We start from the raw sequence: 72,089 nt of genomic DNA, 5'->3' as shown, positions 1-72,089 counted from the left end.
GCTTAAGTTCTGACCATGCTCTTGAATCTCGTAATCTTAAAACACTTTATCTTGGAGTTGAGTTATTCTTAAAGAATTTAGGAACTAGCACTTAGTAGACTATAAGCATATTGGTTTTCTTGATTCTGGTCTTTATTAAGACCATCAGTAGGCAGAGGTATCAGCTTCAGGAGGTAATCTTTCATTATAATAATCTAATCAAGACATACACAAAATTCTTCAGGCTAAAAATGCAAAATCTTTTTTTATCCCTGATTTTCAATATATGAGATACTGTATATGTATTCAGTCTTGTTAATAATTGTAAAGGATTTTGTTAGGTAAAACTTTTACCAGTAATAATTACTAATGGATTATAATTTTGATTATGAATATCATAATGTTTTTCAAGTTAGAATTAATTCCCAGGAAATACTGGAGGTATTGTAATTGCATACTTACACTGGTACTTACATTGGTACCAATTTTGTAAAAAGTATCTATGAAGCTTCAGAGGTCTTATGTTTCCAATGCATTAGTAATTTACTTTATTTGTGGAGAAGCAGTATATTCTAATTAGCTAATAGTAATCTCTCTCACACAGAAAATAACATCTTGGAAAATATATCTCTTATATTTTATTCAAATTAATTAAGACTCACCAAGCCCACTGCTTTCATATAGTTTGAGAATTCCTTTTGGAATGGAGTTACTTTGTGGTATTCTAGAGTAAAAATTACCAGTGGAACAGTTGCTCTTTATTAAATGGTTGAATAGTGAGGCTGTAAGTTTATTATATAAAGAGAACATGCATATAATCAGACACTATTGAGTAACCAACTGACAGCTTATGAATGCATAATGTTGCCTGCCTTCTTGTGAATTTTTATGTATCCATAGGATTATTCAAAGGAACGTTTAACAACATGATTAAATTTATACGTGCCTGCAATCCAGTGAAGTTAATGAAATCAAATATGGATGGAAATTCACTGTTTTAGAGCACACAAAACTTAATGCAATGGTTAAGGAAGTTAGTGCTGACTTACTGGAAGCAGTACAGTGGACTTAAAGTACAAAAGCAGCTAAACAAAAAAGGTAAAGTTAAGTTAAACAAAGTTTAAGAAGAAGAAAAAAGAAGAAAGTAGACAGGCCAATGTTGCAGACAATATGGAAAAGCAACAAAGAGCAATACACATTGTGATCACCTCTTTAAAATTCCTCAGCTTTTAATAGCAGAACTATATGCTCCACAACATCTGCCAGGTGTGAACAGAAAGAAAATCACACATACAGGTACTGTAAAGTACAATCTAATTAGTGTACTAAAGCTTAATATATTTTTTTTGTAAATATGAAAACAATTAGAACAAATCTATTCCCGTGACAATATAATGAAGAGGCTTATGCTTCTGTAATGAAACGTTTCATTATTCTGCATCATGCCTTACTGAATATATCATTTATTCTCATGTACAGCAATTAAAATGGTAATGTACAGGAGCAGACACACAGAATCTGAACTGCTATAGAATACTGAACAGACTACCAGGACTTACTAACTTTGCCACGGATCTGTCACTCTGAGGTGTGACTTTCTTGACCTTTGTGACTCTAGATAGGACTCTTCAACAAAAATGAGCAACAAAACTTTCTCTGTACATCTGAAAGTAATTGTCTTCAAAGTCTTCAAATATACTTAGCAAATCCCTTACATATATAAAGGTATTGATTTTCCAGCATTTAGACTATCTACAGGCTTGAGAACAGAGCTACAAACCACAGCAAGGAAACAGCAGTGATGCAGAACAGTTATGGAAAGAATTAAATTTTCTTGCACAACTTTCATGCATAAAAGCACGGCTTTGAAGGATCAGCTTCTTTTCCTTAGCCATTCCAGAACTAAGAGAAAACCTGTAGGATGATTCAGCCCATTCAGGAGCCAGCCAACAGGGACCTCAAGGAAGAGGGCTAGGCCTTAGGATTTAGCCTCCACTTTAAGCACCACCATCCGCACATTGTTTTAGGAGATAGCAGGAACAACTGTCCTCTTTATATATGGTGGTCCAGCATAGGATTTTTTGAAACTTTTTGAGAAAGCAACCTTCCCCTGGATTTTATTCCTTAAGTTCAGTTCTTTAACAGTGGCAAAACTCATCTGTAATTACTTTAGAAAAATAGTTACTGTTAGCCTCTTGTTTTAGGTGAAATTACACTTGCTGTCAATTAGATTGCTAGTGACTATTACGCTGTCTGCAGCACACAGCTAGAAACAGCAGCAAAAAGCCACTTGGATTCGATGATCTTAAAGGTATTTTCCAAACTAAATGATGGAGAAGGACCACATATCTGGTGCCTGGTGGTTAGGTCTTCAGCCAGCACAAAGCATGACTCAGTTTCATTTAAATGTTTTTGTTGTCTTTACAAGGAAAACGTGTGAATGCTCCAAGGGCTCATAACCCACACCCCAGAGCACCATATTGTGAAATTTGCATTAGGGATATGCTGTAAAACCAGTAAAAAGTAGTTCTAGAACAAAGCCTTTCCAGTAAAGAATTGTTTGATCCCAAGAGAAGAGCAACAATCCAGTTTCCTGAAGCTGATTTTAAATAACCACTCCAGGAACATCCAAATTGCCTTTACAACTATTACTGTAAAGTTTCATAGGGCTTGGAACCTAGTGATGAAATTTAGACAATTTCAGCAACCCTGCTGAGGTGTAGGAGCTACCTTTCAAGTGTTGCTGCATCTGACTTCGGTCTCAAAAGTAAATGGTCTGGATTGTTTTCTTCATGTTGTGCTCTCTTGGTGCCAAGATGTACAGTGGTGTATCAGCTGAGAGGACAAGAGTACACACGTTATGCACTGCTCCTGTTGAAGCATTTGTTTTGGAATTTAATTTTGTCTGCTCGAGGATTCACAGTAATACAGCAGTACAAAACACGATGTATTTTAAAGAACAGCCACCACAGCTAGTAAGGCACCAGTAGGATTACCATACCTATTTGCACAATACACTAAATGAGCAACCTCGTGATTACCCCAAAAGCAACACAGAACACTGTATTATAAGCCACTCTACATATCTTATGACCCTCGTGACCAATATGAGACTGAAGCATCTGAAAGAATAAATGAAACACATTCATACCTGTAATTAAAATAAAACACCACTATTATTTTGCAATAGGCTCACTGCTTGTAAAGTCAGTCATAGTTCTCCTGACAGCCACCTCCGGGATATGCCACGTGGTCATGCCACCTTGGTTTTGTTGTTGCATAACGTGCTTTGCTATGGGTTTATTTTCTTTTACTTTCATTTTTTAAGTACCCTGAACATGTACATTTGAATGTCAATATATCCTTGATGCCGTTACATATACATGTATCTGGGACAGGGTTTGAGACTGTTAGGAACTTTTGAGTTGCTTATGCCTGCTGTACTTGCCAGTTGCCCCAGAACAAAACAGATTTCCCATAAAATATTTATATTGCCTCACTACTAATTCACCACAAATCAATTTTTGGGAAATTTTTTTTCCAAATTGGAAAATAATTGTTAAAGTTTTCACTTTGTCATTGAATTCTAGAACTGGATTCTGAACTCTGCAAGTACAATCAATGATTTTATACTAATTTGCTGAGAAATGTTTTAAGTGTGCTCCTCGACACTAAAAACATTCTCTAGAGAACTGTTGGAGGGTCAGGGAGAGAAAAAGGTGTTGTAGAAACATATACAGAAGGGCCGTTTTCTCATTCTCAAAATTGAGCAATGCTGAAGAAGCAGCTATGAGTGGCTTACAATATTAGCAGCCATGGGCTGACAGGACAGGGACAGTGAGATGAAAATAGGACTGAGGGAAAACAGGAGATTTAAATACCTTGATAAGAGGTGTCTGGGAAAGACACAAGCTGAGATCACACAGAGGTAGTAGGAAGACACAGGTTTTGAAGGTGAAATAGAAGGATCTGGGAAAGATGAACCTGGATAACCAGGAACATTTTACTTTTGTGAAGTGCATGTATCCCATGCTAAGAGTTTGCTACTGCCAGATCTATTCCTACACCCACTGTCTTGACATTCCATGCAAACATAACACCGTATATATGTACAATCGCATGGATTTGCTAAGAATGCAGCTTTGTTTCAGTACCTTTTGTAAACTCTACTGAAGGTTTTTTTTCCTAAAAGTTATAGCAACCTGGTTACAACAACAATAAAACCAAAACTTCCCTCAAGAAAATTTTCAGGATGAAGATTTCTTCAGAAGACTTTTAAAATGTGTTATTCTTGAAAATACTATTAAAAAAAACAAACCTCCATGCATTCTGTAAATTAAAAAATTATATTGGACGTCATTTAAAAAAAAAACAACAAACCAAATCAAACCACTTTGATTGAGGTTTTGCTGTTGCTCTGGCTTCTGTTGTGTTCGTGGAATTTGGTATTGAGCAAGAAGACAAAATTGATTTGCTTTTCTTAATATTTGACTACATATAGATAATTTGAAAATATGAGTACAAATGTACACTATAGTAAAAGATACTAAGTCCCTGTATGGAGAGGTTATATTGTCTTAATGTCTTGAAAGTGGATTAGCTTTATTGGTGTGTGAAAGCAAAATGAAAACAAAACCAGAATAGAAAGGACTCTCAGCCTTTCTAAAAGTAAACAGGGCTGTAATATACAGCTTGTTATAGCTTGGGGTGAAGGAAGAAAGGACAGTGATTGGGGAAAGTGACCACAAGGCTTTCGTGGAAATGAGGCACACCATAGCATGTTAGAAAGAAGAAGTCCAGAGCATAATAAACCCATTGCTCAGTTTCTCCCATTCCCCTCTAAACACAACCATTGCTTGGAGGCTCATCTCACTGCCACTGTGGCTTGAATACTTTCCAATCTTTGATATGTTTCAAACTATAAATTCAGCTTCCCATATAAAAGTCAGAGTAATGTAACATGCTTTTGGTGTGAGACTGAATGGAGACATGGCTACATCCCAGCTGGTGGAAATGTGGTAATGAATTTCAAATAAATTTCAAACATTTGTTAAACTCCTCCTGAACAGTTTTGCTTGCTACCAGTAAAATATAGATGCCATAACTGAGCACTCATACTCAAGATTTTAGTTACACTTAGGCTGAAAATAGAGTATAATATTAAAATAGTCTGTCTTCCTTTCCAGTAACCTACCACTCTTAAAAATTTCAGAGTAGACTTTCTGTTTCTCTTCTTTCTCTGTTTCTCAATTTATTATTAAAAACTACACTTTCACAGTGGTCAATGAAACCAAGCTGATTTGTATCTGTCTCAGAGCTTAAAGACTTATATACATTACTAAAATTATTTTGGTTTTATTTTAGAAATCTCTGAGTATATTTGCTTGAAAAATAGATTTCACCAAGCTTGTTTTCATGGATTATGCACTACATTTGACTGTCTTACTGAATCATGTTAATAAAAAGTTAAACAAACATGTGAAGATCAAACAACAGGAGTTATTTAACAGAAAAGTGCCTGCTACACCACCTAAGTTTTTAGGAGTGGGCCAGGAACTCAAGTCCTTTCAATTCAGTGTAATTAAGCTGGTTCCTCCCAAAGGAGATTTTGCATCTGCATAGTTAGAGCAAAGTAGCTATCTTGGTAGTTTGTAATTATACTAAGTTTAATTACATATAAAGTACGGCAGCTGAAACATCTGATTTTGACTTATAGAAATAGAATCAGCATGTCCTATTTTCAGTTGCCCACTTAAGTTTTTTACTTCTTTCCTCCTTGTCCTGAAATGGAGGACATTCCATCCAACATCCATACTCATGGAGGAAAGGAAGATGTATATTATACATTTGGACAGTCTTATTTGCAACTGGTTAAATACTGTAGGTATTGCAAACACTTAATTGCAGTAAGCGCAGAAAAGATTCTGCTTTTCATTGCTTCCATCTGCTGGTTTCCTTTTGTGTTGAACTAACAAGATGAGCAGCATCTCATTTGGAATTGGTGAAAGTCTATCTAACAAGAAAAGATTTTTCATCGTAACCTGCTGTATTATATCACTCTATTAAGTTAATATAGAGCAAAATACAAAGAAAATTATACAGCATTGTAAGCTGCTAGAATGTAATTTTATTAAAATTCAATATGACTTTTTTTTTTTCACTATTTCCCAAAATTTGATACCAAATAACACTACACAAGAACCTAATGAGTTGGCTTGGCTTTCAAAAGTGTCCTTAGAACCTCTTGTATTATTTGAGTATAATCATCCTGGTTTAAAAAAAAAAAAAAATCTATTTAAATTTAAGACATTAGTTAGTTGATTAGCTTTAGGCATCCATGTCTGAGACACTGCAGAATTTTCTAGCAGCTGCAAAAAGTATTTTACTACATGGGCAAACATACCAACATTTCAGTGAAATCCCATTATTTATTTAAATAATTTGTTGACTGCCCAGAACTACTTCTCTGTGAACCAATTTCTTTTGCGTTGCAATGCATATGATTAATGAATTTCAAACATTTTTTAATAATGTTAAAATAAAAATATATAAAAAAATATTTTTAAAAGTTTGTAATCTTATTCTTTAGAATAAGAATTTAAAAATCCACTCTTTTGAGACTATGCAATATTCTCAGTATGCAGGCTTTGAGTGATAGAAGTATTCTCTTTAGATGAAGCTTATAAAACTTGAATGTCTGAATATCAATTGGATGTGATGCCTACCCATAGACAGCCAAGATTAGTTACTCTATAAATTGGCCACTCTGGGATGTTTCTCTCCCCCTCCCTTTCTGCATTAATTTCATAAAGAATAAAAGCAGATTCTAAACCAAACACATTTAAAAAAAAAAATCTGTAATATAAATGATGCGATTAATTTAACCTAACTAAAAATGTTTATAATATAAATGTGTACATCTGAGATAGTTACATCCCTTCTGTCCTGGGTTCAGCAGTAGCAGTCATTTTTTACCCTTAGTAGCTGGTGCAGTGCTGTGGTTTTGACTTTTGGCCTGGAAACAGCGCTGATAACACCGATGGGTTTAGTTGTTCTCAGTAATGTTTAGTCTGACCAAAGATTTTCTGAGTCTCATGTTCTGCTAGGGAAGAGAGGAAGCTGGGAGGAAGCAGAGACAGGACACCTGATCCAAAGTGACCAAAGAGGTGTTTCCATACCACAGCACGTCATGCCCAGGATGTAAACTGAGAGTTACCTGGAAGGGCTAGTGCACTGCTCAGTCGGGCTGGGTATCTGTCGGTGGGCGGTTGTATTCTCTTCCCTTGTTATTTCCCTTATCATTGTTATTATTGGTGGCAGCAGTAGTGGTTTGTGTTATACCTCAGTTACTGGACTGCTCTTATCTCAACCCAGGGGAGTTGAATTCTTTCGATTCTGCTCCCTATCCCTCTGGGAGCAGGGGTGGGGGGGAAGAAAGAAGGAGGGGGCAGTGAGCAAGGACTGCGTGGCTGATTTATGACTGAGCTTAAACCACAACACTTTCACGCGTAATGGGAAGGAAACTCTTTTGGAGATTAATTACTTATTTTAGACACTTGTTTTAAGACAAAAGGAATTTTTCTGAATAATACCACCTCCTCTTTATTTTCTGTAGAAGGGTTGTAGGCAACTTTGTAGGCAACTAGCTCTGATGTACCCACTGAATCTTTCAAGCACCTGGATTTGGAAAAACACATCTCATTTGGAAACAAGGTGATACCTCTCAAATCTGTTATTGTTAATAGTGCTGAGAAATAGAAAAACAACCACGCATTCCCTTTAAAATACTTGGATTTTGAAAAGCCAGCACAGTAAATGGGTTGTAGTCACAATTGCCAAGAAAGGTGGTGGTAGATTTTCAGAAAGGTCTGCCTTCAGTTTCATAAAAGCAGCTTTCTGTCTGGGCCCTGAGAACTTTAGGGAAAGTTGTCAAGCATAGGAGAGCAACAACAATGTTTAGACATATTACGTAATATAATCAACTCACACAAATTACTTTTAGGACTTAAAATTAGGACTTTTTTTTCCTCTTTTAATTAAAGATATCAATCACCAGATTGATTGACAAAAATCAAATTATATTCAGTACTATAATCTTATAATAACAAACAAACCAACAGAAAAAAATAATGACAGTCCTACAAGCATTACCAAGCCCATCCATACTTCTTAGTAAATTCTTCCCACTCCTTACCAAAATATTTCTATTTAATTTAATTATATCCATGATCTTGACCTGTTGTTCACCTTGGCCCCGTCTGAGCTAGTTATGTTGCTAGATGGGTCTAAACTAAACAGACAGATAATAAATCTTAGTGTAGAGGTGTACCAAAAGCCTTCATGCAGGTCTGGTCATCCTCAGACTACCTTGTATTATCTTGCCTCCTTATATGGGGGGAAAACCCCACCATTCTTAAGAGTTCATAAGAACTTGACTTTAAACAGGCAGTGCTGGGAAAAGACTAACCCTGACAGTCTGAACAACAGACACCAATCATTATACTGTGGCAAAACTCTTCCTGGATTCTCAGAACCCCAGAGGGACATTACCACAACTCAAGAAGCCTGATATGAATATTTAATCTCTCTAAAATTGGGTGATTATGCAGATACTGTGCAACTGGGAAAGTTATTCCCCCAGGGGCTTATAAAAATAAATACTACATCTAAAATGTAACAGCCAAAATGCAGGTGGTGAATTTTCTCTCCACTGCTTACTTGCAGCTCTACTTGACTTGTCCTGATGTGCCATTGAAATAAATGGGCCTTCTCTGTAAAACAATTGCAGAGACACATGCACCATCCACAAGGGATGAAGGGCTCATCACTAGGATATGAGGTATTCCTCCAAGCTATCTACTACCATGTGGTTGATGGGTTTGATGGTACGGAGGAGAATAGTTTATAGGATTTCTTTTTAGTGCGTGGTATATTAGTGTCTCACATTTTAATGAATTCCATAAATAAAAGATGATGAAATGCCAGTATTTGGTAAGCTACATGCAGTTAGTTTCATCTTGAAATCTGACTACATAAACAATGTTATAACCAACATTTTTTGCCCTGTCTTCTGTGTTGATGTTCTTGAAATTACTAGTTAAACAGCAATAGATCACTTTCATTGCCAAAAATAAAATATTGAGCTAGCATCATTCTGGGTTTTGTACTTTCACCTCAGCTTCATCAGTCACACTGAGAGCAATTGATCTGTTCTGGGTAATGGAGACCTGTATTCATGTGTGAAGTGATTTGTTGTTTTAGTCGAGGTCTTTGGCACAATTCACTGTAGTGTTCTAAAACTGTACCTGAAGTAGGCTCCCCGTTAATCACCTGATCTTCTTCTCCACACCATTTGGTACTAGACTTGAGAAAGTTTATGCTGAGAAGAGAGGAGCTGAGAAATAGACAAACCTGCAATGGGAGGGTTCTAACAGTGCCATTTAGAGGAGCGTAAACTTTCCTGTAAATAATCTCTTTTTTTTTCCCTTTTTGGATAAAAATAATAATGAAACATTTATCAGAGATCCTGCATCTGTCAGGAAGAAACAGCAGCTTGATGAGCTTCTACAACTGCTGTTCATGCACATACCCTGAGGAAAACAGAATTAATAGCTTATTTGCTTTGTTTAGTGAGAAAGAAGCTGGTGCTTGTAGGAGAATAATTCAGTCAGAGAAATTGTTAATAAATGCATGATTTCTTGCTTATTTTCAGAAAAAAAAAGGCTACTCTGGCTTCAAATAGACTAATCTTTGATAGACATAGAAACATACAGTGCAAAGAGGCTGCTCCTGGTGTCAGAGGATCTTAATCCCATTTTAAAAACAATGCTTCTGTGCAGAAACATTCAGCACATTGCCATGGAGAGCATGGAAAGCTCAAACAGTTTTTTTTTCCCCCTCAGGTGGCTGGGCTGGCCCTAAGTGTCACACTGCTGATCAAAAGCTGAGTATTTGTTCTTTAACCTCTCTGCACCCATCCCCAGTAAAAGAAACAAAGGTCACAGAGCAGAGGGGTTACGCTATCTGCCACCCCAGCCCAGCAACTAAACCTCTAGCAAACACATTAGTGTTTAATTTGTCATCCCTGATGGTGTGGCATTGGTGCTCATTGTCCCACCGCTCCCTGAAAGCAGTTACACCAACTTTGTGCAAGCAGCGGAACGAGAAAGAGATGTGCTGGCCAGGAAACACATTATTGCTGGGCTGGGTCCACATTCTTTGAGTTTGTTGCCTTACCTTGAACACTGGATTTTTGCACACAGTTTGAGGGGCAGCCAGGAAAGGATGGGAACACAGCAGCCATGTCAGTGAGTGGCAACCGTTAGTTCTCCAAACATCTCCCCCTCTCACCCCCATCCTCCACCGCTCTGCAAACAAAAAGTGTTTTGATTGCTTGGATGACAGCACAGGAATTTGTCTTTTCAAAAGCACTCACTCTACATATACAATATAAGTACTGTAACCAGAAACACCTTTAAAAGCCATCAAACAGAACGGAAGATGTAACAGTGACCAGTTGTGTTTTGAATCAGAGTTTCTAACGACCACATAAAACACAAAGACAAGCCTGCAAATTTGTCCAACAGCATGATGGGCAACAGTCAGTAAAAATGATTTAAGAGTTTGGCAGAATAGTTTCTATTGCTTTTGGTTATGTCTGATTCCCTACAGTCTCTCTGTTTACAAAGTCCTATGTTTACAAAGCTGTCTCAAATATACCATTTAAATTCATTGCATAATGCACAAAAAATCAATTTTCTTGTTCAGCAGCCAAAGGGCAGGAGAACTAATTTTAGTGCTCTGCAGCATCATTTCAAGCTGGCCCATTTGTGGCAGGTTTTCCAATGTACCTTATGCCAAGTTAGATGAAAGACACTACAGGGTGACTACATACATTAGGGGTATCTGGGGAGGCAGTCATCACAGCTTTCCAAAAAGGAGGAAAGATTTCTGGGAAGCTTTAGAAGCACAAAGACAGGTGAGGAAATCTGTGTGTTGCAAAACTGCTCAGTTTAAATTGAATTCTCAAAATTAAAACATATTTTACAAATTTGGCTCCCTGCAAATACATATGCTCTTTAGCTTGCCTACCTCCCACTCCACATGAAGACCTTGTCTCTGATGTACTCTGTTTTTTCCATCAGTTTCCTTTGCCTAGTCCTAAGCACCCTCATGCTCTGCCTCTCTATTCACTTGCCAAACTAGTTTTTCAGTCTGTCAATCATACTGACTTTAACCTGTTCTCAGCTTAACTCCTACCCACCCAATACTCCAGCTTGTGAGGTGCTACTGCCCAGAGCTCTTCACCAGATTTCATCTGACCATATGGGGCTTTTGATCCACCTCGTTATTCATTGCCCTGCTCTCTTAATTCTGCAGGCACTACCTATTTTTACTCTTAATGTGCTGAATACTCTGGAGAAAATCCTGAATTCTAATACTCTTTATGAGTACAACTTGTATAATTTAATCTCTTCTGTCATCCAGAGTAGGTCTTCAGGTATCATTTTTTCAAAAGCTCTTTAAAACTTTCTGACTTATTTTCCTTAGTTTAAGATCTTGCTGGCATCTCAAAAAGATATCAGAAAACTGATAAGCCTGTCTGTGACTGTTACTTACTTCTCTTTACCAATGCTTCTCTTTACTACATCCTATTCAGTTTCCAGTGTCATTCCCAAATGCTTCAGCTCAAGCCCGGCTCTTTGTTTCTCATTTCAGACTTCTTTTTTCCTTAATCCTGACACATTATCAGCTACTTCCTCTATAATTTATTCATTTTCTCTCCTTGTCAGTACCTTGCAGGGCTCTTTGTCATTGTCGAGCCTCAACCATCTCTCATCATCCCCAGACTTTCTGCCATCACTGTGAATGGGCTTTCTCTGTCCAAGGACAACGTGATGGTCTCTGACTCTTTCCTCATTCTCCTGTAGCCCCTATTCTAATCTATGCACTATATTGACTTTGCTTTTATAAAAGTAAAACTTTCCATACTATCTACCAGTAAAACATCCTTTTCCATTATGATTATCTTCAGTCTCTCTCCTGAGTTCTCTCCCCAGCTCTTCTTATCCAGCTCTTTGTGGAGTAAGCACCATTTGAGGTTTTTTCCTACTTAATATTGCATTTATTGAATGTTCTTCCCTCTCTTTGTCCCCACTACTCTTCAGGTGAGACTGGCTTCCCCTTTTGTTTATATTGGTTTCTTCCAGACAGTGAGGTTTTACTCGTAACATTCATAATGGCAGTTCTCATATTTGCTTAGCATCCACAAACTTTTCTTGGGTTCTCAGTATCTTCTCACAAGTATCTCACTTCTTACTGAAATTAGAGTACACATGACAAAACCTGAACACCTTATTTTCATCTTCTTCCACCCCTTTTCCTTCCCCTGCTTGATTGGTAACTTTTATTGAAAAATTTATTATTTCAGAATACCTATCACCTTTCTCTTTTCTACTAACCCGTTCACACAGATTCTACCAAAATTCATATTAATTCAAAATGTGAAGCCTCATTTTCTCCTTTTCCTCTTTGAACACACTCTTCAAATTATTTATTAGTTTTAGGCCACTTATGCCCATTTAATAAGCAGAAGTAAACTGAGCCAATTCTATAAACTGACCATTAGGAAAAATTACAGAAGCATTCTTATTCTGCAGGTGGATGTCTTAACCCTAAAGCCAGTATCTTACAGACTTCTTCCCACTGATTCTCCTGAGCACAGACAAATAATAATTAGACAGCTAAAAAACTTTTTTATTTTGTCTGTACACCAGAAGATATCTACAACAGATTAAGAAATAGTCCAGGAACTTTTGAGGTCAAAGATGATATGGCAGCCACCAGAAAACCCTCTAGTTGACATCTGTGTTTCTCCAGTTTTGATTGCAAAATTGATCTTATATTTTCAAAATGTATTAACAATATCATTATAAAATAACAATGCTGAGGGAAAAACTAGTCGTTATTTCACCAAGTGAAAAAAGAACCTCAACTCATTAAGAATTTAAAAGTGTTTATTCCCCTTTATGGGGCTTCTTTCAGGTGGGCTCATAAACATTGGAGTGTTACTTAATTCTTTGTAAAGGAGATACCATCAGAAAGTAAGTTGGTGTCAACTTACCCTATTCAGATCACATTCAAAGCACTAATCACCCTGCTGTAAGAACTTTATAGTCATTTGAGATACTGATCGAAGCTGGCGGTTACTGTATATACTGATTTTATCCTATGACTAGTTTAAGAAAAGGAAACCTGTGCTAACAACTGACTTTATTGATACTATTAGTGCTGCTTAACTGTTTTATTGGTCTTAAAAGCCTAATAAGATGAAATATTATATCATCATTTGTGGTGTCTTAGGCTACTATATGATAAGCAATATGCCGTATTCACTAGTGAATGAGATCTGGCGGTACACCAGTGCTGTGGTATATTACATGGTCACCAGATGCAGATAAAACTGGTTTAGTTACTAGAAGGTCAAAACTAAAAAGATAGTTAAATCTTCACCGTGAAACTCCAGTGGCTTAATTAACAGACAAATTCCAGCTTCACCCTGCTGTTTCAAAATGGAAGTGCTTTTATCTTAAACTAATTTCTTGTTCACAATAAATAATAATTTAAATTTCCTGCTACTCTTCCACAGATAGCAATCTAGTCTTTCAGTTGGCATTTGGAGGATGGGGACATCTCATGTTTATAATCGGTTTTCAGCTTTCTAAAATATTAATCTCTTTTTTTGGAAGGACTGTATGGCTTGCCAGCAGGATATTGAAGGAGGGTTAGGGGAATTTTTTGTAATTGTTCCTGTGCAGGATTGGTGTTTCATTCTCCCCACAATTTCTTTGGGCTTAACAAAAAACCAAAGTTTAGAAGATTTGTTTGGTGTTTAACTTGATTATTTAAATAAGAGATAAGCAATTGCCATTACAGCAGCTAGGCAATAATTTCCTGGGGTCAGGGTCTCTCCTGCCCAGCATACACCCCTATTGTTAATGGATCTGAACATGCACACACACATTTTTAGAAGGGAATGTTAAACAGTCCCCATTTATTTTACAGTGCAAATACTTACATGACAAAACACAGACAAACTTGAGGAGTCAGTCTGAAGACTAAAAAAAAAGAGCTAGAAGAACAAAGAGATTTAACTAACTAACCACTACTTTTCCCTCCCAAGTTTAAACTTTAGAACTGCCAAACCATCATGACCCCGTTTAGTCATCACCTAATCCTAATGAGGTGGGGCCCAGATATCAGTGTTTTTCTCTCTCAGCATTTCTTCAGTGGGCTCCCAAACTCTCCTTTTACAAACATAGTACATTTCAGTAATTGTACCGTAAAGGTAGGTAAAGGTGCCTATCAATCTAAAACTCTTATTCTAAAATCCCTAAATGGGCATTACCCAGATAGGTAACTTGTTCAGTTGGATGAGTATCCGTAGCAGTATTAAGTGTTAGGAGTCAAACCCTGGCTTGTGAAGCACATTTACAGGGTGCAATGGGAGACCAAGAGCAGGAGTTTGTATCAGTCAGAACTGTATTATTATATCCCTTCATGATATAATGACAATTTTTTCTCTTTACTAGTGGTATATGCCTCTGGTTGCCTTTTAGCTACTATTCAACCAGCACTAAAGTGTGCTTTCCCTCACTTTCCTTTACTGGTTAGGCTTCTGCAGCTGCTGCTGATGCGAAAGTCAAAGTGCAGCAGGTGTTGGATACCACTAGCAAGCTAGAACTGTGCTGAATCCCAGGGTTGAAAGTCTCCCACCCCACACTAGGTCGCCTCTTCAAACAGAACAATAAACCTGACTGAAGGATTTACTACCTGCTCCTGGGGCCTCACTTAATATAGCCTTTTCCCTGTATCCCTCCCCCACTCTCAGGTCAGGAGCAGCTTAGCCCTTTTTACTGCTGGATAGAAAAATGATAAGAAAGTTTTAGTTAGTTCTGAAGGCAACTTTTACGGTTTTTAGCACCTGTATTTTCTCAACCAAGAATGTGTGTTTTTTTTAGTTCATGCAGAACAGGTTTGCAAGTTGCAGTAGCTGAGTACCTTAAAGGTGCCCTGCAGACAGTTATTTATAGCTCTGTGACCACAGCAGCAGAAGTTTTCCTGATGAAGTCAACTTTAAAATTGCTTTATAAAGAAAGAATATTACCATTTTGACATTTATCAGTAGTAAAGAATATGTCTTAGGGAGATAAATATTGTGACAGAGTTCAATCCATTTGGCATTCATATGAAAAAGATTTTACATGTGTTTCCTGTTTATCAAGAATAGAGATTCTGCAGACTTTCATAAGACTTGCATTGCTAAATACCCAAGCAGCTCTTGGAAATTTCACCCTAGTGATTCCTGAGGATAGCCCTTGTGAGAAACTGTGTCTGGAGACTGGCATTCACTGCTAATCCAACACAGTTGCCTGTTCCTGCTCCTAACCATTCTCTTCAGTCACTGTCCAGAAGATGTACAAGCCACTGGCAGGCATGGCTGAAGGATTGCCTGTGCATGGCTGAAACCCTAACCCTTTTGGTCTCGTGTTTACTTTTTGTTTCTTCTGGCAGTTGCAGAGAAATCTGTATAACTGACATGAGAATGAGCTGTGTAGATTAGGAAGACATAAAAAAGTAACGATGCTTGGTAATCAGCCTGGACGTATTTACTATGAGGATACAGCAAGACCTGGTGTTGAATACAGTGATATTGCTTATTTTTGACAATGATCTAGAAAAAGCAACAATATGTTAACGACACTTCAGGTTTCACTGCGAAGGATATCTTCCTGTAAATTGCGTGAGCTGAATAGTTGCTTCTGTAGTGATAAGGAAGGATAGGTACAGTAACTCAAGGTTCTCAGCCCTCTCTCCCACCCCCCCCACCTTTTCTTAGAAAGCCAAGGCTTCAATTCCTAAATTGAAAAGCATGTTAAAAGCAAAAAAATATTAAAAGGCGAACAAAACCCCAACAATCTACCTCAAAAAAGCTGATATTCAAGAGATACCGTATATCAAGACATAGTTTGTAGAAGCTGTGCTTCACCCTCAGAGAATGCATATTGTCAGCTGTAAAATGCCATATACCTCAAACCTAACAATAAAGTTTCTTACTATGAATACTGTTGTGTTCATCCTTTGTTATGGGGCTACTTGCTGAGATGCATGAAGTTGTCACTCCAGCCAGAAGAAAGGGAAATATTTCACTTTGCATATAGAATGTAAATATATTTAAAGAGAATAGTAAGATTGCTTTATCTGACAATTAAAATTGGTCTAGAACTAATGTTGAAGTCCTGTTTGTATCTGTGCATTGCTTTTATAAGTCTCTGGATGGATTTTTGTGTGAAAATTGATAGAAAGCTTTCCCACAGATTCTTTTTTAGATATTACAAGATCCCCTCACAATATGTGAGCATTGTTTTTAAAGTTATGAAGTTTTCCATGCAAAGAAATTCAATGAATAGGATGCAAAACATATGAATGTATTTTGCCTGATATCTATAGCCCATTGTCTGAAAAATGTCATGACTGACATAATAGACAACGAACTTCCTTCTGCTTTCAATTACACTCATATGAATCTGGAGTAACACCTTTGGAATCCTACATGAGTTCTCCCTCAATCTCTCTCTTTTTAGATGCTGGACCATGGCCAAGCTTTTTACTTTGAATACCTACCTCCAGTGCTGGGATTCTATTCGCAAGTAATTCATAAGAGGTGCATTACAAAACACAGCTCTAAACTTAAGGGAACACTGGGCAATTAAAGTCTGTGACACAAAAATCTGAAGTCTAGCCCTTAAGTTTCAGGAAATGTATGTTATTGTGTGTCCCATGGACACAGCTGAAGAGCAGACATGCCCACACAGGCTCTGTAGTTTGCAGGATGCCTGGAATGAGAGGCTGATCCAGTTTGCAAAGGGAGGCAGGATCCCTCTGTTCTTCCCTTTTCACATGCCCTCCATTTATCTGGCTTTAATATAATTCCATAAGTAAAACTAAGAAATGTATCTCATCCCCGCTTTCACAGACATTTAGAACTATAGATGGTCTTGTAAGCCACGGCAGGTGACTGCGCATTACATTCGTTCGTACATTCATTCTGCTGAGAAGTGACACTGCCACAGGCTTCAGAAATCAGTTAGGTTCATTGGTTTTGAAACCGTGCTGTAAACTAGGTTAATAAAACAACCTGGGTCAAAATGAAGCTGACCAAAGTACTAGAAATAAAGGGTTTGGAGCTGTGATTGTCCTGCCAAATTATTTTTTAACCTGCTATAAATTTGCTTAAATGATTGCAGAATCTGTTGCTTTGCAACCAATTCTTCGAGAAATATCTAAGATGTCTAAATCCATTGATCTCTGAAGGTCTAAAATTGTGCTGCAGAAAACTGACTAGATGGAGATCCAACAAAATGTTTTAAGCTTTTCATATCAGGATTAGAAACATCCTTCTGGTCATTCCTGTGCATGCATGTGGCCATTCTTGTATGCAGGCTCAGTTTCTCTCTATAAGAGGTTTTTTTTTATATGAAAAATTCACACGTAAGCAACATATTCTAACCACATGAATTTTGACCAATTTCATATTTTGTTGGGAATTCCTCCTATCTGTACTTGTACACCAAGTTTTAAGCATCTTTTCTTGTATTTAAGAGGCAAGCATACAGGAATTGCATCTCCAGCTACTCATGTGTAATGTGTTTCTCATTTCCACAATTCCCACCACTCAGCTCACAGTTTCATTAATTTTTCAGGTGAAGTTTTGCTGATATGTGGTTAAGGGATTGAAAACATTAAAATCTATTACACTGTAATTCTCTGCTACAAGCTGCCTTGGAGTAATTTGCTTAGTGTTAGTACAACATCACTCCACACCATTCTGTCAGAAATTGAAATAAAAAAAAGCAACCGCACATTTCCGAAGACAAGAACTGGTAAATCAGTTTTGCTCTAGGTTAAACAGATTTTCCCAATAATAAACTTATCAAAATATTAAAAATTACATGGGTTAAATTCTTTGCCAAGGTTATTTTTTGCAAAGGAAACTGAAAGCATATTGAGCTTCTGTTTCAGGAAGAAAAGGGCAGAAATTAAGATAATGAAATTGGAAATGTTACTTTTTAATTAATAATAATGAAACAGGAAGTAAATGACTTTGTAGTGACCAAATCATGCTAAAGTAAAGTATGACAAAATCCAAAGTCATGCAGACATCATCATGCAGGCTGCCTTGCAGTACAGAGCAGTGCTCCCATTGGAGATTGGCTGCCAGGCTGGGTAACCAGTTGGCCTGGCCTAGGCTAGAAGCCCTTACCTGGAATTAGAAATCACCACAACTTTAAACAGTACTTTTAAAAACAAATGCTGCTTTCTCTGAAGTAAACAGTATCAACAATCCTTCTAGGATAGTCAGAATGACTGGACTTAGTCCTGACATCCGTATTTATTTTAATTCATAGGGGACTGTGAAGGAATTGAAGACAAAAGATACTTAGCTCTAAAATGTTGCCTTACACTCTAAAATCCACAATGATCTTAGACTGAATCTCTCCAGAGTAAACAGAGATTCCATTTACTTCATTATGTTCTAGATGAGTCCCAAAGGACTGTCAAATTTAAATATAAGAGTGGACCTTTATTTTATAGCATGCATACACTTGTTGCGGAAACATAGAATCATAGAAATATAGAATAGTTAGGGTTGGAAATGACCTTAATATCATCTAGTTCCAACCCCCCCTGGCATGGGCAAGGACACCTCACACTAAACCATGCCATCCAAGGCTCTGTCCAGCCTGACTTTTAACACCACTAAGGATGAAGCATTCACAACTTCCCTGGGCAACCCATTCCAGTGCCTCACCACCCTGGTCCAGTGCCCACCATTCCTGTCACGGTTTAAGCCCAGTTGACAACTCAGCCGTCACCCTCTCACTTCCCACCCTTTCCTCCCCACCCTGCTCCCAGAGGGATGGGGAGGAGAATCGAAAGAATGTAACTCCCACAGGTTGAGATAAGAACAGTGCAGTAACTAAGGTATAACACAAACCAATGCTGCTACAACCAATAATAATAATGATAAGGGAAATAACAAGGGAAGAGAATACAACCTCTCATCGCACGCCGACTGATACCTAGCCTGACCCTCCCAGTGATCTAGCCTTTTTGGGTAACTGCCCCCTGTTTACATCATCCAGGGCATGACATGCTATGATATGGAATACTCTTTGGTCAGTTTGGGTCAGGTGTCCTGTCTCTGCTTCCTCCCAGCTTCCTCTCCTCCCTGGCAGAGCATGAGACTCACAAAGTCCTTGGTCAGACTAAACATTACTGAGCAGCAACTAAAACCATTGGTGTTATCAGCGCTGTTTCCAGGCCAAAAGTCAAAACCACAGTGGCACCAGCCACTAAGAAGGAGAAAAATGACTGTTACTGCTGAACCCAGGACAACTCCCTAATGAAGAGTCCCTCTCCAGCATCCTTATAAGACCTATGAGGTCTCCACTCAGCCTTCTCTTCTCCAGGCTGAACAGCCCCAACTTTCTCTACCTGTCTTCATATGGGAGGTGCTCCAGTCCCCTGATCATCCTCGTGGGCCTCCTCTGGACTTGTTCCAGCAATTCCATGTCCTTTTTATGTTGAGGACACCATAACTGCACACAATACTCCAGGTGAGATCTCACAAGAGCAGAGTAGAGGGGCAGGATCACCTCCTTCGACCTGCTGGTCACTCATGAAAGCAATATGAGTTTCTTTTACTTAAGAAGGCAACTCTTCCTAAAATGCTATTGAATAACAGAAAACTTAAAAATCAACTATTCATACCATGCAGACTAGTGTCTTGGGGAAAGTGAAGTACCTGAAGGGCATATTCTGGGACCAAGCTTATGCTTACAGCATAAGGGAAAGGATGAGCGTTCCATCTCCTGGCAGTCAAGAAAAATAGTGAAGATGTGGCTCGTCTCATGCCAAATGTCTAAACCTTGAAGAAAGTCTTGCGACAAAGATGTCGTCTAAATGACTGAATTACGTACCCTGTGTCAAAGCTTTTGGTGTCTGTAATGCTTATGATGGGGAAAAAAAGTGAGATCATTCAATTTAAAATGTTGTTGAGATGCAATTTAACAAAGAAACCCAGACTGGGACAGTTCATAAACTGCTCAATATTAGAAAGGTTGCTTTTTTTCCCTTTTTTTTCTAATATAAACTCAAGGGTTGAATGGTAGATGTGGTGCGTGTGCCTTGGCAGCAAGATTAAAATCCTCCAGTGAGTTTGGGGAGGTTTTAGATTTCAGTAAGGGTATAGCTTTCCTTAGGCTTTCTTCATGCTTCCCAGGTGAGGCTATTCCTGCCCACCTGAGAAGCTGGCTGTGGGGCCACTGAGCTCCCATTTCCAGGGAGGGGGGCAGGGCTGCTGCACAGATGGAGACTGCTGAATGCTAAAAGGGTGCACTGCCTGCCTAAATCTCAGCACAGCCCCAATTACTCTGGGGCGGTGGGTTCATTGTCAATTAGAGTGGCAGTGACTACAAGCAGCAGCTGTAACAGATGGCTGGGCTCCAGCCACCTTGTAGCAATGGGATCAGAGCCAATTCCAATCTTTTCTTCTCTCTTAAAAAAAATAAAAAAAAAAACCAAAACGGAAAGGAAAATAACAAAAAAGAAAAAGAGTCCCAAATCCCGTCCCATGGTTGTAAGTTAGTCGCAACGTATAAGTGATAAGTATTGTACCTACAAAGGCATAATTTATCTGGTCTCTATTAACCCCTTCTTTCAGCTTTTTGAAGTCAAGGTGTTGTTTATTTACTACTTCAAGCATGTTTTAGCAGGATGTTCAACTGAGAAGACAGTTTACACTTTGTTCTGAGGGGAACTTACAAAATGCTTTACTCATAACTGAACCAATTTAAGCCAGTTGCTAGCTTCTTAATTGGAGAGATCTTTCTCTCAGAACTGTACAGACTCTGCTTCTGAACAAAGCACTTTAAAATAAGTCCAAGTCTTAACCTATAGTTTCTGGTGAAATCGGATTCCATTTATTACACTTAGAATATAGTTACCCCATGACAAAAGCTGGAGATATAACATTCTTCTCAATCTCATTTAGATAAGACTTAAGGTGCTCTCTGAAGGGCCTTCATTACTTTCATTTCCAGATGATCTGAGGTGTTGGACTTCTCTCTGTTCTTTTCTGGGTTCATCCACAGTCAGCCTAAAACTGCTCTTCCAGTCACCAAGGAAATGCCTCACACTCTCAGTACACAGCATGGAGCAATCAATAGAAATACAGCCAACAAGGAGCACATTTTGACAAGATTTTGCACCAAATTAGACTTCCTGAACAATTCAAGCCTTTGGTCACAGAGTACAACATCGATAAGCTGGTCCTATACTTACAGCACTTACAGTTTATTCATACCACATGGGCCACAGCAATAAAAAAAGAGCTCTCTGAGGTGTAATATTAATGTTCCTTAAGGCAGTGAGACAGAATACACAAAGACGGATGGTGGGATCCCATCAGAGAAAGTTTTCCTCCTACTTCATCAGGAGCAAATTCGAAAACACAAGTGCAGAGTAGTCTAGAAATTGAGTGAAAGAAGATTGTTTGATGATGAATAAAAAGTGTTGACAGGTAATAGGTATAAATCAAAGAAGAAAACACGTTTAGATTCTTTGTCAACCAAATCAATGGTTCTTTGAGAAAGAAGCATGAGGAAAGGAAAGAAAAGAAAGGAGTGGATTACTTTTGTGCTGACTCTAAACTAGTCTTTCTGCAAGTGCAGGACAAAAGGCTTTTTCCCTCAAGATCCATGTAAGCCATCAGAGATTTCTATGCAAAAGGTAAAGCATTTTTAACTATCCAGAACAAAACAAATCTCTTTTCATAGAAGAGATAAATTTTGTGCAAACTAAACATAAACAGAGCTAACAGGATCTGGGCACACAAAATTAGAGCAATCTGTCACAAATGAAAGACTACAAAGCAGACTTTCATCAAATACTGAAAAGGAGAAGGAAAGGAAAAACTGAAGCAGAAGCCCCAGCAGCATTATTAATTATTATATATTTTGTTACTTACATTAAAATGGTGTCTTGAGGCCCCTATCCAGAGTTAAAATTTAAGCTTAAGATATAAGCTGTTGTGTATCTGGTTAGTTAATGCCCCCAAGGGAGTAGGAGAATTGAAAGAAAACTTAATCTCTGATTGTTAATAGCGTTGGCAATTGAGTATAGTCTTAGAATAACACAAAGGCAAAATGTTGTGGTTTTTGTTACTATTAATTTAAGCTCTGTGATAATTTTTTCATAACAATATTTCAACAGTAGAAAGTGGGTTTAATGAGCTATTACTGCTTAGTGTTTGTGCTGCAAATGTTTGATTGACTTGCTCAACATTCTCCTTATCCATTAAAAATATAAACTAAATCAAACAGGGTTGTTACCCTATTATGTTAGAGCTTTTGCTGTTTGTCTATGGGGAAAGAAAAACTTTTTCCTTAACTTAGTTTTGGTGCAGAGGCTGTTTTTTAGAGGATGGCAGGACAAGAGAGCATCTTCTCAAGCATGTTTAGAATTCATTTCAGTCTGTCAAAACCATAGCTACAGCTGGTAAATGCTCGGCAATCTGAAATCACTGGTGCATGCGGAGTAGATCATCCCTTCTTGCTTTATTTTTCTCTTTCTATGGACTATTCTACTTAACTGCAAACTGTGACCAGCCAGTAAACTGTTACTTTTCTCAAAAACTCTAAAGAGTGCTATGCTCCAGGTAGACAGGAAAAACCAAGAGGTGAGAGAGCACCTGCTCTTTGTGTTTTTCTGGTGGATACCTGAAACACGAAGAGAATAAAGGAAGTGTCTGTGGTTGAACAAACAACATGGGAAAAACAGGAGAAGAAATGAAGTTCTTCCAAGTTCCTTTCAGGCTTCCTAATCACATAATCAACTTCATATTCCGAAGAACAAGCAGGTCAAAAGAGGGAGGGAAGAAGAGGTGTAAGGCCATTAAAGAGAAGTGAATATTTGTATTTACTTGTATGGACTTTGGTCCATATCTTGTCAACAGATGAATAAAATGATTTTAACAAAAATAACTTACGGATGAAAATACATCTTTGAAAAATGCAAAGCTTACAGAGTAACTTTGGAAACAGTTATCTAGATCAGATAAAAACGGAATCAGAAGTCCCTTCTTTACCTCCAAATAGTAACCCCTGCTCTGCATTTCAGTGAAATGATGAAAGACACTTGAAGAAATAATTCTGAAATGCATTGTTAAAAATGACAATGCATTGATAATTATTATTCAATCTACTTTGAAATCAAACTTGAAATTGTGCTTTGCAATAAGTTTTAATGTATTGAGGAAGTTCTCCATTCACTAATAATATCACATCTACAGTTTCAGGCAGAACAAAAGTTGAGATATCTGCAAAGGTTAGTCAGAGTTAAAACAGAAAGATACTTTCAATATTAAGCAGGTGAATAACTACACGCAAGAATCATTCAATTTTGCACTATTCATGTGTGTAATCACATATCATTACACTGGAGTTTAATCCTACTAATCTTTATTCTGGGTTGGATCACTGCTAATTTTGAAAAGACTATTCATCCATTTCAGTGCCTATTTCTAGTTATGATGCAAAAGAGCTCTTTCATTTAAAAATATTCTTAAGAAAAAATCTCTGAGAAGCAGCCCCTCAATCTGACACTAAAGTTATTGTTTCCATTATCAATAAAGACAATTTAGTGGTTAATTGATACAGATAATATGAAAATGAATAACCACACTCTGCAGCAACAACAAAAAAAAAAGACAGCTTTTTATACAAGGCAACCTTGTAGGTCCTTATTAACTTGCAGCCTCTGCAATATCTTGTATATTGTTGACATTCCTGAGCCTGGGCTAACAGTAACAGGCATACAATACTCCCATCACACCCTTCACCAGCTCAGTCAACTCTATTCATGTGTTACACACCTGTGCATATTTGCAGTCCATTTAACTGTGGTGTGAGAAATATTAGCTTTCAAGGTGGACTCAGAAAAGATTTTTCCCTCCCTTTTTGTACTTAACAGCACTAAAGGAATAGTCAAGAAGCTACAGGCCCTACGTCTTGCATAATTCTTATATTTGATGCTATCATAGTACTTTATCAGTTCACTTCATCAAATAGGTAGGGGAAGAAGTACATCAACAGAAACTTCACACCAGACAGCATTTGGTTCTTCTCTCAAGTGTACCAGGTGGTCTAATGACAGACAAAATTTCTTCCTCTTGTATCTGAGACAATCAAGCATATTAAATTTTCACCATCTTGAATGTTCAAATCATATAGGAGTATCCCAGTACCTTAGGGAGATAAAACTTTCAGAGGTTCTACATGGCAAGATTGTTCCAGAAAACGTAGGGAATCTTTCAAGGAAATGATGAGATTATTAATGTCAGTAATTAAATAATTCATACCAACTTCTTACAGTCAGTTCAAATATCTGTATTTGGCTATGGCAGATGAAATGCACTGTATTCATCTTTCTGCACTAAAGAAAAATTTAGTCCCAAGGTTGAACTGAGATTTAAGTTGACCTGAAGCCTGCCACCTGACTAGCAGTTCTAGCCTCCTCTCTCATTAACGGTTTATTTTTGCTTGACCTGAATGAGGACACCCTAATTCTAATTTATTCAGAGAAACACCTCAGCCAGAGCCAAGAAAAAGTTCTTAGTTTTGTCTAAATGTGTGTAACAAATATTCTCTAACACAAGCTACTTTCTATTGGCCAGGGGAAGTATCTGTCATAATTATTTGGGACTAAAAGAAAGTTACTGATCGGGTAGGATATTTACTTACAAAAAAATTTTACATAACATGCACACATGTAGTACAAATATTCTTAAGGTATCAGGGCTGGAGGAAAGAAATTTTAGCCTTAAGATGGGGGTTAAATAGTATGTTAAAAATTACTTTGAACAAACAAAATGAACAAGTGATAGCATCCTCTCTCAAGTGTTTGGTTAACTCTTTTTTCTTATGTTCACTTGTAGACGGTTCATGGGTCCACGCTACAGCTACTGAAGATAACCAAAACCTCCAATTCATGGTTTAAAAGCTTGTCCTCATCTGTTTCCTGATTTACCCTTATGTTGAAAGCCCTTCTGGTGTAACTTACTGCACCATTAGAGGATGGTGTGAATGGGTCTATTATTGAATAAATACAAGTGAAGAATTAAAAAGGTCTAAATCCTGCATGAGAAGCATGGAGAAAAGGTGTAAGGTGGCAGCTCCTGAATGGTGAATGTACTTCACCTTTTCTTCTGTTCATTCTAATAACTTTCCAAGAAAACAGCGACACTCATAGTTTTAAAGACTCTTAAAACAAGGCCCTTATGAATTTAAAGTGCTTGTACACAAAGCAGTAGAGAATCAGTTATTGGCACAAATTCATAACAAGTGTATATTTCACTAGATGAGTAGATAAATCTTTTAGTATTGCAATTTCACTGAATCATACCCTACAGTCATCAAAAGAATTGTCAGATTACTGCAGTGGAGCTTTCTACTGGGGAAGCGACAGCACATGAGGCTGTGATCTTATGATTCTGCCTGCCTTAACTTTTACAAAGACAGTAATTGAACATAAGATAATAAACACACATCTGTGATATTTCAGGCAACATTAAACAGTGCACTGCTCTGGGGAAAAAAAACAAAACCAAAACAACCCCAAACTTGACACAAAATAACTGATATGCAAAACAAACAAACAAACAAAACACTATACCTTAATTTTGTCTTAAATTGGTAAAATGGTTATGAAACTAAAAAAGAAAAAAACAGTACAAAAAAAGCTGCATAATGTCTTCTGAGATCCTGACTGAAATGCATCCACACCTGTAGGTTTAAGAGAGAGTGATACTTAAAATAACTTGAAGGAAAATCGCGTTTCAACCTATCTATCTTTCTCTAGACCACTTATTTCTGCCAGTGAGATGATGAAAATGGACCCAAAGCAACAACTTGAAAATTATTGGTTTTCCCATTGCAGATCTGTAACATTACCGTAAGGATGCAGAGAGCATAAGAGCTTATAAAATGAAATACTCAGTTGTGCCTAGTTAAGTTTACAGGGTTGTCATGGTTTAAACCCTAGCGAGACAGCTTGTTCACTCACTCCCAGTGAGTGGTGCCAGGCTGAGAGCAAACAAGGCCCCCCCCCCCCCCCCCCCCCCCCCGGAGGCTCTCCCCTTCCCCACTCCCGGAGGAACGGGGAGGAGGATCGAAAGAGTGCAACTCCCACGGGTTGAGACAAGAACAGTCCAGCAACCAATGTACAACACAAATCACCACCGCTACCGCCAACGACAACAATGATAAGAGAAAATAACAAGGGAAGAGAATACGATACCACCGGCCAAGAAACGAGTCCCACCCGGAAGCCAGTTACCCCCCACCCCAGGCATGACGTGCTGTGGTATGGAATACCTCCTTGGCTAGCCTGGGTCAGGCGCCCCGTCTCTGCTTCCTCCTGGCTTCCCCTTCTCCCTGGCAGAGCATGAGCTTCACAAAGTCCTTGGTCAGGGTAAACATCACTTAGCAAAAACCAAAAACATCTGCTTCACCAACACTCTTCCCAGGCTGGAAGTCAAAACACAGCACTGCACCAGCTACCACAAAGGAGAAGCATATATATAAGTAACTGATTCAGTACTTGAAATGTAAACTTGGAAACCTGAGGCAGGATTTATTCTCACCTTTTTTTACATTTAGAATGTGGAAATATACAGCAGACATAGTCTGTCACCCGATTCTTCTTACAGACATTGGGCTTGGACAGCCCTCATTTCAAGTGTAGGTGTCTTAGGGTAAGACATACCATGTCTTGGGATCCATTTATTGTATTGACCCTATCTCCATATAGTTTCTGAAGCCTCAGGTGACTAACTTGTATTTTATTGGCTATGTTGTTAAGCAACCACAGTTAGCTATGTGAATCTCACCACTGTTATCCATACTCATAGTTCTGTTACCAAATCACTGGTAAATTTGTATTAAAAGTGAGTACTTTGAATTACTTGCTCCAAGAAAAATACCTTTTTCGCTTTTTTTTACAGATTTAGTGTTAGATGCAGAAATCCATTGAAAAGTGCTGGTCTTGTTGCTTGATTGCTAGTACTTTTCTATCCTAATTCCTAACTGTACAGATTTCCTGGCCCCATGTTGTGGTTTAAGTCCAGTCAGTAATTCAGAAAAAACACGCAGCCATTCACTCACTTCCCCTCACTTCCTCCCCCTGCTCCCAGAGGGATGGGGAGGAGAATCGAAAGAATGTAACTCCCATGGGTTGAGATAAGAACAGTCCAGTAACTAAGGTATAACGTAAATCACCACTGCTACCACCAGTAATGATAATGATAAGAGAAATAACAAGGGAAGAGAATAAAACCGCTCACTACCCACAGACTGATACCCAGCCCGACCCTGGCAGTGATCTAACCCTTCCAGGTAACTTCCCCCAGTTTACATCCAGGGCATGACCTGCTCTGGTATGAAACACCTCTTTGGTCAGTTTGGGTCAGGTGTCCTGTCTCTGCTTCCTCCCCGCTTCCCCTCCTCCCTGGCAGAGCATGAGACTCAGAAAGTCCTTGGTCAGACTAAACATTACTGAGCAACAACTAAAACCATTGGTGTTATCAGCGCTGTTTCCAGGCCAAAAGTCAAAACCACAGCACTGCACCAGCTACTAAGGGTAAAAAATGACTGCTACTGCTGAACCCAGGACACCCCACCATAACTTTAGCAAAGCATTACTACAGGTTGCAACTGGAACTGCCACGTCTCTTGAATTTAGCAAAGCACCTAATCTCTCACTTCAGATGTCTTCACTTTATGCAAGCTCATTGTTCTCTTGCAGGTAGGATCATAAATTGTGATTTATCCCAATGTTCAATATATTCATTAGTCTCACAGTTAAGCAAGGTTGCAAAACAAAGGAAAAAGAAAATCATTGAAAACCATGTTGTTAAACTGTCAGGAAACCCAAACAGCACTAAGCATGAGATGCTGTGAAATAAAAGAGAATAGGAATATAATTCAAAATTATTTTCCTCCAGGAAGTCTGAATTTAACAAGAGCTATTGATATCTGCAGGAGAATCATGCCTCTTAAAATTATCTATTTGATAATATTTGGAGAAATCATACAAAATCACCTGGCTAGATTTTAAGAATGCCTTTGATATAATTTCAAGAAAAATCCATGTGTAACAATTTAAGATAAATTACTCCTTTCCCTCTAAGCAATTCTGAAGTATTAGGCTTAGAAAAGCCTTCTTAGGTAAGAATAAATGTCCTCAAATCCAGCCTTGGAGGGGGGCCATAAGCAAGGGAGAGATTAAGAACAGGGCAAACCTGTAGCAATGCTTCTGCAGTGATTTAGGGCTAAGGGACCTCCTGAGGAAAAAGTGTTGTTGTTGCACTTAACATTTTCAATAGCCATTGCTTCCTTTAATATATGCAGGTATTTTTGATCCTTTTTTTAGCCTTTTACCAGCCACAGAGTACTGTAGCAAGGAGGCCTATACAATGTGAGTTGAAACCCCTTTTTTTGGTTTCTGTTGGTTTTGAGTATACAATCTACAAGTTTTATTTTATGCTTCTTACTTTGCTTTCTTTTTCTTTGAGAAAAATAGAAGGCAGCTATTCTATATTGAAAGTCTCCAGGCCTCTCATGATTTTGTATTTCTTCTGTCATATTTGTCCTTTAGCCACTCTTTCTTTTCCTCATAGGCTTTAGTCCACTTAGTCTTTCCTTACACAGAAGCCAGTGCAAAATTGAATTTTCCTGGTTCTTTTCTGAAGTTTTCCAGTTAAACAACATAATTTTTGGGTCAAAGTAAGCAGTCATTCAGAAAGTACAGCTTTAGCCATACTCTAGATTTCTTCTCTGCTTTGCTATTTCTCTCCTAATTTCTAACATTTGTTTGAGTTTGCTTGGACATTGTTGATCACTGATCTAACGTTTTCATAGAATTATTGCGAAGCATACATGTATATGTAATATCAGTATCTACCACAATATTTGCTGGTGCTATTTAGTTTAGTTGCCTGGTTTTAATGCCCTAGGAGTATTTCACATTTATTCTAATCTTGGTTTTCCTCCTTAGCCAAAGGAGAAAGCTGGATACATCTTTGGAGTAATTCAGAGCAGGGACCAGAACCATCTCTTTCTCTCCACTGACTGGAGGAGGAAGTGATAGAGATTCAAACACTAGTTTATCTTACATCTAAAATTATATAACATGAAAACTACTATATTCCCTAGTGTGCTGATGGGTGAACATCCCTTTGCTAGAAAAGCATATTTCTCACAACTCTTCAGATTTAAGATTAAAGTTATATCGAACTGAGAAAGAGAAGTGCAATGCCTTCAGTAAGTCTCTGTATAATTTGCACACAATCATACAATTGCAGGGTTCAACTCTTTCTCTCCACCTCAGCTGAAGGAGTAAAGATCAACCTCAGTCCCTTGTTAATACTTAAAATATTTATGCCTGCTTCTCTGAGGCATTTAATACAGTTATCTTTGACCTATTGACTTATCTCATCCATACCAAGTATTGTTCATGCTGTCTGAGTATTCTTGTTCAAATCAATAAAGGTAAAGGTGGCATAATCTTTCTATAAATGGAAGATAGCCTTACATATCAGATGTTATGTCATGTTGTCTACATAAACATATTCTAATTCACAACAAAATTATGAGTGCATTTCTGTGGAAATCCTCTGCAAGAGCCAGCTTTGACTGTAAATTAAAGCATTACACATATTTTTTTTTTACAAATATTACAAATATTTTTTTTTGCAGTAAAGGAACAATCAACATCAGCAGGCAATGATCCAATACTGCAGAACTCAGCTCTGTTCCCAGGCTGAAAGTCAAAACACAACACTGCACCAGCTACCAAGAAGGAGAAATATGACTGCTACTGCTGAACCCAGGACATCATAAAAATAAACTGTTCTTTTGACATTATTTGTCACCTGTAGAAATACATGGTATATTCATGTGTATTAAGTTTCAATTTAGTATCGATACTTAAGCATCTCTGATTATTGTTTCAAAGGTATGTCAGGGTACATTTGAACTCAGTTCATTTTGTTACTCTTTAAAGTATATCCAAGAGTAGTGACAACCAGAATTGAAAAGTGGCTGCCTGAAATCCATGCAGGGTCAGATTTCCTTGCTAGGAATCAGTTTTTAAACACATACAAAATATAAAGAGATGTGCTCCTAAGAGATTTTTATTATTGCTTTAATACCAGCTGAAATTATTTTTTTTTTTGCTTTAGAACCTACAATTTATGACAAAGTCTTTTCTTTTTCTTTTTTTTTTTTTATGAGAACCTGATATCTCTCAGAAGTCAAGTAAACATCCAGCAAAATGTGATAATTTTACAGCTGTGTTATCAAAAGGCGCATGTTTGTTGAAGTCAGCTTGAGTAGGAAGAATCAGCTGTAGCAAAAGTGCCACAGCCTGGCAACAGATTGTGAAAGCCCTGGGAAAATCTCACAGATAAGCTGAGTTCAACAGTGAACTAAAGCCTTAGGCTGAGATTGTGTAGCCTGCAATAAAATAGGTTGCCTTGTTCCTAAGAGCATCAGGAAGCTGTTGTGTTCTTACCAAACCGCATCCACTGTCCCTGTGACACAGTAACTGATTAGAAGAGAATTTTGAAGGAAAGAAATTATTTCTTCAAGGGTCCTGGTATGTTCTTCAATTGGTGTTATTCTTTGGTTCAGTTTCACTGATTCACAGGCACTCCACTAAAAGGTCAAGGTATTGAACAAGGCACTTGAGGGGAGCAAGGCTCCTCATTTACTTCTCCAGGTCAGGATGAATGTCAACTTTGCTAAAATTTCTCTTCGACAAAAGCAGAGAACTTTTAGGGTGTTTTTTTTTATCCTACAAGCAAGGAACAGGATTAAAGGGTAGTGACAGCATTGATTGGCATAAACCTTAGAGCAAAAAAGCCTCAAGACGACTGCATGTTTATTTTCTGTCCTTTCTCTGTTTTATATCCTTTTCCTCAGCTCTTATGGGCCCTAGTGTTGTTCTTCTGCTTGCATGCTTGACAAAAATGTCCCTATTAATGAGAGAAAAATTGTCAAACTTGTTGAAGAAAATTTACAATACCTTGGACTGAACCTACTATTTACCCATTCCTGTTTTTTTTCCTAAAAGAAACATAGGGGTATGAATCAATCTGTTATTCCCAGGATACCCTCGAGGAAAGGTGGCTCAGCTTGCTGTAAAATCCTGCCATAAGAACAGCAAAGTTAAATTGTCAACGACATGCTTATCCTAGACAGGGAAGAAAAAGATCAGAGATGTAAGTCAAAGTACCTGGGTTACTAGCACAACGTAGAGATGGGGAGATCACTGTTATTGTAGTAATCTGCACTGTGAGACTCGGTGACAACCTTCAGGTGTTGGGAATGCTTTGGATGAATAAATGAAACCCTGGCTGGTTTTGTGTCTTGAAATTAAGAATATTCTCAGGTTTTGCTAGCTATGCTTGCTTCATTCACAGAGTGCAATGTGCTGCATAAGAAAATAATACCCATACATCTTATGATCTATTAATTTATTTTACATTATAGATGTACATACATGTACAGAGTGTTTTGAAAGGAATGGTTGCATCTTAGGGAGAAAGCAGGTAAAAAAATTTGTTTCACATGTGTACCATATCAAGAACAATCTTTTCTCAGCTGGATCCTCTTAGAGCTACTGTCAAATAAATAATACCAGTAAGAGATATTTCTTTTTTAATAAAGGGGGTTTCTGTGTGTGTTTCAGTCTCTAGATCTGTAACAATGGACAAATTCATCAATTGGCTGAAGAGTACTCAGCTGCATTTTATACAAATGAGTTCATATCAAATTTTAGTGTAGCTGTTGAAAACATAAGAAGATTGCATTATCTTTACAATTAATAACTGCTCCAGTGATTTCACTGTTTGGGAGACTAATCCTGGAGCTTTTTGATTAAAATCCCAGATTCACCCTGGTGTCCTAACATCTGTTTTAAATAGCAACAGCATTATTTCAAATAAGTGGATAATATTAGAGAGCAATACAGGTTAAAGTTTCCTGAAGTCATTGTCCCATGAGATTATCTGTGGTTGACTCTTCCCTGAAAAGTTTTTGGAGGAGAACAAAACTATGGCAATCAAACTGTATTTGCTCTACAAGGCTGTAAAATTAATAATTCCCTTCTGGACCATAGAAGTGTGTGTCTGGACCTTAGGTATCTAGGACTGGTTTTCATTTTATTAGGATGAACTAACTTTGAAGTTCTTCGGCTTCCTCCCAAGACACACTTTACCAGTAACATGTAATTACTTATCTACTTTCTCCACCCAGTCTGCTTTTTCTGAAGATAATAGTAACATGCTTTCAATTCCAGTACCAACTTCTTGGTTTGCTTTACAAAAGAAGTAGGAATGGTCATTAATGGCACAGACTAAAACGTTTAAGGCTGCAGAGTACATGGCCGTAATAGAAAGTCAGTCCTGATTATCGCATCAATGAAATTGAATTAGAAACATCTTCTGTGTTGTAAGTGCACCTGTCTGTAGCCATAAGATGAGATACCATAAACTTGCATAGTGGATTTGACAATAATTAGATATCTGCTCTTCAAGAGCCGTTCTTATGAAGCAGACTTGAGGAGTTCTGGCCTCTGCCAATCAAAGTTACACAGCTCCTTGAAGCTGGAAAGACAGATTTTAGTCACCAAGATGTTGGTTGTCTTAGCATGTGTAACAGTCTAAAGCTGCAGGATCTTTTCCTAACTCTCAGTATTAGGGAAATCAAACTGCTTACATAATGATAAATATGTAAGCAGAAAGGACATTCAAGATTTCCGCCATCCAAAACATCTTTAAGACATTTCTTCCTTCCTGCTCCTTTTCTTCATCATTCTGACTTTTAATATGTTTGAAACTTAACCCATGTCTAGGAAGTCTAGAAAACAGTCTTTCTAAGAAGTCGCTTTCATCTGAAGTCAGGCATATGAAATTAAGAATGCTCAAATTTACCAAATGAATACTCCATTTATCTAGTATCTTGCCTCCAGCCATGGCCGGTAAAGATAATTCACAGGAAGGGAAAAACGTCTTGAGAACTAAATGAAACTTTCAGTTCTGCTCTGAATAAAAGACAGTACCTATTCTTCATTCTGTATCTATTTCTTGTTGCATTTTGCTGGAGGCATGATTTAGCCTTGAAAAACAGCTTTTTTAATTCATTGTCTCAGTGTATTAATTCCACCTTGTTCAGAATGGGAGGATATAATGAGAATTTTCTGACGCTCTCTTTGAAGAAGATCAGGAGATCATTTGATCTCAGACTGAGCACTTTCAGGCTCACAGGGCCAGCAGCTTGAGCAAGAATTATGCAGGTGATATTAGCTCTCACTGTCCCAGCTAAAATGGCTCACTGACAGTGGTGTAGGGTAGTAGACAGTGAGATGGGGAGAAAGTCTCAGGCAAAAGTCCACAAAGATTCTGGAAATTGTGTCTCTGTAATAAGAGACTGTAGCCATTCTGCTTCCATGTCTTATCCTTTCTTGTGATCCTTCTTATTATTTTAATGTTGCTAGCACTCATGTATATCTGCCCTTTTGTAATGGTTCTTCTCACCATGATGTCTAGGTGTTAAGCAGAGAGTTTCACTTAGCTGTATTCAGTCTATGGCTATATATATTTTTAGAACTGTAGGTGTGCATAGCCTGCTGATCTCACTTCTTACTTAAAATCTTTTACTTTACCATTGGCTATGAAATAATTTCACCATAACACTGTCCTGTTACTTATGTTAGCTGGATCCTTCTTCAGCCTCTCTTGGATTAACATTTTTTTCTACATATATAATTTAATTCAGAGCAAATTATACTCCACAAACTACTGAAAAGTAATTCCAATAAATTTCAAAACCTTTCATTGATGATTCTGGTAACTGAAACCTGTTGGGTTGTAAATTGTTATACTGGTAGAAAATCAAGCTAAAGTAACTGAAGCCATATGCAGTAGTCCAGGTGCAATTTATGCAGTGGAACTCAGGTTCTTGACTAAATATGTAATGCTGTTACCTGTTGTTTATATATGTCACTGAATACCACAGACATGTCTTGATGTCATCTCTTGCAATGATTAAGTCGGAATATCCTGTCTGGCTGTATAACCATCATTTGCTTTCTTGCATACTGATATCTTATTCATGGTAGCCTATAAGATGATACAAAGTGGATTTTTCTTGTGTCACTCACCTAGTTTTCCATTGCAAGCTAAAGACAGTTGCTTAAATCATGTATGGGCAAATTGGTTAACTGGTCTTCATGTCTGCAACTATATGTCGTGTAAAACTTACACTGGCTGCAGTTCTGTGCAAGCTTAAGAAAGAGGTGTGTTTTGCCTGCAGGTCAGATCTAAATCCTTAATGGCATTAAAATTACCTGAATGTGCAAATTTGGGTCACAAATACTAGTCATTATTACTCTATAAGTCTGATAAATATATAAGTAAGTCTTCACTGCATTTCCACCATTTCTACTGAAGACATTTCAATTTGCTTTGGTGTGAATCTATGGAGAATCAGACCCACAGTCACTTATTTATATACTTTCATTGGGTGTGACATACCCCTTCATTGCCATCTTTCTAGCCTAGGGCACTATGTAGCTTTATGCATAAGTTTCATGGATATGTAAAACTCCACCCTCCCCCCCCAAAAAAAAAGAAAAAAAAAAAGAAGTACTTGATTAAAAAAAAAAAGTAAAAGAAAGTCTGTTATGTTCATACTTTTAATTTAACACTGGTTGGGATATCTGCCAATGTAATACAGGCACTTTTCTGTGCCTGGAAAACCCAATTAGGACTTGTTCTTAGTTTGATTATCAGTCAGAAACATGCATACAGAAATATTCATTAGAGACCTACTGAGAGCTGTGATAAAGCAGTAGCCAGCTGAATTATAGTCTGTCAGTAACCCCACTACAATTTTACATTTACTTGATAAAGGACAAGTAACAAAATATCTAAGATGTAATTTGGTGCCCACTGGAACAGTACTTCATTTGGTAGATATTGTTCTGACTCTCTTCAGGAGGTTGGTGAGTGTTTCATGACACAATATTGTACACAAATGATAAATCAATAGGCCAAATGTTGCACCAGCCTTCCATGTACATGGAAGTAATGCATGCATCAGTTGACAATTGCCTCCCAGTAGCAGGCAAAAGCCAGTCTCTTTTGGGTTGAAAACGTAGGTCGGATTCCAAAAGCTTAGACTCAAAAGGGTGATATTTTTAAAAGGGTGATGATTCTACTGACCCCACTCACCCGAACTAAATGGTAGGTCTATACAGAGGCTAGACAAAAAGGGAAGAAAAATAATTCCATTAGGTTTTATGAGTTATGTTTGCGCAAAATATTTCAGTTAACATTACATAGTTGTTTTTTTTTTGGGGGGGGGGGGTGTGTTGGTGTTTTGTGGTTTGGTTTTTTTTTTCTTTTTTTTTCTTGTTGTTATTTTTTTGTTTTGGTTTTTTTTTTTTTTTAGCTTACAAGCCCCTTAGTATTGGCCCTAAATTCCACTAACTAAACCCATTGGCAGTACAACACATGATCTGAAACTGTAACAGGCTCTCAATAGCGTTGGGAAGCACATATGTATAGAACTGTGATACCAGTCAGTTAACTAGATCAAAGTCTCTCATACAGTTTATTTAAAAATCACTTGGGAAATCTGGTTCCAATAATGGCTTCAATGTGCTTTCCTTTCTAAACAGAAACAATATCACATTTGTAAATGAAAAAAATGACATCTGATCCTTTTATTGAATGTGGCGTTTTAGTAACAAAGTTGTTCAAGACATATAAACTCCCATCTAAAATTAAATTATTGAAATGAATAAAAAAAATAGTAAGGATGGAGAATAAACGTCCGCTCGATAGTCTCAACATGAATCAGAACCATTAGTTCTGTACTAATATACAACTGTGCAGGTTGTAGCAGTCCACAAATTAAGCAAAAATAGTAGTAGAATGTACTCTTTATTTTGTGATTAAGTTCTATTTAGACTAGGATTCCGTAGCAGTATCTATTATATACCATGCATTGCATCAGCAAGCCTAAAATAAACACATGTTAAATCATGTTACTAAACAAAACTGTTGAAAGATCAATTTCCCTAAGGCATTCTGGCTATGTATGCATTCAACAACTGTACAGTATTCTCTGATGAAGGATTAAAACCAGTTCACAGTATGAAAATAAGACAAAGACCCATGCCTGAATGAACGACTTTAAAACATGCACAGTCTTTGAGCAGAGCAGGATACTAAAATATAAGTCTACCCTTTTCAGCATCTTAATAATTTTCTGATTTGGAACTATATGAGTATTTTTAACATAGTTATTCAAGATGTTCGACTGGCACATCTTGCTTCAGTTCTTGAAAGCCTTACGAGCTGTAAAAGCATTTTCCCTCTGAATGTTTCCCTGATATCTAAGGTAATTCAGTTTTCCCCAAGTTACCAGACAAAGAGCAGATGCACAGAAGCTATGTGTAGGTGTACATTAACAGGTACAAGTGTAACTGAGCTCAGTCTTCCTGTGCTAGTACTGGAATTGGAAGTATGAGAAAAGACACCAACATAGGCGACTGCATCTAAATTTTTTGTCCAGACACAGTTCTAGCCACATGCTGCACCAGAGCTAACATACTGTGCTTAAAGTCTGGGGGCTGATTTTCACAGCAGAGGGTGTGGCTGAAAGGGTAGTTCAGACGTCTCCCTTTTCTGCCTGTGTGTTCTTAACAGCTCTCTTTTGCCTGGCCTGAAGTTAGCTCAACTGCGTGGAAAAAGAACTCGGACACGTTACCAGCTAAAATATTTCCCAGCAAAGAGAAATGGTCAGTTTTCCATCACATCAAGTCCCTTCTTTGACCCATTGTTGCAATGACATGTTTCCTAGCACTGGCGTAAGGTAAGTAATGGGAACTTGCAACCATAGCAAGGTGGAGAGGGCTAGGCTACATCTTTAGATAGCACTAATGATTAGGATGCGTAAAAAAAAAAACATTAACCCCACCCATAGTATATTAGCATGGATGTAGTACTGGAGAAACACCTAGTGACTTTCCCAGAGGTAGAGCAGATTCCTTTTAGAGCAAGACTTGGAGACTTCAGATGAAGCCTTATCTTCGTTTTAGACCATCCCTGTACTCTCAATGATCTCCAATGCATTTTGTGCACAAGGGAGGTATCACACTTCCTTGATGGGAGGTATCATGATGATATCTCCGTATGTAGGTGGAAGTTTATAAAGTTGCACTTAGGCAAAACACTTTTGATATGTATTTAAAATTAAATGTTGTGCTGAAGGAGAATGATCTTAAACTTGTGGCCATTTGCTGTCATTTAGTTATTAGCTAAATCAAGATCTTCAGCCTTGATGCAAAGTTTGAAGAATTAATAAAATCAGAAAGGCCTGTTGGTTTCTGAGAGTCTTGGTTCAAAACAGAATTTTCCAGCACGTGAACCCATTCTTAAGTATCATACATTTAGAGCTGAGGAAAACAACATATTGCCACTATACTGTTTCTAGACTGTGAATCTACCCTAATTTTTGTAACTATATCTACTTGTACATTCGCAGGACACACGTTTAAACACACATCTGATTATGTGGGGCCTGAGAGGGGCTGACATTATGTACTACATAGAATCAAACTTTTTTGTCTCAAACTGGGGGATGTGATCTGACTGCTGGAACCATATGGAGTCTGTAAGGATGTTTGCAAACATAGTTGCTTACACAGTCAGTTCAAGTTTCTAATATATTAATGTTATTTAATTCTTACTATGGTTTTATTTTAATTTTAAAGAACCATATACTTTTACAGAATCATAAAGACATATACAGGTATATTAATACCATGTCATATAATTTTTTTCCAGCTGAGTTTCATTCTGAAAAAAAAAACAACAAAGCTACAGCTGAATACCACATAAAAAATATTTAGCCTTGAAAGCACTATTTATATATCCAAAATCTTTATTAAAAACATGGGAGCACACTGCTGAGTAAAAACATCTGTCATTTCCCCTACAATTTTTTTTTCCCCTTCAACTGTAACACTCACATTTCAAATGGCTGAAGAGTTTATTTAAGTTATTCTGAGCATATGGAAAGTCATTCTATCATCCACACACAAAGACAGATAACAGTGAAACTCTGAGATTAAAAGTCCTAAAATGCTGAACATGAAGGGTAAAGAGTGAAAGAAAACACAGTCATATGCCAGCGCTATACTGGATATGGTAAGTTTGGTTATATGTGTTCAATACAGTTCTAGGAACCAACTTTTTTCCCCTCTGTCATTATTAAAGATTGGGTGGGTGAGCCATCTTTCTCAGAAGATATGTTTATGCTTTGCTGACAATGTTTTCATGTTTAAAAATAAAAATATTCATTATAATAGACATGCAATTATTCATACTCTAAGGGCTCCAGTATCAATATGTGGAATACTGGAGAAGAAAAAGAATAGTTCCTGCCTTGTATAGTTTGTATCTACCCCATAAATCTGTCATTCAGCATAAATTTAAAAAGCTGGCTAGATTTTTTACTCTTGTTTGAGCCTGTTTTTGCTTATGTTGCTTATATATTGACACTAACTCTCCAACCTCCATGGTCTTGCTCCTGATTTATAGCAGTGTACCTGTAAAGGAATACATCATGTCAAATGGCTGCTTGGATGAGCCGGGCTAATTGAATGAGTGCGAGCTGAACTGCAACACAATGGCTGTAGGACTTAAGAGATAGCACAGCCACAACAATAAGAACAGCAGACTGGGGGCTGTCTCTTTGTTGACTGACATGTTAGGTCACCCACCTTCCAGGACTCCATAGTCATTCCTCATGAATTTTAAGGGGAAAATCTTCTTATCTTCAGCAACTGCATAATTCTTGATCAGACAATACATGACACTTCTTTTTCCAGAATACAGTTAATGACTCTGTCCTGGCCTCCTGCCAGGTATGCAGTTATACACTGCTTCAGCCTTTGCTTATCTGGAGAATAAGAGCGAGAGAAAAATACTGTGCATGTAACATATAACAGAGCTCCCACAGAGCAGTGCACATGCTATGTATAACTGCGCTTCTGGGCCAGTTTTGCACTGGAAACACAGATTCTTCTCACCATCTTTTTCTCAGCTCTGTAGTCAAATGAAAGTTTTTAGGTTTCTCCTTTTTAAATTATATTTTAAAAGCCTATTTTATAAACATATTTTATCCTTAAATGATAATTGCATAACTAACTCTGAATTTCCTGAAGTTGCAGAAATCTCTGCAGGAGCTGAAATCATCTCTCAGACACACACAGGACTAGTTCATCCACTGGAGTAATTTAGTCTATCTCTTTAAGGAAGCAGTCTAACTTTTGTAGTTGCATATATTTAAATTTTAAGAATGTTGCTGTTTTTATTTGTGAATCCAACTGTCAGGCTTAAGATAATAAAAGTAAGAATAGTTTCAGAACCTGGGGGCTTCTCTAGATCTCACAAGCAAGACATAAGAGAAAATGAATTTAGACTGAATTAAGTTAGAGTAATAATTCAGCTACAGTGAAAGCTTTTCAATATTTCTTAGCAGTCCAGAGACAGTGAAAGAAAACTGTAGATTTTGAAAAATGTAGGTATTTCCTATATATGTCAGATACCTATATATACCAGATAACCATATTTTCATCTGGTTAAAGTCTGCTGTGAAATTTCTGTAAACCTAGTTTATGAAGATTGCAGTTTAAGTCCCACAAGTCATCTTTTCCCTTCACAGCTGTTATGCTATGACATATACTGTTTGGAAAAGAGGAGACAATCAGTCTGCTTCTTCAGTCCTGTCATGGACCCTTACCCTGACCATTAGTTGTCCATCACCTGCAATAGCTGCTCTTCCACCTCCTCATCAAACCCTTCCATATCCAGATGTGCCTAATCAGTTCTCAGAGATGTGATTGATGGAAAGTCCGCCACAAGTGCAGGTCTAGGCCTTAACATGGCAAAGGAGCTGTACGTAGTACAGATGACGTGTTGTCCACCCACTTAAACAAATTCTCCAGCTGCAGTAGTTGACATCTGTGATGCATTGAATCTGCAAAAGGACAGGATGAAAGGGGAGGGAGTGTTTATTATTCTTTGAGAGACATTGACAGGGGATGTGCTTTCTGTCTCAGAGTGAAAACCAAAGTGCTAGTAGAGGGGAGGCCATGGTGGAGAAGGAGATGCAGAGCTGTCTCATCACCAGAGAGGAAATAAATTGGTCTGAAACAAACACTTCTGAGTCCTCCAGATTTTGCTCCAAAGAGTTATATGATGAAAGGTCACACCAAGTGTAGTAAAAATTGCCAAGGATCCTTCCAAGTCTACAAATCCATTATCTAAACTTCTGGCTTTAGAGAGGTCTAGCAAAGACTTGGCTCTAGATAATGAACACTTTCAGAAACTGGGTACAGTTCAGGAGTTGGCACTGGCCAGGGATCTGCTCAACAGGAGACATGACTACAACTGTCTTAACTCTGAAACTAAGGAAGCTTAGTAGTGTGAATAGGACATACTAGATAATTGTCTTCAGTTCCAGAGAGAAAATTTAATTTATCAGTACAGATTTCCAGGCTCAAAAGTTGAATACCCCTGTAATTGCCAATGATGCTCAAAAGTATGGAAGACAATTTATTAAAACTGAAGTGTTTCTTATTGTTTCCTGCAAGCAACAGAGCAACACACCTCTGGGTATGTCTTAACACAGATCATCACTGGTAAGGCAGCATCAAGTATCGGGGTGAAAACTTGTTTGAATCCTTTTTCCGTACCTCTGAAGAAGCTCAGATGTTAAATCAGACAGATATAGGTAGGCACTGCCACTCCCAATAAGCAGGAACACACAAGGGATTGATAAACCTGTGTACATGATCAAATGGCAAACTAAATATTCAGTATACCATTCATAGCTTGGTCAGACTTTGACTTAATTTCATAATTTTAATATTACAAAACTAATTTTAATATTTCAAAATGAATTCTAATATTACAAAACTATCACAAGCAACGTTCCACTAACTTATAAAGAGCAGACTTTGGCCTCTTCAGGAACCTGCTTCGGAAAGTTCAATGGGATACAGCCCTAGAGGGCAGAGGGGCCCAAGACTGTTGGTTGATATTCAAGGATCACCTGCTACAAGCTCAGGAGTGTTGCATCCCAACCAGAAGGAAGTGCAGCAGGAGGGCCAGGAGACCCCCTTGGATGGATAAGGAGCTCCTGAGGAAAATGCGAATGAAAAAAGAGGCTTATAATAAGTGGAAGCAAGGACAGGTGGCATGGGAAGAGTACAGCGATGTTGTCCGGGAAGCTAGGGACCAGGTTAGGAAAGCTAAGGCCCAGTTAGAATTAAACTTGGCTAGGGGTATTAAAGATGACAGGAAGGGATTCTACAGGTACATAGCAAACAAAAAACAGACTAGGGAGAATGTAGGCCCCCTCAGGAAGCTCTCTGGAGAACTGGCTACACAGGATTTGGAGAAGGCTGAGGTTCTGAATGACTTCTTTGCCTCGGTCTTCACTGGCAAAGGCTCTGACCACACCACCCAAGTCTTGGAAGGCAGATGCAGGGACTGTGAGAATGAAGACCTTGCGCCCACTGTAGGAGAGGAACTGGTTCGAGACCATCTTAAAAATCTGAACGTGCACAAGTCCGTGGGACCTGATGAGATCCATCCGCGGGTCCTGAAGGAGCTGGCGAATGAAGTTGCGAAGCCGCTGACCATCATATTTGAAAAATCACGGCAGTCAGGTGAAGTTCCCGATGACTGGAAAAAGGGAAATATAACCCCCATTTCAAGAAGGGGAAAATGGATGACCCGGGGAATTACAGACCAGTCAGTCTCACCTCTGTGCCTGGCAAAATCTTGGAGCAGATTCTCCTGGAAGGCATGCTAAGGCACATGAAAATCAACAAGGTGCTTGGTGACAGCCAGCATGGCTTCACGAAGGGGAAATCCTGCCTGACCAATTTGGTGGCCTTCTATGATGGGGCTACAGAACTGATGGACAGGGGTAGGGCAGTTGATGTCATCTACCTGGAATTGTGTAAAGCGTTCGACACTGTCCCACACTACATCCTTGTCTCTAAATTGGAGAGACATCAATTTGATGGATGGACCACTCGGTGGATAAAGAACTGGCTGGATGGCGGCACACAAAGAGTTGTGGTCAGTGGCTCAATGTCCAGCTAGAGACCAGTAACGAGTGGTGTCCCTCAGGGATCGGTGTTGGGACCGGTCTTGTTCAACATCTTTGTTGGTGACACGGACAGTGGGATTGAGTGTGCCCTCAGCAAGTTTGCCGATGACACCAAGCTGTGTGGTTCGGTTGATACGCTGGAGGGAAGGGATGCCATCCAGAGGGACCTCGACACGCTTGTGAGGTTGTGGGCTGATGCCAGGCTGAGGAAGTTGGGGCTGTTCAGCCTGGAGAAGAGAAGGCTGCGTGGAGACCTCCTAGCAGCCTTCCAGTATCTGAAGGGGGCCTATAGGGATGCTGGAGAGGGACTCTTCATTAGGGACTGTAGTGATAGGACAAGGGGTAACATGTTAAATCTTAAACAGGGGAAGTTAAGATTGTATATAAAAAGGAAATTCTTTCCTGTTAGGGTGGTGAGGCACTGGAATGGGTTGCTCAGGGAGGTTGTGAATGCTCCATCCCTGGCAGTGTTCAAGGCCAGGTTGGACGAGGCCTTGGGTGAGACGGTTTAGTGTGAGGTGTCTCTGCCCATGGCAGGTGGTTTGGAACTAGATGATCTTAAGGTCCTTTCCAACCCTAACGATTCTATGATTCTATGATTCTATGATATCCTGTTTAAACACTAAAGCAGGCACATTCTTTTACCTTGTATTAAATAAGAGTGCATTTAAGGAAATGTAAACTGATTCCTAATCCAAAGTAAAAACCTCCCAGATCTATGTAGCTGCTGCACCTTCAGCAGCCAGATTTTACCGTTTCCTATTTCCCATGCAGTTGTCACTGTCAAAGCTGCTCTCTGCAGGTGGCAGTGCCTTGCTGCTAAATGGTGAGAGAGCTGAGAGCGAAATGAATACAAGGCTGCTGCCAAGAGAGGGGATTTGCTTGCAGACACATGAAGGGGAGAGCAAGCAGGGTGGATGGCAGAGGATGCTGGCAGAGACAGAGAATACACAGGATGCAGAGGTGAGGGAACAGAGGAGATACCTTTAAAAGGCAAAGAGGGAAAATTCAGATAAAGCAGTAGAAAAAGTGGAAGCTTTCATTATGATAGGTGCAGAGGAAGGGAAAGAGATGGAGGGGCCCAAAATGAAGATTTACATGAGGGTGAGGAAAATTTCATAGTTCCTTACCATGACCCTCTAAAGAAGAAAGGGGTGGCAGGAGGCTTATGGCTGTTTTTATACCTACAGTAGTTAACTGTGTCTGTATGATTCATTAAGAATATACCTACTACCTATTTTATGAGGATGTGAAATCCTACTTAGATGTTCCCTCAATGGACCATCTTTAGAAAAGCTGAAATTGTGCCTCAGTTTTTCCCTAAGCACCTTCACAGAACTTCAGATGTCTTGTATTTTCCAAAAACAAGGAATGATTTCCTCTGGATTCATGATCTGCAATCTTATCACCTTGTTACTGCTCTGATAACATAAATGGCAAAGGACTTAGAGGAGCAAATGAATGGATCTTGAAATGCAAAAGTGTGACCTGACCGTAGGTGGTAAAACAACTTATGAGAAACAAAAAAAGATAAAAAAAAAGAAAAGAAAAATTGATTTATGATTTGGAGAAAACTCCAGGAACAAACTAGCCAAGAGTTTTAAGTTGACATTTACCATAGCAAAAGAAATATTTGGAATCTATTTTTTTTATTTTTTATTTGAAAGTTTGGCTTAACTTCAATATGATTCAAGTTTCATGGTCATTCTTTCCTTTTTTTTTTTTTTCCTCCTTCAGGGAAAAGCAAAGGGACCAAGGAAGAGATGAGAAAGGAGTGTGGAGAATGAGCTAAGCAAAGGAGATGATAAGTGTTTGCAAACTTGGAAGTTCAACTGGAGCATTTCTCATTGAAGATTTTTTGTTAATTATATTTCTAAGTCTTTCTTATGAAAAAAGTGAAGAGTCCAAACAAGTGGATAGTTTTATTTCATTGAATAGTACCTTTTCTTGTTCACAAATTGTCCTTTAAATATCACTGTTTACTAAATATTAAATAATTATTTGAGGAGGCAGTTGTCCCACAGACTGTGTATTTATCTACCAGTTCATGACATTTCAATCATGAACTGTAAGTTAATCTCACTTTGTTTCTTTTTCGAGTTTTGATTAAGAATTATTATTAAGTGTTTTAAGCAATTATTAAGAAAAAAACTTTTACTAAGAATTATGAAATAACTCTTTGATTCCCAAACTAAATGGCCTAATTTCACAGCTTCTTGTAAGGGTGAAGTAATCTGTATCTTTCCCAGTGAAGACAGGGAATCATGGAACTCAGTAACAGACCTGCAGGAGCTGGACAAATTGGCAGTGTGCAAAACAGTTGCTCTGAAAACAATTGTGTCTCTAAACTATCAATTCTCATTCATATGTAATCTCTTGATCCTGCTTCTACTGAAATAATTGGTAAAACCTTTCCTTATTCCACTGGGGCTAAGATTGGTCTTTTGGGCTTCCATTCTCTGAACACCCATGCACATACTGCACATACCTATTCACGTGATTAAGTATGCAAATAAGTCTTTTCACTTGCAGTTTGTACATAACTGATGTTTGGAAAATGGAAAAGTTATTTTTCTTCCTGAAACCTCTGGTGTAAAAAATCCACTGTTTCTATTGATTGTAAGTGACAGATATTGACCCATGAGCAGAAAAGAGTCCACAGTTTTGTGTTTGTGTGTGTTTTTTTAAATCCTAGGTATGAGAACTGGCAGTTGCAAAGGGCCTTTGTCCCCACACAAGTTAGCTGCAGGAGGAATTTCATTAAGTTGTTTACTGGCCATAGCCCTTTTCCTTCTAGATGAGTATTGAAAATCCAGACAACCCTCAAGGAAATATATAAATCAAGAAAAATATATTTGAAAAGAATAACAGAAAATATGTTCTACTGAGATGAAATTGTTCAAAATTACTCGGTCAAAATTAATATCCTTCCAGGAACAGACTATTTTTTTTGAGGCATCATGTAATCTAAAGAGGAAAAAAAAAGAAAGAAAAATGATGAAAGGACTTCCTTGCTTTTATATCTCATGGTACGTGCTCTTATATCTCTGCTCATAAACCACTCTTTTCTAAAAATGACTCACGTCCCACTTCCTCACTTGTAACTTGTACATGTAATTCTTGAATTACATGAGCACTCTGCCCACTAATCCTGCTAAAATAGGAAGACTTACGCTAGCATTCCAAACCTTGAATGAATTTCAATATCTGCATTTCACCTAAGTGAACAAGGATGTCAGGGAATTCCTTCTTTCCTGTTTTCCAGGAAACATAGAATTCCTTTCTTACGGCTAATAGACTAGCAGATATTGGAGCGGCAAGCTGCGGGAATTAATACTGCTGGGGAAAAAGTGTGAGGCCAGGATAGATATGGTGCTCTCAGCAATAGCTGGTGTTATTCTGCCTAGTATGAGAGGGACTGAATTTGCCATTGCTGCTCTGGAGCCTGCCCGTGACTCTGTGTGAGATGCAAGGGGGAGCAGGGTGTTGCAGAACTCAACTCTTTCTACCCACTGTGAACATCTGGGGAAAGATCATGGACTTAAATATGGCCCTGTGTTCACAAACTCAGATGTGGGGCATGAATCCTGGATTCTGCCTTCCCAGTAAAGATCTGCTGATACATTGTCTATATATTTAATGCACATTGTACACACAAGACTTGAAGCAGGGGATAAAGCCATCGCCTTCCTTGGAGCACTTACATATGAGCCTGTGATTATATTTCTGGTTTCATGTTTTCTTTCTCACTTTTCCATTGAAATTAATCTTGGGTTCTTTTCTGCAAGATGTCTCAGTTTCAACCACTTTCTGCTTTTGCCAGAGTAGCATACATTATGTAAACAAATATTTTCCAAACCCATGAATTTCAGCTTATTTAAAGATGGATATTGAATTGCTTTTGCTCCAATATCTATTTGGCCAGATTGGGCTAAGGATCACACAATTTCTATTTCCTTTTGGGCTTTAGCTCTGCCTGGATAACCTGCTTCGGTTTCACAGCCTCTGATCTTCATAGCTATGTATGAAGAACAGCTTTGATCTGAATTTCATACGAGAAGCCCTTGGACTTCAATGATAAGACAATAGGTACAATTTGCTTTTATAGGAAATGGGGAGTCTTCTTCTAAACGTGTAAAAAAATAGTTATACACAGTAACAGCATAGGAATAGCTCTGCCTTGCTGACATGCATTGAGGTAAACCAATTTCCCAAAGTAGGTACAGGTAGAGAATTTCCAGTAAGACCAGCAAACTTACTAGGATTACTGTTTGCATGATTACCTCTGTAGCCCAGGGTATGGAATTTATAGCGTGGAGAGCCTGAAGTGTCTAGCTCAGTTTCCTAGGACATAAGCCTTTCCTGTTCTCTGCTGGTGGCACATAGAAGCTACTGCTTTATTTATTAAACATAGATTTTAAGAGACTTCTGGGAAAAATTTTATTGCCTGCAGAGTGCATTGTGAATAGCAGTCCTTCCAGCATTTCTGAACAAGCCAATCCTACACAATTTTCTAAGTTTCCACAGTACTTCAGATGATGACTTGAATAGCCTCACCTCTTACTGTGCTCCTCTAGTTACTTAAACTCAGATGCCAGTTGGGAACTAAAATAAGCCTTTAAGATACAATTGCAGCTCAGCTTACAAGAAATTACTAAGTGATAGGAGCAAAGGTGTATTTATAAAAAGTATTAATGCAGAACTTTGCTTCTGGGGACTTTTTCAGTACTGCTCAATACTCTTCAATGAATGTACAAAAAAATAAAAATAAAAATCCCAGAGAGTCAGAAGTAGCTGTTGCTTGGGAAAGAAAACTAATTAATTATAAGTAGAGAGAATTACCTTGACTACCAAATGGATTATGTTTTTCCCAGTCCATTACGTCCCAACAGGTGGGTATCTCCAAAAGGAGCATGAGACACATGCATGAACTGATGAATTCCTGGTCACTCACTGCGAGGGAGCTGCAAACAAACGATTTGCCAGGTGCACCTCAGGATAAATAAGCCTTCCAGAACTGACTTGTTTCTTTGGCTGCAAGTAAGCATAGATGATTAAAGACAGCAGATCTCAAACATTAATGTGTTATCCTCCAACTAAGAAGCTTAAGTTTCCATAAGTGTCAGAGGCCTCCTGGGTTAAGGAATTTTGTGCTGGATCTTTTTGCTGTTATTAAAACTGTAGACTAAAGTCAGTCAAAACCATGCAAACACTAAGAGTCTGCTAGTTTCAAAGCAAAGTTTTACAGGCTCTTTGTATGCATTTCCTATGTGATTAACAGGATTGTGAATGCCTGATGTGTTCTCAGAGTAAAGGGCTTTTTTTGCACGTCTGCTAGGTAAAAAAAAAATCCTATTCTTCATTTTTGAGTTGTTAAGAGACCAGGTGACTTTTTTACTTTACTCTTTACATGCCTTCATTGATGTGTTAAAATATGTGGAAGTTATATCTGACCTTCTTAGCATAACTTTAATGACAAACTCAACCTTCCAAGAAAGTGACTGAGACTCCTATAAGTTGCTGGGGGCCTTGAATCTAACTAATGTGAATCAGTAAAAAACTACAACACAGGAAGATACTATCTGTGGTTTTGCTGCATCATATTACACATTGTAATGTCATTATACTTTTTGAGACCTATTATAATTCAATATTTATTTATAGTACTTAAATCTTTAGATTTATTTGGCTGAAAATGCACACATTAGTGTAAAGGTATCTGAGCCACAGTAAAGGTTGCTACATTCATATATTTATATACTTATATGTATAAAGATGTGTGTGCATGTACACAAACTTTTTCACTCTAGGAATTTTAGACATTTAATTGAATTTCTTTTTAATAGAATAACCTAATAACTAGTAGCAACCAAGTGATTACTTTTGTGAGAATTTCCATCATTAGTGTAGTTTTGTCATAAAGGACAACAAAACACATTTATTTATAGCATATCAACCTCTTTGCCTAAACATCTAACCTTATGAACGTATCAGACAATATATTTCATTACTCAGTGTAAGATTACACCAATATTTTGAGCTGAAGCCCAATAAGCTAGAGTTTTAAGTGCTAATCAGCAATAATGTATTGCTTGTACCTTAATGTCACTATTGGTGATTTAGTGATTAATTATCTGACTGCCATGTAGAGCTTAAAATAATCTAAATGCATAGGGTAAATTAGTTGATCAGGAGAAAAGTCTGTCATGCAAATTCAGTTCTTACAGAACCTTCCTGTCACACTCATCAATGACAGCCTAAGTGGGTCACCAGAGTGGATGGCCCCTGTTAATTTATTTTCTCAGACATGCGATACATATTCATGATATCCTGCTGTTTGTCTGCCACCTCAAAGAAACTCTCCATCTCCTCCAAATTATAATTAATGAAAATATGCACAGATAGGTTTAGGAGCTTGGAAGAAGAGATACTGGTATTATGTTGCAGAGGGTTGCAAGGTATTGGTATCAGTAGTTTGCTAATGTGGTAGAGGAAAAATGTTACTTTGCCTCTTGCCTTCTCTTTCCCTTCTTCCAAATGGCAGTTGATGTAAAAGATCATGTAATAAACATAAAAAAAAAAAAAAAGTATATATATCAAAAATATACAGAAGTGTTATTCACAATGTAGATTTTAATACCATACTATTTTAATTTCTTTTTCAGACCATCACAATAAAAGGTCTATATGGAAGCCATCCACACATACCCATCTTTTCCAAAATTTTACTCGTGTATTTGCCTACTTTGAACACTTTGTGATGTGTATTTCATTTAATCCAGAATTGTTTACATTAATGCCAGTAATTTCCTGTCATTACCGTGGCATCATATGATATAGGAAAATATACATTTTGTGTATTTTTTTATCATATCTTACAGACTTGAATAAATGCACCTTGTACCCAAACTAGTGAAAAGATGTAGGTAAAAGCATGTAAACAAATGCACATTACTACACAAGTAATGGCAACGGCAATGTGATAAATTGTATAGTCATATGACAGATTAGTAAACCATGCTATAGATAAAACTCATCTTATGCTTCAATTTTTCAGTTACCTTTAATTGTCCCAATTTTTTTCTTGCCACTAATCCATCTCCTCTAAGATTGTCTTGAATAATCCACACCTCTTCAGACAATGCCTGTTAAGAAAGTAAAAAGAAAATCCTACTACCAAATAAGGTATTGTTCCATATGGAGCTTTTCCAGTGTTTACACCTGACAACAACAAAAATAGTGTAACTGAGTCGTGGAAAAGTTGTAATCATTGCGTTATAGTTTGCTCTGCATTAGGCTGTGTTCTTTCCCCTGTTCTTCTCAGAATCACAGATCTACTTTAAAAAAGTTGCAGATAATTAGAGATGTAATAATGTCTTTTTTTCAATGCTGTCTTTACTCCCTGTTAATGAATGATGACTGAGTTTAATTTTAGCAAAATACTAATGTTTTAAAGTATGAAATTTAAGTATAGATTTGCAGGAATTTTTAATTTTTTCTGGTCAGAAAGACAGGCATTAATACAGGAATATAGCAGAAATAATTATTTTTTAACAGTTCTACACATTTGAAAAATAGTTCTGTTGATAATATGTGAGAAATTCATGAGAGTGAAGTGGAATGATTTTACTGCTGACCTGCATGACTTATTTGTGCCTTTGTCACTCATAAATAATGTATTCAGCCCCAACTCATGCCACTGAAACATTTATACCACAACACATCATTGTGTATGTTATATAAATATTTATTATGATGAATTATTAAAATGAGCAATGAATATTTATTCTTCTCACAGTATAAGTGTATGCATGCATGTATATTCTGTGTTTATATAGATATGCACATACAGAAATATTTAGGTAGCTCTATACACTTGGATATACATGTATATAGGTTCTCCCATACATGTGTAATCTTTTCTATGCATCTACCTATACACATTCACATTTGGACCTACACACACGGTTGTAATTCTGGAAGGCTGTAAACATGTTCTTTATGGATGTGCATTATTTATAAATAGAGGCATCCAGATGAAAGGTGGAATCATGTACATTTAATAATTTTTTATTATCTATGATTAATTCTGACAGGAGCATGGTTTTGCTGCAACTATTATAACAAAGGCAGGGCAAGGGCCTCAGTCAAACAGTATCCAAGTCTCTGAGAACACGACGTCTTTCATTAGCCAGGATTTACAACACAGGAGAATTCTTTCAGGCACTCAGCCCCTGTTTTCACACGTTTGTTTGTTAATAGCAAAAAAAAAAAAAAAAAAAAAAAAAAACTATATAGCTTTTGTGACACCCGAAATGCATTTAAAGGAAGAAAGTTAGATTGTGATTCAGATGGCTCCCTACAACAGATGCCTGTTGAACGCTGCAGCCTGTCTGGGTACATCTATCTAATCATATCTTATTTCATAGACTGTTGCCACATTATTTAAAAATTTGCCAGGAAATCGTATGACAGCACAGAGAGAACAAATAGAGAGAAAGCTGTGCCCAGTGCTGGGGGAACACAGGCAAGGGAAAGAGCTTGGGAACCAGACATAAGATGCATTTTCCAGTCTCTGAGAAACTTTTCACTGCACACCACGACATCAAACATTCCAAAACGGGTTGCATATTTGAAATATTAATAGGAATGCACTGAGCTCCATAGACAGCTGCTTATTTCCCCATTTGCTATGTACAAAGCAAAGGATTAACACCACTGGCAATATTTGTGTCAGGCCATACTGATTAATTTAATATTCTGATTGGATGAGCAGCAGAGCTTTAACGGCTGTTAACTTTCTGGCAAGCAGTGCTGAGAAGGTGATAATGAGATTAACATTTGGAGGACCTGATTTGCTTTTGCGCTGTATTTAATTACTACTTTGACACCAACTGGTATGCTCTATGGATTGTGCAGATATGCTGATAGATATCCATATTTGCTAAACTATAACATTGGCTTTAAATAAATGTGTTAAATTCTGATTTCAAAAATACTTTGCACAAGACATGAAAAATATGTGATCTTATTCTCAAAAAATAGTACCTTAAAGAAGATATTTGGAGTAAGCAGAGTGCCTACAGGGAATGAAGAAAAGGACTGATCAGCAAAGAAGTTGTACATTAAAGGCTAGAAAATCGAGTAATAAAGTAAGGGTTGCCAAAAGTTGACTGAGATGATCAAGCTGACTTAGATTTTGCAAAGGAAATTAAAACAAATCTTAAAAAGATCCAGAACTCTATTAATAAAAGCAGAGCAGAGAGGAAAAGGAGATGTTACTTCAACCAGGTTTGGATAAAGATCTTGTTTTCTTGAAAAAAGAATCGTGATTTGGCTCACTTTTCAGGAAGATTCTGTAGGAGCTTAATAATGTCATGTAAAGCTTAGGCTGAATTTTGAAATTCAGAGGAAAATTATGGGGCAAACAACTCAGAAAAAAAAAAAAGTGGCTTTTTCCTAATCCAAGTCATAATTTCTTAACCTGTTTGTTTGTTTGTTTGTTTGTGGTTTTTTGTTTGTTTGTTTTTGTTTGTTTTTTGTTTTTTAACAAGTAGAATTGGTATTGACCAGCCATGGATGAAAGGAGAGAGGACAACAGGTAAGGCTATCAGGTTGGAAGGAGGTTTTTACAGAGATGGTCAACAATTGCCTCAGAACTAGTTTGAATGCCTTTTAAAGTCAGATGTTGCTAAATCTGGAAGACGACATTTTCTAAATGCAAGTTTGAATGATACATAAAACCTCATGTCTTTGTTACTTGATTTACCAAAAAAGCTTGCTAGGACTCTAGGCCATTTATAAGCACTATACTGTACTAGTATTTTGTACTAGTTTGTACAAAATCATACACATTGTTCTCATTTTTCAGTGGCTAAGCATACCATATATTTGATTGTGATGACCTCCATGAATGAAACTCAAGAGAGACCTCCTTTTAGACAGCTATTGTTTTGGATCCAACTTCAAGCTGAAACAACCATTGTGGAAAAAAATGAGCACACTGGTACTGTTAATACAGACTATGTTCTTCAGGCCCATTCTCATCTCAGTAACAGATGCGTTGGAAACCAGAAAATAAAGATACAATCCAAATGACATATATACAAAAGCTTATTTTGCTGTTCTACAACTGCAAATGCAATTTTCACATACTGTGTATGTTAATTTACACTGTTAGTGCAGTGAAAAAGGTTTTAGGCTAAATGATAACCAGGTCTTTTGCTTCAGGTACTGCCATCTCTTTGTAATAACTAACTGATATCCCTTGCAGCTCTTTTTTCTTATGAAGTAAGTGTGGTCTAGCTATCAAAAGTCACCAAAAGAGACCCTGGGATGATTTTCTATTAATTTCTTGTGCTACATTACACATATTATTTATTTCCATCCTATATTTATAATATTTTTCTCCCTCACAACACCAAAAAATTTACTTACTTATTTGGGACAAATTATACCAAATGACAGCACTCATAGTTGAAGAACTGATTAATAGCTAGCAGTACTGCTATGAATTGGTGATTTGTAGATCCCTGCTACTTTCCCATCAGTTTTGTGGAAATCGGTATTTTCCAAAGAGATCACCCATTTTCAGCCTTTGCCACTGCTTCAGCTTTGATGTCAACTTCACAGAAGCCAATTGTCGTAACTTCAAAGCTAAAATGGTCAAATGGGAGAGAAAGCCCTGAGCCAGCTGAAGGGGGATCTATTGAGCTTCTGTGACTGTATATCTAACATAGGAGGTTGCACTAAAGGCTTCTACGGCATTGTTCAGGAAACCTGGCACGATCCTGGCATCATCCTGGCATGATCCTGGGATGATCCTGGCATACTGAGAACACAATATACCTGCTTGCTGCAGAAGACCAGAAAAAAGGTGATAAAATCTGATGCTTGTGAGTTATATTTGCTGTGCATATGTCATGGTTTTCATTTATGCAAATACAGCCATGAGTTTTTTAATGTTCGTAAGGGTAAAGGATGTCTTAAATCTGAAACTGATTAAGCCATCACTTCCTACATTTCCTTCAAATTCCTTTCTGAATGACCAGGACTCAATCCCCCTCCAACTGCAAACCTCTCAGGACCAACAAGAGAAATAAATTTCAGCACCAGAAATTATAGAATTAAGTATCAGTGATACTTAAGAAATTGAGTTCATTTTGCTATATCTTGAACTTTTGGTTCAAATCCCAGGAAATCTTAAAATTGTAAAAAAACAAGACTTTGGGAAGAACCTGCAGTACAGCTTGAATGTGTCCAGACAGAATTGTGGTTGCTCGGCACCATAAAAGGAAAATTGTCTAAATTTATTTGAATTATTATGCTGACTAGTGGTCAAGTCTTCTTCAGGATTCTTTTACTAAAAAATCTGCCATGGACATTGCAGAGAGATTTTCTGAGTTGTTGAGGAGACCAGATAACTCTTTAGTGAAGAAATTACATACATCATGAGTCTGTTTAGACCTAACAATCAAACCAAGAAATACTATAAAAAGCAGGATAACACTGTTACTTATTTTAAGGAAAAATATATTAGTAATACAGAAAGGATGGGAAAACTTGCATTAGAGCAGTAGCATTAGTTTGTGCTGAAGTGTTGTCATTGCAGATTTATATTCCTAAGAGCGCTTTCCAGTCATACCCTGGGCATTACACATCTGTCCGCCCACTATAAGCCTTTCTTTTCCTCTCTCTTTTTGTTTACTTCAATAATATTTGAATCCAAGGCATCTTGCTTATTAAACTGGAGAGACTTCAAATTTGTTTTTGTACAATCGGAGCTAATTGTCTGAGACAATTTACATCCATCAGCACAGTGTTTTATGGCTTTCAGACTCAGTGGAAAATGAATAAATAAGAGATCTGAAATCATTATTCTCCTTTATTACTGGAGATGTGCTGGCTAATCTGAGAGTAATTTGAATCCTAGAGGCCCATCAAACACTGGACACCTGTCAAGCTCTAGCTTCAGCCACTAGTTCACAATCTGTGTCACTTAGTAGCCTCCTCTATTTATATCCTGAACATTTCCTAGGCAAAACCAAGAGCTGGGGTTAGTTATTTAACGTGTATTTTTTTTTCTTTTCCTGTTTGAAGAGTTATTTGGAAAGATTTATAACTTCACTTTTTGGTTAATCCTGGTTAAAAATTAATTTTCATACTGTTGGAGGTTGATGCTTTGGAAAATTTTTATACGAATTCTAAGATGTCATTGCTATGTTAGCATTATTATCAGAGAGAAATCAGAGGAAAAAAGACCATCTGTCAATAGCCACTAACTGCTTCGTTCATCTTTACACAGGTCGTAGCTGCTGTACACACAGCCACAGAACTGTTCAAGGGAAAAAACAAATGAAAAGCTGAGGGGAAATAAAACCTAAAAAGGGATATAGGTGTACAAAGGAGACCATAAAAAAATACCTATGGGGGACAGAGAGACTTAGCAACAGAGGAAAAAAAAAGATGTGGGGAATATAAGGGTGAAAAATATCCTGGCAAGAAAAAAAAAAGAAACCAGAGGGAGAAAATGTTTGTAAGTAAGAATTAGGGAATGCTTGAAAACTAGGGGAAAAAATGAGACCTGGAGAAAAGGAACTACAATTGGAAATGGAAACATGTAGATAAAATGAGGTAACTAGGACTGAGGCATCACAAGAAATAAAGAGGGCAAGCTGCAAATAGATACAAAAGATGCAATAAACTTCAGATAGGGAGAAGAATAATAACAGTTACATAAAAAATAATTTATTTTTTCATTCAAAAGAACATAAACTTAGCATTATACTCAAGGAAATCTCTGAAAAAAAAACACAACTGCAAATGTTACAGTCACTTCTGTAATGTTTAGTTTTTATCAGAATTTCCACAGCAGACATATCTATACTATATTCTCCCTATTTCTTTCCCCCTTTCTCCACTGCAATATATGTCTGCAAATTGGAAGTTATTCTGACAGGAATTGCCACTTCTGTATCCAGTATTTTTACGTGGCTTTGGGCTACAGATCAGAGGAGGAGTGGGCAGTCAGGAATCACCTGACTGGTGTCAGAGGAGGCTTCCTTCCAGGAACACCAAAAATACAGATTTCCTCATGTCTGATACAAGGTAGCCTACATAAATCCTGAGATTTCATGCCAAAACTCTGGATATTTTTACCATACAGATCGCTTACGTATTGATTAACTTAAGGGTGTCTGGGTCTCAGTATCATTTAGCAAGGAGACCATATCATCTCATTATTGCCCCAGGAAATACACTAAACAGCAGGCTGCAGTGTATTTTTTTAATACCAGTAACTATTCTGTTTCATTTTCTCATGCACCCTTCTATTTATTTCCATTTAAAAATACCCATCTCATTCCTTTTGCACTTGTTATTAATTTCTTTGCACAGCTTTAATCATTCTTGCTACCCTATATGGAATTTTCTTCTTCTGTCTCTGTTTTGACCAGGACTGAACACAGGGGTTTGAATACAGAGCTACCACTGAGGTGTATGTTGTACTATTTACAGCTATCAAGTATTCCTTCTTAAATATGCAAACTTGGAGAATCCATGATGCAAATATCTATGAGGAATTTTCACTCGCACAGGTTCTGAAAGTGACTTCTGTAGGTTTATTCATACTAGCCAGCTTTTTCACAAGTTTCCATAGGGAAACATGGATTATTTTTTTGCACATTTAATACCATGTGCATCTTTTACTCCTCCATCCAGTAAAGTCTACCTATGCCTATTAGTCATAAATTTTACAAAATTCAGTAAATATGGAAAACTCTATGTAACCACTGGTCAGCAATAATGAAAACTGCCCTGTGTTATCAACACTTTTTTCAGCACATACCCAAAACATAGCCCCATACTAGTTGCTATGAAGAAAATTAACTCTATCCCAGCACAAGGTCATGTGTTGGTGTCATTATTGTTGGTAGTAATGCACTACAGAGCCTAATTTACACAAGTGTCTCATATTTCTCTATACATTTAAACAATACCAAGAAAGTTTCCTTGTGCCATCCATCCATTGTCTGTAATGCGGAGATGTTGAGATGGTAGAGCAGTCACTGTGGACTGAAGCCACCTAACATTCTTCCAGGCAATTCTGTTTCACAGCTTGGGATCCTTTCCTGATGACAGTCTGCATGATGTTGTCATTTTCTGGAAGGTAATAGAAGGTAGTAGTATGGCTGAACTACATGTCATCCAGTTCGCTGCAGTGAGCGGATATTGATGTCCCAGTTATATCACACTTACTAGTATAGATGTAGCTCGTGCATTGGCTGATATACTACATAAAGCAATAGTTATTTCTAAAAGCAATTGTTGTTTAAAGGAAAGGAAGCGACAATATCTTCTTGTAATTAATGAGGAACTGCAAGATGACTGACTGACGTTTTGAAAACCAATTAGATGCATCAAAATTAATTGTTTGACTTTTACTGAGCTAAGCTCACAAGATGTGAGCTTATCAATAAATATCACAAAAAAGGAATACAAAAAAAGTCCTGACCAAAACAACAATAGGATTTTGGATAATCTTGAAAATAAACAGCCTTTTTGTGGTGAAAATGTAGTTATTTTGATAATAAGGTCAGAAATTTCCACAAGAAACCACCAGATGAATGGGGAACTTAACCTTGTTTACTTGATCCCAGAGGCCCACTGCTGACCTTTGCAAATAAATAGCCTCCTACAGGGTGATAGGGTGTATGTAACTCAGATTATCCACTGCTAAAACATAACCCATGTATTTTTGTAACAAATAACAGTTACTGTGCCATAAGGCTTAATTTAGAATATGTAAAATTCTTTGAGATTTTCAGATTCAGAAGTGTGACATTGCTTTTTTAACTGCACCTTTTTAATTGCAATCCTTCAGCAGCCAAATTGCAATACAAAATAAGTATGATATTTTTTGTGATATATTGTCATTTATTTTCAAAAGTAGATTGCTCTATCTTTTCTTGGAAATAAAAAAGAACAAAGGGAATAGAATAGCTAGAACAGCTTTTAAAATCTGTTTTACAGATGATTTTCTCAAGCATTTGTAACATTGTAGCTGTGATCAGAATATGACACAGATTAAAATTCATTTTAGCACAGATTGATGCTACTTTGGTGACCTATGCAAAGCATGGAAGGGAGATGACTAATAGCAATCTCTGAGAAATGATATGTCAGGTACAGTATGAGGCAAATGATCCTCTGAGGTTGTACATCAATTAGACATGAACAATCGTTGTGCAGGGATAAGGATTTGAGAATGAGTTTTAAAATAATTAGGAAGTCTTCAGAATATGTACAATAATAGACTAGATCCTGCAATTATTGGTGTTCAGTGATGCATATCCTCAGGTTATGATTCCACTTCACTGGATCCGCAGTTTAATAGTAGCTGAGGGTACGTTCCCAAAGAGAAACTTGTGCATGATTTTGTTTTTTTATTTTTTTTTTATTTTTTTCTAGAACAAACAGCAAGGGTTATGCAATTCTGTTTTAGGCAGTGGTAAGGAGCTTGTGCTTAGGGAAAATATAACACCAAGGTAAAGGTAGTTTCCTTCTACCTCCTGGCAAACTGAGGGTTGCATCTAAAAATGGACACTGCAGGAACAATCTGCTAGGTGCCAAGCAAAGGAAGCAGATCTATCTGCTTGGATGAACAATACAACTGAACATAATGCTGTTAAGGTTTAACCTGTGCAGTTTACTCCCAGGTTCAGGTCCTCCATTTACACACATTGCATAAAAGTTAGTTTATTCTCTGATACTGGAGTGAGTAGTCTAGTTCCCTCTAAAACTAATCAGAGATTTTTATTCCTGGAAACATCTTGCATTAGGCTGATCTCCATATTACCTAGTATGGAAAATACTATAACCGTTTTGGCTCCCTTCACCCTATACAGTCCTCTAGAACCATCCCACTCTCAAAAATTTTCAAACATTTTCACTCCATAAATGGGAGTATGATACACAGTCTGGAAGTTTCATGTTCTAAAGACAGTAAAAATGGAAAATAAAGTGATGTCAGCACCATCTCCATTCATCTGTATTTGTATGTGATTTAAGAATGTGTCTCAGCTATATTTCCAATTACATTTAGAGGAGGTACATTTCATATCAAGGTTACATCAAGAAAAATACCAAAAGGCTACTTTAATACTTGATTCTTCATCTGCTTAGGTTAGGCCAATGTATTTTCATTATCCTTTATTGCATATATTGGTCTTTTGGTGATAACTAAAGCTGGGGATTAAGGCTCTGCTGTATACTGATTCGAGTGTAAATCTATAGCTGGATTTTATGACGTTCAGGAGAGGGAACTGGTGCTAAAACTCATTAGATTCTCTTTTTGTATAGAGATTAGTCCTTATAATAAAAAGTTTCCAAGTTAGGTTAGAGTTTGAGAATACAACCTCTAATTAATCTAATTCATTACTGGGTTCTCCAAGGCCTAAGAACTAACTAGAAAGAGGTATTTAAAATTTCTAAAACCTGGTTTCCTATAATCTGTTGTTAACTTTCACAGAACCTGAGGAAAAAGAGTGGGTTACTGTTGATGAGGATCAAAGCTGGGGTAGCTGGGTTTTCTTCTCTCCTTTTCTTTTCTTTTTTCTTTTCTTTTCTCTTTTCTTTTCTTTTCTTTTCTTTTCTTTTCTTTTCTTTTCTTTTCTTTTCTTCTTTTCTTTCTTCTTTTCTTTTCTTTTCTTTTCTTTTCTTTTCTTTTCTTTTCTTTTCTTTTCTTTTCTTTTCTTTTCTTTTCTTCTTTTCTTTTCTTTTCTTTTCTTTTCTTTTCTTTTCTTTTCTTTTCTTTTCTTTTCTTTTCTTTTCTTTTCTTTTCTTTTCTTTTCTTTTCTTTTCTTTCTTCTTTTCTCTTTTCCTTTCTTTTTTCTCTTTTCTTCTTTTCTTTTCTTTTCTTTCCTTCTCTTCTCTTTTCTTTCTTTCATTTTCTTCTCTTTTCTTTCCTTTCCTTTTCTTCTCTTTCATCTGCCTTGCCTTGCCCCTCTCCTCTCCTCTCCTCTCCTCTCCTCTCCTCTCCTCTCCTCTCCTCTCCTCTCCTCTCCTTTCTTTTCTTTTTTTGTCATACTTACCAACTTACTTGGCATTATAATATTTGGATTAGGCTTGGGGTTAAGTCTTAGTAAGAGCCAAAGTCTCTGTAATGATTAACTTTAAAGCTGGGATTGAGATTTCATGTAAAATTTGGGAATATAAAGCTTTAAAAGTTCAGTTCATTACTGCAGTTAGAAATTAGGAAGAAGAAATGCTGTCCACAAAAGAGGGTATCATATGTAACTAGAGAAGAGTGTGAGTTTGAGAAGGGAAAAAAACCTTCAGAATTCCATTTTGTTAACAGTCACTGAAGGGCCCATAGGATTAGGAAAAGGTCTGATGAGTCATGTTCTCTTTTAAGGTGCAATTGGTGCTTCAATAATCAAAGTTAATTTTAATTAGGGTTAGAATTCAGGGGTGTTGTTAGGGTTAGAACTTGAGAATGCACACATTCAGAGAAGTGATTACTTCTGGATTCAAAGTGCCTGCAGGGCTAGGAAGAGGGCATAGTTTTAATAGGATCAAAATAATAGGATCCCATTTAGTTCAGGGATTTATTTGCTGTCTCTAATTACCATTATAGCAAGGATAGGGTTAGGAATAAAAAGGGTCTGAAAAATCTGTATTTTCCAGCTTACTAGTGAGACTTGCAAGGACTGCAGAGTCATGCAGGAAGTTGGTCTCTTCATAGATGTGGGTGTTTACATGAACTGTGAGAGTTGTTAGGGATCTTATGATTACAGCTGGATTATCTATTTCATTTGGGAGCTTTTATTTTGACGTATGCAGCAGAGTTCTATTGATTAGGAAGCTGTTTTTTTTATCAGACCTATCTTCTTCCTTATGGGCCTTTCAACTCCCAGGATGTGACAGTTCTGCACAAGCTTGTAGGGTTTGGGAATTATAAGCTTCATCGGTCTTTTTAACCAACATACCTGCCAGAACCTGCAGTGAAAAATAGGGTTTATATTCATAACCACTACGGCTTCCTCTTCCTTTAAGGACATGGACAGATACCTTTACCATGGGCATAGGGTTAAGGTAAGAATAGTCACAAAATGGAATATATTGTCTATCGTCTCAATCACTCCATCTACTGAACCAAACATTCGTCTTAGGTTGTATTAAAGGCACCTGTGACTTCAAAAGACCAGTCTGTTTTTTTCTTGAAACACAAAGAGTTCTTAAAGGCATTTAAAAGTTCAGGGGCTGTCAAGCTACTCATCCTGTCTTCTCTTATAGTTAGTTGACATGCTGTAAGGTCTGGAGGCAAAATTGTTGTTTGCATAATGAGTAGGCAATAAAACGACATAGAACATCAGCATATTGGCATATTTTTGAAAAGGATTTTAAGATAGAGAAAGGGCTGATCTTAAAGGTTGCCATTGTATCATCTTTCTGGTGATGGATCCATCAGGTCTTTATTATAAGGTTTAAACACAAAGGAGACGTAATTAAGGTCAGGACTTGGAAATGTAATCCTTTTGAGGAACTGGTTCTGAGGGTGTGTTGAACTGAGGAGAGGAATCACATTACACACCATCAGAGTTACACCTGCACAAGTTTTGTCAGAAATTTTTAACCTTTTCAGGAGGTTTAAGAATAAGGTGAGGATTCGGCTCAGCTTGAGAGCTTTTGTATCACACCACAAAGGGTCTTGAGGTTGAGTCAGAATTTCTGTGCCCGTCAATACTCTGAAGACACTTGTAAAGAGCTAGTTCAAGTGAGTATGGATAAAGTGGCCAAAGCCAGATGAAAGAGACAATTTATGAAAAAAACACAATTGATAACTAGGAAATGTGTCAAAACATCTTTCTAGATAACTCTTAAGTCATAAGCCTGTAATTACAACTTCATCGGCTACAAAACAAAATTTAGTTAAGGAAAAGCTATAAAACTAAGAAAACTGTAAGTGGTGATAGGAGGAAAAATAATGCAATTCGAATGTTAATGTTAGAGTACATAAAAATATATGTATCAACAGCAGAATGAAAGATAATAACTTTAAAAAACTCCTTATTATAGTAACAAAAAAAGAATCCATAGTAGATGAAGAAATGGCAGAATTTCTAACAATGCAGGAAAGTTCTCTAGGCAACAGATATTGTGGACATATCAGATTAAATACCTTTTATGTTAGTAGTAATCTAATAGGAATATAGCATATACTAAATGGAGTAGAAATTAACAGGGTGAAAGTAGGAACAAGAAGTCATCACTGAGTTGTCACATTTATAACTGAGTTGTGTTGGTAGTGCTATGCCATGAAAGTTATCTAGTATTACAGATGACACAACGATTGAAGACAGGTGACCAGAATAATCTGAATCACTTGGAGACCTGGCAAAAGGCAAAATGCCTGGTGGTATACCCAAACACAAATTTGTGCATATAATAATAAAAAGGGTAGGCTATAGTTGGAAAGACTGGGGGGGTGGGGGTGGGTTCTTTCTCTGCAAGACTAGAGATTCCAAAAGGACTTTGAGAACCATGGTAAAAATTTAAGCAAATATGTGCACCTGATGCATCAGGTCCAGCAGGGCCAATGTCAAATTTACGGGGAAACTAAGGCGGAAAATGCTGTATTTTCATGCTCCTATGTTATCATCACTATGTTTTACATTATAAGCTTATTCAGTTCACGTATATACATTCTGAACATAGTAAAACAATAGTGATGGCTAATGGGGGTTGATAACTTCCCTTTGCTGGGATAATTTCAATGCCCCTGACAACTTTTTTCTTTAATAGTGTTATTTAGTTTTTGAGGTTTATTTTACATCTGACTAGACTTTAATGAATTTTGGCCACAGAAGAGTCTTCTCTTAGTTAGATTTCTAGTTCCCATAGCTGAGGTTGCAAAACATTAGGCATCCTTCACTCGTGTAGTAAGGGTGTGCTTATCACCTTATACAGCTGGCCACCTATTTCTAATATTTCTAAATACAGACAAGTTCATCCTTTGCAGAGAGATTTTGTGGTACAATGTGTTTCTCTCCATCCCCACTCTCATTGACTGCTGGATAATTTCAGTGATAGGACTGCATTTCTTCCTTTGTGGTTAGAGAAGTCAACCTACAGACAAAAAAAAAGAACCACGACACTTCCAAAGGAGGTAATTTGTCTTTGTTTATAGTCCACAGTAAATACTGACTACTGCTATTGAGAGGATAAAACATTATCTTTCCTTATTTCATGGAAATAATCATTGCTGTCAAGTGCTGGAACTGAGATATTTACTTTCAGGAGTGCAAATAATGATAATATTACTTTTTTTTATATTAAACTAAAGTCATACTCCTGCATGCAAGCTTTATTTTTCTTATAATTAATTTTCATCAAGTATTTAAGATGTATCTAGAAGGCAGCTGGAATAACAGTTTTACTGGGAGAAATGTTCCTTCAAAAGGATCCCCATCAAATAAGTTGTCATCTCAAGCTCTTGCAGCTTTGCATAACACAGTAACACTGAGGTTCAGAGAAAGAATGTTGAATTTCATAAAGCATTCCTTAAACAAAATGTATTGTGGATTAAATATTTTAAACAGGATTTAACAGATCCCATTCAGTTTTTAAGTGAAATTTCCTTTATTGTTGTGTTGATGTGCTCGATTTGTAGGACAGGTTATTACTTTAGACAGTCTTGATGACTTTCACTGAAAAACAGTTAGTACCTGGCAGAACAGGTTGAGGGAGCAGTGCAAAATGGTTTTGTATGTATGACTCACCAAAGAAAATCAGAGTAACCTGAGGATATACTGACTGCAAGGAGTTTTGACACCGCTGCATCCAGGCCATGACAGAGATGAAACTCACTAGCTATTTAGGCTTTGAGATTTATTTTACAAGTACCAGTACATCAAAAAGGAACCCAAAGTTAGGAGGTTGGCAGGATCCATGAAACTAAGAGCACTTGAATTAAAGGGAAGACAGCTCTTACTTTTAATAAAGGGAGAAGCTAGAGACAGGTGAATAATTTCAGGCACAGAAGCTCCTTTTCTGTAACTTTTTCCATTTGTAATGCAGAAAGCAAGCAGATTTCTCCCTGAGACTCTGCTATGACTAGAGGAAGTGCTAACCTCTGGGTTCCCTGTCTTTGACATGAAGACAGAGACAAAACTCACTGTTTTAAAAAAGTTTATATCTTATTATTCCAAAGGCAATATTTGAAACACTAACAGAAGCAAGCAAAATGAAAAACAAATTCTTGTGAGATTTTTGCCCATTTATGTATATTGTGAAAATACAAATAGGCAATAACCTTGTAATGAAAATGGAACAAATAGTCACACAGAAGAGCATTCTACTTTTGGAGATGTGGTCTTTTGAGCCTTATTTCTTCTAACCTTGGGTCCTAGATTTAATTAAGATCTGAAGAATTGTGGTGTAATTGACATATATTTGATTTCACACATTAGATTTTGATGGAATAATGAGATGTGAATAGAAAGCACAAGTAAAAAATTCCAATTATACAGGAGTGATAGTTCCTTTTCTTTTCCTTGTCTTTGTACAGCATCAAACCAAGAAATATCTGTTGTTTTGTTAAGCACTCTCCAGAAGATACTGATATCTTGATCTTGTGATGCCCAAATGAATAAGGCAAAAGCAGACTTCTGCGATTTTTGTTCTGGCTGTAGACTTGACAATAAGAAATCAAAGCAGTTATAGAAGTGTGAAATGAAGGCGGTGGAGGGGAAAAAGAGGAAAGTCATGAGTATTGAATATTTAGTCATCAAACATGATTAATACAAGTGATTTAAGGGCAAAATCTACAAAATAATAAAGCTTTGACTTTTCCTGATATAGCTGTTATTAAACGTGAATCAACAGGTTGAAAACACCCTTAGATCAGTCAAAACTTTATAAGTAATAATAGAGTGTTAGGTTGAATATGGAAACACATTAAGACAATAAGACTTCAAGTACATTCCTTTTTGGCTAGTCATAAAAGTGATCAAAAAAATGAGCTTACAAGGACTGATAACTAAATGTTAATATTACACTCAATTTATTTGTAGGGAGGTCAACATTATTTTAAAGTTCTTTATAAGTGATATAATTTATCCAGAGCAGTACAAAAACATTTATGTGGAGAAGTGAAAGGGTAGCAAGTACCCTAGCTGTTCCTTAATCAAAACAAAAGGAAGGCTGAGCAGGGAATGTGTCTAGAATGTACCAAAGAAAATCAGGAAGACCATCACAGATCAAGCCTTCTGCAGATAAAAAGACCAGTTTTCAAAAAATAATTCCAAACCCAAACACATAAAAAAACTGACTTCTGTTTTGAAGGTTACATTCTTCACCTTATTCTCCCACAAAGCTATTTCATTCTAATGATGAAATTTTCTTGAAGCTGAATTATTTGATAACTGATTTCAGTCTTATTTACCTTATAATTTTCATATAGAAATAACATCTGCACCATGCCAACATGTAAATACCTTTCATAAATGGAATTATTTTGTTGTAATGAATACTGCCAGTTATGAACACCAAACCCATCATTTTCATACCCACTATTCTGAAAACTGAAACAGATTCTGAACTACAGTTTGTATTGCCCAAATGACTCCATAGAGAGTGGAGGAAGGAACTGCATATTAAGGTGAAAATCCTGTTATATCTTTACTGTTGTTTTTCTTTTTTTTTATTTTTTTTTAAGATGATTCGATTTTTGTGTCATGTTTCAGACACATGATACATACAAATCACTTTGCACAAAATTTCTCATTGAGGTTTGCCACAAAAATGTGCTTTTTTAACAAAAAATAAATTATTAAATTGACAAGAATGTGAAAGGAAGAAGGCAAGGAAAAATAGATTAAATGAAGTCAACATGTTGGAACCTGAGTGCTGTGACTAAGGAGCTTTATGGCACATGTGAATTAATTTTGTTTTACCGTGCTCTGTATGTGTGCAATTGAGCAAATTAGGTTCTGCTGATCTTCAGCTTGGCTCACCGTTTGCCTCTCTGTAAATGACATAAAATACACCTGAGTAAGAAAGCAGCACTTAGACTTACAAAGCAGCCACCTAAATGATAGAACAGAATTTTTTGAAAGAAATATGCCTTCACAAATATTTGTGTGGAAGATAACCTGCAGACTTTTTGCACGGAAAACTGGTGAGCTAAGTACTTCAGCCCATTCATAGTTGACACATTAATAGGCAAACTGTTTTGAGCTTCAGAATTACCCTAAAATTTGATCTCTACTTAAAGCAGAAGTTGTTAGAAGGTGCTGTTTCATTTCAGGATACAAAAGAAAGAAAAAATGAAGTTTAGGGACAAACAGCTTCTTAAGAATATTTGTCTTCTTCACCTTGAACTTAAATCCTTCAGTTTTATGTTTTACAAAGGTAATTTAGATAAATCAAGGAAAACTCTTCACAAACTATGTTTCTAAAAAAGCCACCATGATTTTCCTCAGGATAGACCTATAACTTGTCTAATTTGATCTTTACTTTCACTGCTGACAATTTCATCCTTGGCATCACTACTCATAAGAGCCTTTAGTGCAGCAGCACAAGCAACACTCTCTGGTACTGCACAGATAGATAGTACCATAAAATTTCCACTGTTAGAAGATCTACTTTTTCTAACCTAATCAGTAGGAGTGTTGTTTTCATCTGACCCTCATTCATACCTGAGACAGATTCTTAAGGGTAGAAGCTTTGTGACATTGCAGTACAGTAATAAAAAAGGAAAGCATTTTTGACCTTTTCCTCCCACAGCTATACTGGGTGATAACACATGAAAAATAGGCCCATACTTTAGAAACAGTATAAGAGTTTCTGGGTTACTAACACTGCTTTGCATGCATATTGATGTATTATTGCGTTGCATGGAGAAAAGCCTATTATTGCATTATTGACCACCACATCAAATTCAAGTCTTTTTTTTCTTTTGGTGATAGAGCTATAACAGTTGGCTCTGGGGCCTGTGTGATTAATACCTCCATCTAAATACCTGTATAAAGCAGAAAATAGGCTGTTTTCTACAATATTTGCCAATAATTCACCATTTTTTCATGTATATTGCTGAAAAGCTGAGTATTTAAAATTAAATCCATGGCTAAGTTTTTCATGGCTGGACAAGAGAAGGAGAAATTGTAAATGTAAAAGTGAATTGAAACAATTATGGTTTGCATATCATAATGGTTTAGGCGTATGTATTTACATATGTATGCTTGTGTATACGCACACTACTGTGAACGGCTGGATAAAGCTGGAACTGTTCTTTCATAAGTTCATTATGGCTGAGCAATAACAGCCTTTGTTCAGTAGAGAGACAAACACAAGCTTTTGGTGAGCAGCAACGTCCAGCTACCTGTTCTCCCACCAGTGTGAAAAGAAGGGATTTCTGCTACAGAGCATTTGCAAAGGAGAACCTGCAGCAGAGCTGTGGCTGAATTTTTCTCCTTGCTTTAAGTGCATGGGGTAGATTTGAAAGCTTCTTCTGCTGCGATAGGAAAGGGTGAATTACTAATGCTGGATCAGGGGATCAGGGGTAACCAGGAGTTGCAGCTTTGTTAATAAGCCCTGGAAAAATTTTCATAGCTAATTGGTGCTTTTACAGCAAAATTTCCTTCCTTTCTCTCCCAGTTCTTCCTTTTTTTAATCTTTCTCTCTCTTTTTTTGTCTCTTTGTAGCAATTTCCCATTATTTCAATTCAAAACTGTTTTACAGAAGAAGGGAATTGACCAAGAAATTAGGACACGGAATGTACAGTCAACAGCAAGGTATCACCCAGTGAAGCCTTCATTTGTGTTTCTACAAAGTCTTTAACCATAACATCTCAAAGCCAATTTCTACAACAGGTCTGTGAAGAGACACAATAGCTCTCTGAGTAGATATTTTATTAGTACTGTTTTAAACCTACGTAAAGATATAAAAATTTAAGTTCGTATCCTCTACATTAAAGTATCAGCATGGTATTCCTCAATGGCTCTGTTTTGTACCTAGTCTTCTCTGTGGCTAATTTGGATCTAAATGCTAATTTAGTTGTGTAACATGGGGTTCATCATGCTTTAGAAACCTGAAAATTAGACATTTAAGACAAATTTATTATTCATGCTTCCCCTGTGGTCATGGAGGAGAGACACGCTTTCAAAGGAATGATTACTCCAATTTTAAGTATCAGGTATATAAGATTCATAGGGAATTACTCCCAGAATGTAATTTTCAACTTTAATTACAGATGGAACCTTAGAAAGCCAGCTTGGGTTTGGGGTGCACATAAATCTAACTGCGACGGACATAATCTTAAATCCCAATGGTCAATGTCTTTGTGGTACATCTCTTAAATTTGGGAAAGACTCTCACAATGTAAAACTTCAACTTCTTTCTGTTTTTTTGGTCATTGATTTACAGCATCCTATGAGCACATTGCACAACTCTATTTGCTTCTCTAGCAAAATGGGGAAATATAAACCCACAGTCCAATACCTCAACAGCGCTAGTTCTATCTTATAAATACCAGAGTAGTTTTTAGACAAAGCAGTGACAGTAGCAAGACTGACTGCAGAACAATATAGAACAGTGTACTACAACCTGAATACGTATTAGTGTTTTAGCACAGGTATTGGCATCTCCATCCACGCGAAATTAGTTCTGGACAAAAGCCATGCAAGTCATTAAATAGAAAAGTAGCTGCTGAAGTGCAAAGTTGCATGGGACTGAGTTGGTAAATTCTGCAATCTCATTTCTGTAAAGTGACCATTTTTACTAACCTTATAAGTCAATGGAAGAAAAAAAAGAAAGTAAGTAACATTTCAGAGATTGACTCAGCTGAATGATTCAAGTATTATATTTATTACAGCTCTTGATTTGTGAAAATGTATTGCTCAGACTGTTTTCCCTTCTTTGTTATTTGTATTCTCCTCTCAATTTCTTCAACATATTTTAGAAATTTAGATGTGAATTTCAGTATCTTGTGTTTACATACTATGTTTCATCATCCCAGAGCATTTCACAGATTTAAGAATGGAAAGTAGAAATCCTGAGCCAGATTGTAGCTGTTTTTTCTTCTACATGCAGGGCAAGACTTTCCCCTCAAAGTCCCTCCATCCACCTGCAATACATACAACATTCTGACTGCAAAGAATATTATACACAAATGCCACCTGGACAAAGAAGTGGCCAGAAAGAGGACATGTCATTGTATGCTGCTTTATTTGACATCAAGTGCATGCTCCCTGTACAGGGGAGTGTAAAAACAATTCTGTTTGCTGTATACTGGTATCATATCCCTTGTAACTAGCCCACCAAAAACCCAAACCAAATCACATATCTTTGCTTATATATATGTGTATGTATGTGTGTATGTGTATGTGTATGTAGATATCTGCATGTATTTTCTGAGAAGTATCATTTAAAATTAAAAAATGTTAGAAAAGGTATTTTCTATCAAGGTCTGATGTCAATAATGTGTAGCAGTAGCACACAGCAGTTTAGGACTACAGCCTTCATTTGTTGTTGAAGCAATTGGGGGGTTTTTAGAGAGATAAAAATATAATTACCGCTTACAAATTGGATAAACATGCTTTCAACATTTTCATTTGAATATTATCTTTCATTGCAACAGCTCTGAAAACTTTTACAAGGTGAGAATTTTGAATTATTCACTGGCTGGAAAACATAATTTATACCTTTTTAAGGTTAGCTTAAACTAAAAAGAACATTACATATAAGCTTATGTTTACAGACTTGGAGTCTTTCAGCATCAAATAAGTGAATTAGTTCTATTGGCTAAGAAGCATTTGCAGCGCTTATTAAAGGGACACCTAGCAGCCATGAAAATTCAGGAGATTATATGTACATACAGTGTGCTATTCATGTGGTTTCTCCGACAGAGAAATTGGGTATCTTTTGCTGTATATACCCTTGAACAGCATGAACAGATATTTCTAAATTTATGTATCAACTGAAAAAAAAAACCCTAACTAACTAACAAACATATTTGGAACAGTTGAGGAAAATATTTGTTGCATTTGAGGATATGCCTTTGTGGAGCTAGAGCTTTTACATGCCTGATGCTTAAACGAGCTTTCAAGAAGGATAAATTGTCTTTCTTTTCATCTGCAAAACTAATCTGAAATGCATGTAGGCTTCAAGAATAAATAGACCACTCACAGAGAGTACTACCACTGCCTGACTATGAATTCTCTCTACTAAGAACACTGCTTTTCTTGGTGAGATTCAAGGGGGAAATGTCCATTTATGCCACTAGGATTTACATGTCTAAAATGCTTGTTGACATATACAAAATACAAACTGACTAAAAGCTAAACTCAGAGATGAGGTTCTATGCCACAGGATTAAAGTAATGGGAGCAATCTGAATAGAAAGCATCTGACACATTTTGGGGCCAGCTGTCTGTAAATTGCCCCTTCTGTGCTGAGGTACTGTGTGGTCTCTGCTTCACTGCATCATGCTGCAGCCATGCTACAAAGGTAAAGCTGAAAGCCAATATTCAAATCAGGCCCGAAGCCGAAATACTATTTTTCTCCATTAGAGGGTGGTCCCTCCTCATCATGGTTCAATTCGACTGGCAGCAGGAGAAGACCTGCAATGCAGTCATCTGCGTCGTAGATGACACATGAATCAGGAGATGTCTGCGTCCTTCCTTCTCATGCCTTACGCATGAGAGCATAGCAATAAAATAAGTGTACATGGCCACAGGCCAATTATGCACAAACACATATGCAGTACATGTCTTCATGCATACATGATGTACGCACACAAACCAGGGCACCTGCACATGCATGTATTTATAATAATAAAACAGCTTAAAAACTGCTTACAGCCTTGCTGTAAGAGGTGTAACAAAAGGAACTGAATTCACCATTGCACATTCTTCTGTCATTAACATCTACATGATTTCAGCCATGCTAATGAACTGTACTTATTTTTAAAACCATTCAGCATATCTATGTACGTGCACACAAATAATGTATTAGGAATAAAACCCTCTACATTATGACAAAGTTGTGATTAGGAATTTGAAATCCAGAGAATGCCAAAATGCTACTTGCCAAACAAATCTTGCTGCACTCTCGTGTGAGTCTGAACAATATAAAAAGCTTTTCACAACATGATTGCATTCATTATTGTAGTACCCTCATTCCACACAGCCAACTCTATTCATTCCGCATGTTTTCAAAATTATATATACATGGAGCAGGATTCTGCAATGCCTTTTTACAGCCCAAAGTTAATAACAAGAAAAAAATTTCAATAGAACTTCCTACTGTACAACATACTATGGAATAAGTATTGCAATGAAATGTAAGAAAGAATTGCTGCTGGCATAATGAAAGCACTTACACTTTGTATTTCATTAGCTTAATAGCAGTGAACTGTCTCATTCACAACATTGCCTATTATGAGTAGTACACAACATAAAACCCATAGAAAAAGGCTTTAAAGATTTTTTTTTTTTTTTTAAATAGTAAAATCCCTAAAATCTCCTTGAACAAGGGCCAAAAATGAGAAATTTAATCCACAAAAGAAGTTTGGACACTGCGCACCCATGAAACCAGACTGTTAGATGAAGATGGAAGTGCTGGGCATGAAGCTTCTGTTTTAAATAGACATTGCTCCATTAAAGGTACTTTGAACTAGCAGAGGGTCTGATCCTTCATAACAGCCTGCACCTACAATGGTATTAAATTATGCAAGAGTAATCTGGCAATGGAACCAGTGAAATAGCGAAATGCTTCACACTACACACATATTTAAATGCTTGTGATCAGGAGCATGTTATTTATCTCTTCTCAGAAACAAGCTTAATTCCCAAGCAGTCAAACAGATCTATTTTCTGAATGTCAGTTTTACTGTCTAGTCCATATCATACGGCTGCAAGTCCTAGCAGTATGTCCCCATACTAATGTGAGGATTTTTCACAAGGCTGGCATAATCACCTGCAAACAGAGAAGCAAATGTCAAAGGTTTTGTTATGCTTAAAAACACCTTTTTGGAAAAGATACTGATGGAGAATAGGCATTTCTTTTATCACTCTCCCTTTTTATTATTTTCTCTGATGGTAATGCTAAAAGAGAGCATTGCATGTGAAATGTTTTTCAGATCCCTAACAGCAAAAATAAACAAGAGACATACAATTACCTCACTAATTCTGTGTGGTCAGATCTTGAGAACTAAACCAATCCTTTCAAGATTGTTATTCAGCATTCAGATTTTAAAGATGCGCAGCTCAGCCTGACTGTGAGCCTCAAACCTAACAAGACTGCACTTTACAAACAGCACACGAGCATTTCCTTGTAGAGAATACATCAGGGTAGCAATAATTTGTGAAAAATGTAGATCTGCACAGTGCATGCAGTGCATGATATAAAACAATGTATGTAGTAGAAGTGTAGAGCAGTGATCTTATTAGAATAAGGCCATTCTTATTCAGTGAAAGACTCAGACAGCTGTTGTATGGGCAAAACTTAATATTCCTTCATTTCCCATGCAAGCCTATTTTTCAAGCCCACAACGTCCCCACTCCACTGAGTTACATTTAAAACTACCTGGAGAGCTTTTTTACGCAGAGCTTGTGTTACTCATTCTACATATGGTGTGAAGTTCACAGATGAGAAATGTGAGTGCCTAAAATAAATACTACATGAAACCTGAGATGTGTGAGGGCCCTTGGGAGTTCAGCAAATGAAATGC

Source organism: Pezoporus flaviventris, unplaced genomic scaffold (genome assembly GCF_033815535.1).
Source record: "Pezoporus flaviventris isolate CSIRO_AGI_PZ_B2104156 unplaced genomic scaffold, CSIRO_AGI_Pfla_v1 ptg000031l, whole genome shotgun sequence".
NCBI classification, from domain to species: Eukaryota; Metazoa; Chordata; class Aves; order Psittaciformes; family Psittacidae; genus Pezoporus; species Pezoporus flaviventris.
The sequence above is the reverse complement of the archived record's forward strand: the minus strand, read 5'-3'. Positions refer to the sequence as shown.